The sequence below is a fragment of the Astyanax mexicanus genome, unplaced genomic scaffold (assembly GCF_023375975.1).
Source record: "Astyanax mexicanus isolate ESR-SI-001 unplaced genomic scaffold, AstMex3_surface scaffold_31, whole genome shotgun sequence".
In the NCBI taxonomy this organism is placed as follows: Eukaryota; Metazoa; Chordata; class Actinopteri; order Characiformes; family Acestrorhamphidae; genus Astyanax; species Astyanax mexicanus.
In genome coordinates, this window is record NW_026040041.1 from 246,351 (window position 1) to 307,298 (window position 60,948).

General features: G+C 41.9%; 2 protein-coding genes and 2 long non-coding RNA genes across 6 annotated transcripts; 1 reads left to right on the forward strand and 3 right to left on the reverse strand.

The window, feature by feature from the left end:
• Positions 1-2,440: 2,440 nt before the first annotated feature.
• LOC125788926 (uncharacterized) lies at positions 2,441-7,977 on the reverse strand. 2 transcript variants are annotated; one of them, XR_007429889.1, is made up of 3 exons: positions 7,875-7,977; positions 7,550-7,636; positions 2,441-2,492 (listed from the first exon to the last, which is right to left on the reverse strand). It is a non-coding gene; the product is annotated as an uncharacterized LOC125788926 (long non-coding RNA). The 2 variants fall into 2 exon arrangements; XR_007429888.1 differs by lacking the exon at positions 2,441-2,492 and adding an exon at positions 7,282-7,345 and having other exon boundaries at positions 7,508-7,636.
• A 10,310-nt stretch (positions 7,978-18,287) lies between these two features.
• Positions 18,288-36,206, reverse strand: LOC111190394 (uncharacterized). Its single transcript, XM_049472703.1, has 8 exons — positions 36,180-36,206; positions 26,315-26,440; positions 26,059-26,190; positions 25,413-25,551; positions 24,902-25,040; positions 20,633-20,769; positions 19,469-19,580; positions 18,288-18,375 (listed from the first exon to the last, which is right to left on the reverse strand). Exons 1-8 carry the CDS (start codon positions 36,204-36,206, stop codon positions 18,288-18,290), a joined length of 900 nt encoding a protein of 299 aa, XP_049328660.1.
• A 1,940-nt stretch (positions 36,207-38,146) lies between these two features.
• Positions 38,147-48,454, reverse strand: LOC107197390 (uncharacterized). Of its 2 annotated transcripts, none has more exons than XM_049472960.1 (7): positions 48,410-48,454; positions 47,471-47,710; positions 45,554-45,700; positions 45,310-45,447; positions 39,060-39,211; positions 38,780-38,883; positions 38,147-38,383 (listed from the first exon to the last, which is right to left on the reverse strand). In XM_049472960.1, exons 2-7 carry the CDS (start codon positions 47,604-47,606, stop codon positions 38,158-38,160), a joined length of 903 nt encoding a protein of 300 aa, XP_049328917.1. In that variant the 5' UTR covers positions 47,607-47,710; positions 48,410-48,454; the 3' UTR covers positions 38,147-38,157. The 2 variants fall into 2 exon arrangements, with proteins under 2 accessions (XP_049328917.1, XP_049328916.1); XM_049472959.1 differs by lacking the exon at positions 48,410-48,454 and adding an exon at positions 47,944-48,014.
• A 10,733-nt stretch (positions 48,455-59,187) lies between these two features.
• On the forward strand, positions 59,188-59,830 carry LOC111194903 (uncharacterized). Its single transcript, XR_002651351.2, has 2 exons — positions 59,188-59,331; positions 59,702-59,830. It is a non-coding gene; the product is annotated as an uncharacterized LOC111194903 (long non-coding RNA).
• The last annotated feature ends 1,118 nt before the right edge of the window (positions 59,831-60,948 follow it).

The following is a 60,948-nucleotide window of genomic DNA, read 5'->3' on the forward strand; positions in this document are numbered from 1 at the left end:
AATGGGGGGCCCAGAGTTCCATCTCACAGACGAGCAGCTCTGCGCACGGAACCCCTTCTCTCCCCTGCTCCTCCAGTACTGTGAGTGTATGGAGGAGCTGCTGTATGGAGCAGCTATCAGTCAAAAGTTTGGACACCCCGGGCACCCCAGCCAGCGCTTTGCAACCACCTATTAACTGTTTAGCAACCACTCTCTCTTTCTCACTCTCTCTCTACTTCTCTCACTCTCTCTTTCTCACTCTCTCTCTACTTCTCTCACTCTCTCTTTCTCACTCTCTCTCTACTTTTCACTCTCTCTTTTGCTCTCTACTTATCTACTTCTCACTCTCTCTTTTGCTCTCTACTTCTCACTCTCTCTTTTGCTCTCTGCTTCTCTATTTCTCACTCTCTCTTTTGCTCTCTACTTCTCACACTCTCTTTTGCTCTCTACTTCTCTATTTCTCACTCTCTTTTGCTTTCTACTTCTCTATTTCTCACTCTCTCTTTTGCTCTCTGCTTCTCGCTCTCTCTTTTGCTCTCTACTTCTCACTCTCTGTTTTGCTCTCTACTTCTCTATTTCTCACTCTCTCTTTCTCACTCTCTCTCTACGTCTCTATTTCTCACTCTCTCTTTTGCTCTCTACTTCTCTATTTCTCACTCTCTTTTGCTCTCTATATATCTCTTTCTCACGCTCTATGTCTCTATATCTTTTTCTCTCTACTTCTCTATTTCTCACTCTCTCTTTTGCTCTTTACATTTCTTTATTTCTCACTCTCTCTTTCTCTCTTTCTCACTCTCTCTCTACTTCTCTATTTCTCACTCTCTTTTGCTCTCTACTTCTCTATTTCTCACTTTCTTTCTCACTCTACTTCTGAATTTCTCACTCTCTTTCTCACTCTCTCTCTACGTCTCTATTTCTCACTCTCTCTTTTACTCTCTACTTCTCTATTTCTCACTCTTTCTTTCTCTCTTTCTCACTCTCTCTCTCTACGTCTCAATTTCTCTTTCTCGCTACTTTTCTATTTCTCTATTCTCTCTTACTCTTTCTTTATTTCTCGCTCTTCTCTCTACTTCTCTTTCACTCTACTTTTCTATGTCTTGCTTTCTCTTTCTATCTATCTCTCTACTACTTCCTCTTTCTTTCTCTACTTCTTTATTTCTCGATGTCCCTTTTTCTCTAATTCTCTTTTTCTGGCTCAATATTTCTCTCAACTTGTCACTCTTTTTCTCACATTCTCGCGTGTTCTTTCTCTTTTTCTCGCGATTTTCTCCCTACTTCTTTATTTCTTGCTCTCCCTTTTTCTGTACTTCTACATTTAACACTCTCTCTTTTTCTCTACTTCAACCATTTTAGAAATGATAGCAACAACCTAGCAACCAGTTATCAACACCTTAGCAACCACCTGGTAAACATTAGCAACTGCCTAGCAACCACTTTAGAAATGATCACAACCGCTCAGCAACCATCTGGAATATGTTAGCAACTGCCTAGCAACCAGTTAGCAACACCTTAGCAACCACCTGGAAAATGTTAGCAACTGCCTAGAAACCACTTAGCAACCACTTTAGAAATGATCACAACTGCCTAGCAACCACTTAGCAACCATGTGGAATACGTTAGCAACTGCCTAGCAACCAGTTAGCAACACCTTAGCAACCACCTGGAAAACGTTAGCAACTGCCTAGCAACTGCTTAGCAACCACTTTAGAAATATTAGCAACTGCCTAGCAACCAGTTAGATACACCTTAGCAACCACCTGGAAAACATTAGCAAGTGCCTAGCAACCACTTAGCAACCATGTGGAATACGTTAGCAACTGCCTAGTAACCATTTAGCAACCACCTCGGATACCATAGCAACACCTTAGCAACCGCCTAGCAACCACCTAGCAACACCTTAGCAACCACCACGGATACCATAGCAACCACCTAGCAACCACCTAGCAACACCTTAGCAGCCACCCCGGATACCATAGCAACACCTTAGCAACCATCTAGCAACACCTTAGCAACCACCTAGCAACCACCTAGCAACTCCTTAGCAACCAACCCGGATACCATAGCAACCGCCTAGCAACACCTTAGCAAGCATCCCGGATACCATAGCAACACTTTAGCAACCACCTAGCAACACCTTAGCAACCACCTAGCAACACCTTAGCAACCACCCCGGATACCATAGCAACCGCTTAGCAACCGCCTAGCAACACCCTAGCAACCACCTAGCAACACCTTGGCAACCACCCTGGATACCATAACAACACCTTAGCAACCGCCTAGCAACCACCTAGCAACACCTTAGCAACCACCCAGGATACCATAACAACACCTTAGCAACCACCTAGCAACACCTTAGCAACCACCCCGGATACCATAGCAACACCTTAGCAACCATCTAGCAACACCTTAGCAACCACCCCAGATACCATAGCAACACCCTAACAACCACCTAGCAACACCTTAGCAACCACCCCAGATACCATAGCAACACCTTAGCAACCGCATAGCAACACCTTAGCAACCACCTAGCAACACCTTGGCAACACCCCGGATACCATAGCAACACCTTAGCAACCACCTAGCAACCACCTAGCAACACCTTACCAACCACCCTGGATACCATAGCAACACCTTAGCAACCACCTAGCAACACCTTAGCAACCAACCCGGATACCATATCAACACCTTAGCAACCACTTGGAAACCATGTGGAATATGTTAGCAACTGCATAGCAACCAGTTAGCAACCACTTAGCAACCACCTGGAAAATATTAGAAACTGCCTAGCAACCACTTAACAACCATGTGGAATACATTAGCAATTGCCTAGCAACCAGTTAGCAACAGCTTAGCAAACACCTGGAATATGTAAGAATCTGCTTAGCAACCAATTAGCAAACACTAAGCAACGATGTGGAATACATTAGCAACTGCCTAGTAACTACCTAGCAACCACTTAGCAACACTTTACTTTATATAGGTATATATAAAGTAAAGTGTTTATATTACTTTATAAGACAATTATTAGCTTTTCACCATGTTAGCCAAAACTTTTTGGACTTTAACATTTAGCTGAAAGTCAACAGCAAAGCAACCACTCTTCACACGCTTTAGACAGAAATATCTTAGCAACCATTTTAACTTTTTCAACGTTATTAACGTACTTTTCCAAGCCAACTTAAAGTTCGTTATCGAACTTTCCTTTTCTAGTTAAGTTGGCTTGGAAAAGCCAACTTACTGTTCTTCGTAATCTTCTTCTTATTATTATTATTCTTCCTCACTTTTGTTAAACGCTACTCCTCCTAGGGCTTTTAACGTAGAATCACAAAACTTTCAGGGATCGTGGGACCTATAGTGAATTACGTTGCTTGTGCTTTTTGGAGCGATATATCGTACGGTTTTCGTAAAAACTTCGTAAACGTACGCCCTTTTTTCCATAGACAATGAACAAGAAGAATTTTGAATGGCTGTGAACGTCACAATTTTTGAGATACGAAGACGAAATTCGGATGGTCTATAGAACTTAGTGAGTTCTTTCCGAAAATATGCTTTACGAAACGATATGTCGTACGGTTTTCGTACAATTATCGTACGAAGTTTCCCCATAGGAATGAATGGGGGGCCCAGAGTTCCATCTCGCACACGAGCAGCTCTGCGCACGGAACCCCTTCTCTCCCCTGCTCCTCCAGTACTGTGAGTGTATGGAGGAGCTGCTGTATGGAGCAGCTATCAGTCAAAAGTTTGGATACCCCGGCACCCCAGCCAGGGTTTAGCAACCACCTATTAACTGCTTAGCAACCACCTTAGCAACCACCTGGAAAACGTTAGCAACTGCCTAGCAACCACTTAGCAACACCTTAGCAACCACCTGGAAAATGTTAGCAACTGCCTAGCAACCACTTAGCAACACCTTAGCAACCACCTGGAAAACGTTAACAACTGCCTAGCAACCACTTAGCAACACCTTAGCAACCACCTGGAAAACGTTAGCAACTGCCTAGCAACCACTTAGTAACCACTTTAGAAATTATAGCAACTGCCTAGCAACCACTTAGCAACCACCTGGAAAACATTAGCAACTGCCTAGCAACCACTTAGCAACTGCCTAGCAACCACTTGTAAAACGTTAGCAACTGCCTAGCAACCACTTAGCAACTGCCTAGCAACCACCTGGAATACGTTAGCAACTGCCTAGCAACCACTTAGCAACCACCTGGAAAACGTTAGCAACTGCCTAGCAACCACTTAGCAACTGCCTAGCAACCACCTGGAATACGTTAGCAACTGCCTAGCAACCACTTAGCAACCACCTGGAAAACGTTAGCAACTACTTAGCAACAACTTAGCAACTGCCTAGCAACCACCTGGAAAATGTTAGCAACTGCCTAGCAACCACTTAGCAACCACCTGGAAAACGTTAGCAACTGCCTAGCAACCACTTAGCAACTGCCTAGCAACCACCTGGAAAACGTTAGCAACTGCCTAGCAACCACTTAGCAATCACCTGGAAAATGTTAGCAACTGCCTAGCAACCACTTAGCAACTGCCTAGCAACCACTTGGAAAACGTTAGCAACTGCCTAGCAACCACTTAGCAACTGCCTAGCAACCACCTGGAATACGTTAGCAACTGCCTAGCAACCACTTAGCAACCACCTGGAAAACGTTAGCAACTGCCTAGCAATCACTGAGCAACCACCTGGAAAAAGTTAGCAACTGCCTAGCAACCACTTAGCAACTGCCTAGCAACCACCTGGAATACGTTAGCAACTGCCTAGCAACCACTTAGCAACCACCTGGAAAACGTTAGCAACTGCCTAGCAACAACTTAGCAACTGCCTAGCAACCACCTGGAAAACGTTAGCAACTGCCTAGCAACCACTTAGCAACCACCTGGAAAACGTTAGCAACTGCCTAGCAACCACTTAGCAACTGCCTAGCAACCTCTTGGAAAACGTTAGCAACTGCCTAGCAACCACTTAGCAACTGCCTAGCAACCACCTGGAAAACGTTAGCAACTGCCTAGCAACCACTTAGCAACCACCTGGAAAACGTTAGCAACTGCCTAGCAACCACTTAGCAGCTGCCTAGCAACCACCTGGAATATGTTAGCAACTACCTAGCAACCACTTTGCAACCACCTGGAAAATGTTAGCAACTGCCTAGCAACCACTTAGCAACTGCCTAGCAACCACTTGGAAAACGTTAGCAACTGCCTATCAACCACTTAGCAACTGCCTAGCAACCACCTGGAAAACGTTAGCAACTGCCTAGCAACCACTTAGCAACCACTTTAGAAATGAAAGCAACTGCCTAATAACCACTTAGCAACACCTTAACAACCATTGGGTAAACGTTAGCAACTGCCTAGCAACCACTTTAGAAATGATAGCAACTGCCTAGCAACCACTTAGCAACACCTTAACAACCACTAGGAAAACGATAGCAACTGCCTAGCAACCACTTAGCAACCACTTTAGAAATGATAGCAACTGCCTAGCAACCACTTAGCAACACCTTAACAACCACTAGGAAAACGATAGCAACTGCCTAGCAACCACTTAGCAACCACTTTAGAAATGACAGCAACAACCTAGCAACACCCTAGCAACCACCTAGCAACACCTTAGCAACCATCTGTTATATGTTAGCAATTGCCTAGCAACCAATTAGCAACAGCTTAGCAACCACCTGGAAAACATTAGCAATTGCCTAGCAACAGCTTAGCAACCTTTTCAGAAATGATAGCAACCGCCTAGCAACACATTAGCAATCAAAAGTTTAACCAAAAGTTTTACAATTTCAGCATTTAAACAAGCGTTTTTAGATTTCAGCGTTTAATCAAGCGTTTTTAGACTTCAGCGTTTAATCAAACGTTTTTAGATTTCAGCGTTTAATCAAACATTTTTAGATTTCAGCGTTTAACCAAATGTTTTTAGATTTCAGCGTTTAACCAAATGTTTTTAGATTTCAGCGTTTAACCAAACGTTTTTAGATTTCAGCGTTTTCGGCATTTAGCGTTTAGCCAAAAGTTAACAGCATATCAATGACTCTTCACACTCTTCAGACGGAAAAAGCTTAGCAACCATTTTAACTTTTTAACGTTATTAGTGTTCTTTTCCAAGCCAACTTAAAGTTCGTTCACGAACTTTACCTTTTCTAGTTATTATTATTATTCTTCCTCACTTTTGTTAAACGCTACTCCTCCTAGGGCTTTTAACGTAGAATCACGAAACTTTCAGGGATCGTGGGACCTATAGTGAATTACGTTGCTTGTGCTTTTTGGAGCGATATATCGTACGGTTTTCGTAAAAACTTCGTAAACGTACGCCCTTTTTTCCATAGACAATGAACTAGAAGATTTTTGAACGGCTATGAACGTCACAATTTTTGAGATATGAAGACGAAATTCGGATGGTCTATAGAACTTAGTGAGTTCTTTCCGAAAATATGCTTTACGAAACGATACGTCGTACGGATTTCGTACAAATGTCGTACGAAGTTTTCCCATAGAAATGAATGGGGGGCCCAGAGTTCCATCTCACACACGAGCAGCTCTGCGCACGGAACCCCTTCTCTCCCCTGCTCCTCCAGTACTGTGAGTGTATGGAGGAGCTGCTGTATGGAGCAGCTATCAGTCAAAAGTTTGGACACCCCGGCACCCCAGCCAGGTTTTAGCAACCACCTATTAACTGCTTAGCAACCACCTTAGCAACCACCTGGAAAACGTTAGCAACTGCCTAGCAACCACTTAGCAACACCTTAGCAACCACCTGGAAAACGTTAGCAACTGCCTAGCAACCACTTAGCAACAACTTAGCAACCACTTTAGAAATTATAGCAACTGCCTAGCAACCAGTTAGCAACCACTTAGCAACCACCTGGAAAACGTTAGCAACTGCCTAGCAACCACTTAGCAACAGCTTAACAACCACTAGGAAAACGTTAGCAACCACTTAGCAACCACCTTAGAAACGATAGCAACTGCCTAGCAACCACTTTAGAAATGATAGCAACAGCCTAGCAACCACTTACCAACACCTTAGCAACCATTAGGAAAACGTTAGCAACTGCCTAGCAACCACTTAGCAACCACTTTAGAAATGATAGCAACTGCCTAACAACCACCTTGCAACACCTTAGCAACCACCCCAGATACCATAGCAACACCTTAGCAACCACCTAGCAACCACCTAGCAACACCTTAGCAACCACCCCGGTTACCATAGCAACACCTTAGCAACCACCTAGCAATACCTTAGCAACCCCCTTGCAACCACTTAGCAACCACCTAGCAACCACCTAGCAACACCTTAGCAACCACCCCAGATACCATAGCAACACCTTAGCAACCACCTAGCAACCACCTAGCAACACCTTAGCAACCACCCCGGATACTATAGCAACACCGTAGCAACCACCCCAGATACCATAGCAACACCTTAGCAACCGCATAGCAACACCTTAGCAACCACCTAGCAACATCTTAGCAACCACCCCGGATACCATAGCAACACCTTAGCAACCACCTAGAAACACCTTAGCAACCACCCCAGATACCATAGCAACACCTTAGCAACCACCTAGCAACATCTTAGCAACCACCCCGGATACCATAGCAACACCTTAGCAACCACCTAGCAACCACCTAGAAACACCTTAGCAACCACCCCAGATACCATAGAAACACCTTAGCAACCACCTAGCAACATCTTAGCAACCACCCCGGATACCATAGCAACACCTTAGCAACCACCTAGCAACCACCTAGAAACACCTTAGCAACCACCCCAGATACCATAGAAACACCTTAGCAACCACCTAGCAACATCTTAGCAACCACCCTGGATACCATAGCAACACCTTAGCAACCACCTAGCAACCACTTAGAAACACCTTAGCAACCACCCCAGATACCATAGCAACACCTTAGCAACCACCTAGCAACCACTTAGAAACACCTTAGCAACCACCCCAGATACCATAGCAACACCTTAGCAACCACCTAGCAACACCCTAGCAACCACCTAGCGACACCTTAGCAACCACCCCGGATACCATAGCAACACCCTAGCAACCACGTAGCAACATCTTAACAACCACCCCAGATACCATAGCAACACCTTAGCAACAACCTAGCAACACCCTAGCAACCACCTAGCAACACCTTAGCAACTACCTGGTATATGTAAGCAATTGCCTAGCAACCAGTTAGCAATAGCTTAGCAACCACCTGGAAAACATTAGCAACTGCCTAGCAACAGCTTAGCAAACTTTTCAGAAATGATAGCAACTGCCTGGCAACACATTAGCAATCAAAAGTTTAACCAAAAGTTTTACGATTTCAGCATTTAAACAAGCGTTTTTAGATTTCAGCGTTTAACCAAACGTTTTTAGATTTCAGCGTTTAACCAAATGTTTTTAGATTTCAGCGTTTAACCAAACGTTTTTAGATTTCAGCGTTTAACCAAACGTTTTTAGATTTCAGCGTTTAACCAAACGTTTTTAGATTTCAGCGTTTAACCAAATGTTTTTAGATTTCAGCGTTTTTAGCATTTAGCGTTTAGCCAAAAGTTAACAGCATGTCAATGACTCTTCACACTCTTCAGACGGAAAAAGCTTAGCAACCATTTTAACTTTTTAACGTTATTAGCGTTCTTTTCCAAGCCAACTTAAAGTTCGTTCACGAACTTTACCTTTTCTAGTTAAGTTGGCTTGGAAAAGCCAACTTACTGTTCTTCGTAATCTTCTTATTATTATTATTAAGTTGGCTTGGAAAAGCCAACTTATTGTTCTTCATAATCTTCTTATTATTATTATTATTCCGCGCTTTTTTTGTTGTACGCTACTCCTCCTACAGCTTTTGACGTAGAATCACGAAATTTTACAGTATCGTAGGACCTATAGCGGTTCAGGTTGCTTGTGCTTTTTGAAGCGATATATCGTACGGTTTTCGTAAAAACTTCGTAAACGTGAGCGTTTTTTTCCCATAGGAATGAACTGGGTGAAATTTTAAACGTCCGTAACTGCCACAATTTTTGAGATACAAACACCAAATTCGGCGGGCTTATAGATCTTATCGAGATCTTTAAATTAATAGGATGTTGCGAAGTTATACGACGTACGGTTTTCGTACAATTGTCGTACGAAGTTTTCCCATAGAAATGAATGGGGGGCCCAGAGTTCCATCTCGCACACGAGCAGCTCTGCGCACGGAACCCCTTCTCTCCCCTGCTCCTCCAGTACTGTGAGTGTATGGAGGAGCTGCTGTATGGAGCAGCTATCAGTCAAAAGTTTGGACACCCCGGCACCCCAGCCAGGGCTTAGCAACCACCTAATAACTGCTTAGCAACCACCTTAGCAACCACCTGGAAAACGTTAGCAACTGCCTAGCAACCACTTAGCAACCACTTTAGAAATTATAGCAACTGCCTAGCAACCAGTTAGCAACACCTTAGCAACCACCTGGTAAACGTTAGCAACTGCCTAGCAACCACTTAGCAACACCTTAGCAACCACCTGGAAAACGTTAGCAACTGCCTAGCAACCACTTAGCAACCACTTTAGAAATTATAGCAACTGCCTAGCAACCAGTTAGCAACACCTTAGCAACCACCTGGAAAACATTAGAAACAGCCTAGCAACAGCTTAGCAACCACTTTAGAAACGATAGCAACTGCCTAGCAACCACTTAGCAACACCTTAGCAACCACTATGAAAACGTTAGCAACTGCCTAGCAACCACTTAGCAACCACTTTAGAAATTATAGCAACTGCCTAGCAACCACTTAGCAACACCTTAGCAACCACCTGGAAAACGTTAGCAACTTCCTAGCAACCACTTAGCAACACCTTAGCAACCACCTGGAAAACGTTAGCAACTGCTTAGCAACCACTTAGCAACCACTTTAGAAATGATAGCAACTGCCTAGCAACCAGTTAGCAACACCTTAGCAACCACCAGGGAAACATTAGAAACAGCCTAGCAACAGCTTAGCAACCACTTTAGAAACGATAGCAACTGCCTAGCAACCACTTAGCAACACCTTAGCAACCACTAGGAAAACGTTAGCAACTGCCTAGCAACCACTTAGCAACCACTTTAGAAATTATAGCAACTGCCTAGCAACCAGTTAGCAACACCTTAGCAACCACCTGGAAAACGTTAGCAACTGCCTAGCAACCACTTAGCAACACCTTAGCAACCACCTGGAAAACGTTAGCAACTGCCTAGCAACCACTTTAGAAATTATAGCAACTGCCTAGCAACCAGTTAGCAACACCTTAGCAACCACCAGGAAAACGTTAGAAACAGCATAGCAACAGCTTAGCAACCACTTTAGAAACGATAGCAACTGCCTAGCAACCACTTAGCAACACCTTAGCAACCACTAGGAAAACGTTAGCAACTGCCTAGCAACCACTTAGCAACCACTTTAGAAATTATAGCAACTGCCTAGCAACCAGTTAGCAACACCTTAGCAACCACCTGGAAAACGTTAGCAACTGCCTAGCAACCACTTAGCAACGCCTAAACAACCACTAGGAAAACGTTAGCAACTGCCTAGCAACCACTTAACAACCACTTTAGAAACGATAGCAACTGCCTAGCAACCACTTAGCAACACCTTAGCAACCACTAGGAAAATGTTAGCAACTGCCTAGCAACAGCTTAGCAACCACTTTAGAAACGATAGCAACTGCCTAGCAACCACTTAGCAACACCTTAGCAACCACTAGGAAAACGTTAGCAACTGCCTAGCAACAGCTTAGCAACCACTTTAGAAACGATAGCAACTGCCTAGCAACCACTTAGCAACCACTTTAGAAACGATAGCAACTGCATAGCAACCACTTAGCAACACCTTAGCAACCACCTGGAAAACGTTAGCAACTGCCTAGCAACCACTTAGCAACACCTTAGCAACCACCTGGAAAACGTTAGCAACGGCCTAGCAACCACTTAGCAACCACTTTAGAAATTATAGCAACTGCCTAGCAACCAGTTAGCAACACCTTAGCAACCACCAGGAAAACGTTAGAAACAGCCTAGCAACAGCTTAGCAACCACATTAGAAACGATAGCAACTGCCTAGCAACCACTTAGCAACACCTTAGCAACCACTAGGAAAACGTAAGCAAGTGTTTAGCAACCGCCTTGCAACCACTTAGCAACCATGTGTAATACATTAGCAAATAACTAGCAACCGCTTAGCAACAGCTTAGCAACCACCTGTAAGAAGTTAGCAACTGCCTAGCAACCACTTTCAAGATTTTAGCATTTATCCAAATGTTTTTAGATTTCAGGGTTTAACCAAACATTTTTAGTTTTCAGCGTTTAACCAAACATTTTTAGATTTCAACGTTTAACCAAACGTTTTTAGATTTCCGTGTTTTTGGCATTTAGCGTTTAGCAACCATTTTAACTTTTTAACGTTATTAGCGTTCTTTTCCAAGCCAACTTAAAGTTCGTTCACGAACTTTACCTTTTCTAGTTATTATTATTATTATTCCGCGCTCAAATTTCTATACGCATCTCCTCCTAGGGCTTTTGACGTAGAATCACGAAATTTTGCAGTATCGTAGGACCTATACCCGATTAGGTTGCTTGTGCTTTTTTAAGCGATACATCGTACGGTTTTCGTAAAAACTTCGTAAACGTACGCTTTTTTTTCCCATAGGAAATGAATGGGGGACAACTTTGAACGTTTGTGTAGGTAACAATTTTTGACATACAAAGACAAAAATCGGACGGTCTATAGAACTTACCGCGTTCTTTCCGAAAATTTTAACGTTTCGACGATACGTCGTACGGTTTTCGTACAAATGTCGTACGAAGTTTTCCCATAGAAATGAATGGGGGGCCCAGAGTTCCATCTCACACACGAGCAGCTCTGCGCACGGAACCCCTTCTCTCCCCTGCTCCTCCAGTACTGTGAGTGTATGGAGGAGCAGCTGTATGGAGCAGCTATCAGTCAAAAGTTTGGACACCCCGGCACCCCAGCCAGGGCTTAGCAACCACCTAATAACTGCTTAGCAACCACCTTAGCAACCACCTGGAAAACGTTAGCAACTGCCTAGCAACCACTTAGCAACACCTTAGCAACCACCTGGAAAACGTTAGCAACTGCCTAGCAACCACTTAGCAACTGCCTAGCAACCACTTGGAAAACGTTAGCAACTGCCTAGCAACCACCTGGAATACGTTAGCAACTGCCTAGCAACCACTTAGCAACCACCTGGAAAACGTTAGCAACTGCCTAGCAACCACTGAGCAACCACCTGGAAAACGTTAGCAACTGCCTAGCAACCACTTAGCAACTGCCTAGCAACCACCTGGAATACGTTAGCAACTGCCTAGCAACCACTTAGCAACCACCTGGAAAACGTTAGCAACTGCCTAGCAACAACTTAGCAACTGCCTAGCAACCACCTGGAAAATGTTAGCAACTGCCTAGCAACCACTTAGCAACCACCTGGAAAACGTTAGCAACTGCCTAGCAACCACTTAGCAACTGCCTAGCAACCACTTGGAAAACGTTAGCAACTGCCTAGCAACCACTTAGCAACTGCCTAGCAACCACCTGGAAAACGTTAGCAACTGCCTAGCAACCACTTAGCAACCACCTGGAAAACGTTAGCAACTGCCTAGCAACCACTTAGCAACTGCCTAGCAACCACTTGGAAAACGTTAGCAACTGCCTAGCAACCACTTAGCAACTGCCTAGCAACCACCTGGAATAGGTTAGCAACTGCCTAGCAACCACTTAGCAACCACCTGGAAAACGTTAGCAACTGCCTAGCAACCACTGAGCAACCACCTGGAAAACGTTAGCAACTGCCTAGCAACCACTTAGCAACTGCCTAACAACCACCTGGAAAACGTTAGCAACTGCCTAGCAACCACTTAGCAACCACCTGGAAAACGTTAGCAACTGCCTAGCAACCACTTAGCAACTGCCTAGCAACCACTTGGAAAACGTTAGCAACTGCCTAGCAACCACTTAGCAACTGCCTAGCAACCACCTGGAAAACGTTAGCAACTGCCAAGCAACCACTTAGCAACCACCTGGAAAACGTTAGCAACTGCCTAGCAACCACTTAGCAGCTGCCTAGCAACCACCTGGAATATGTTAGCAACTACCTAGCAACCACTTAGCAACCACTAGGAAAACGTTAGCAACTGCCTAGCAACCACTTAGGAACCACTTTAGAAATGATAGCAACTGCCTAGCAACCAGTTAGCAACCACTTAGCAACCACCTGGAAAACGTTAGCAACTGCCTAGCAACCACTTAGCAACTGCCTAGCAACCACTTGGAAAACGTTAGCAACTGCCTAGCAACCACTTAGCAACTGCCTAGCAACCACTTAGCAACTGCCTAGCAACCACCTGGAAAACGTTAGCAACTGCCTAGCAACCACTTAGCAACCACCTGGAAAACGTTAGCAACTGCCTAGCAACCACTTAGCAGCTGCCTAGCAACCACCTGGAATATGTTAGCAACTACCTAGCAACCACCTGGAAAATGTTAGCAACTGCCTAGCAACCACTTAGCAACTGCCTAGCAACCACTTGGAAAACGTTAGCAACTGCCTAGCAACCACTTAGCAACTGCCTAGCAACACCTTAGCAACCACCCTGGATACCATAGCAACACCTTAGCAACCACCCTGGATACCATAGCAACACCTTAGCAACCACCTAGCAACTCCTTAGCAACCACCCTGGATACCATAGCAACACCTTAGCAACCACCTAGCAACACCTCAGCAACCACCCCAGATACTATAGCAACACCTTAGCAACCACCTGGAAAGTTTTTAGATTTCAGCATGTAACCAAAAGTTTTAGATTTCAGCACTTAACCAAATTTTTTTAGATTTCAACATTTAACCAAAAGTTTTTAGATTTCAGCATTTAACCAAAAGTTTCGAGATTTCAACATGAAAACAAACGTTTTAAGATTTCAGCGTTTAACCAAAAGTTTTTAGATTTCAGCTGTTAAACAAACGTTTTAAGATTTCAGTGTTTAACCAAAAGTTTTTGGATTTCAGCATCTTACAAAACATTTCTAGATGTAAGCAATTAACCAAAGGTTTTTAGATTTCAGCGTTTAACCAAATGTTTTTAGATTTAAGCGTTTAACCAAACGTTTTTAGATTACAGCGTTTTTGGTATTTAGCTTTTAGCCAAAAGTTAACAGCATAGCAACGACTCTTCACACTCTTCAGACAGAAACAGCTTTTTAAGTTTCTGTCAACCATTTTAACTTTTCAACGTTATTAGCGCTCTTTTCCAAGCCAACTTAAAGTTTGTTCACGAACTTTGCCTTTTCTAGTTATTATTATTATTCTCGCCACGTTTTATAAACAACTACTCCTCCTAGAGCTTTCGAGCTAGAACCACGAAACTTCACACGATGGTAGAACTTATAGCCGCGGGGTGTGCTTGTGCTTTTTGGAGCGATACATCGTACGATTTTCGTAAAAACTTCGTAAACGTACGCCCTTTTTCCCATAGACAATGAACTAGGAGAATTTTGAACGGCCGTGAATGTCACAATATTTAAGCTATGAAGCTGAAATTCGGATGACCTATAGAACTTATTGAGTTCTTTCCGAAAATATGCTTTACGAAACGATACGTCGTACGGATTTCGTACAAATGTCGTACGAAGTTTTCCCATAGAAATGAATGGGGAGCCCAGAGTTCCATCTCACACACAAGCAGCTCTGCGCACGGAACCCCTTCTCTCCCCTGCTCCTCCAGTACTGTGAGTGTATGGAGGAGCTGCTGTATGGAGCAGCTATCAGTCAAAAGTTTGGACACCCCGGCACCCCAGCCAGGGCTTAGCAACCACCTATTAACTGCTTAGCAACCACCTTAGCAACCACCTGGAAAACGTTAGCAACTGCCTAGCAACCACTTAGCAACACCTTAGCAACCACCTGGAAAACGTTAGCAACTGCCTAGCAACCACTTAGTAACCACCTGGAATACATTAGCAACTTCCCAGCAACCACTTAGCAACCACTTTAGAATTTATAGCAACTGCCTAGCAACCAGTTAGCAACAACTTAGCAACCACCTGGAAAACGTTAGCAAATGCCTAGCAACCACTTAGCAACCACTTTAGAAACAATAGCAACTGCCTAGCAACCACTTAGCAACACCTTAACAACCACTAGGAAAACGTTAGCAACTGCCTAGCAACCACTTAGCAACCACCTTAGAAACGATAGCAACTGCCTAGCAACCACTTAGCAACACCTTAACAACCACTAGGAAAATGTTAGCAACCGCTTAGCAACCACTTAGCAACCACTTTAGAAATGATAGCAACAGCCTAGCAACCACTTAGCAACACCTTAGCAACCACTAGGAAAACGTTAGCAACTGCCTAGCAACCACTTAGCAACCACTTTAGAAATGATAGCAACTGCCTAGCAACCACTTAGCAACCACTTAGCAACCACTAGGAAAACGTTAGCAACTGCCTAGCAACCACTTAGCAACCACTTTAGATATTAAAGCAACTGCCTAGCAACCAGTTAGCAACACTTAGCAACCACCTGGAAAACGTTAGCAACTGCCTAGCAACCACTTAGCAACCACTTTAGAAACAATAGCAACTGCCTAGCAACCACTTAGCAACACCTTAACAACCACTAGGAAAACGTTAGCTACTGCCTAGCAACCACTTAGCAACACTTTAGCAACCACTAGGAAAATGTTAGCAACTGCCTAGCAACCACTTTAGAAATTATAGCAACTGCCTAGCAACCAGTTAGCAACACCTTAGCAACCTCCAGGAAAACGTTAGAAACTGCCTAGCAACAGCTTAGCAACCACTTTGGAAACGATAGCAACTGCCCAGCAACCACTTAGCAACCACTTTAGAAATGAAAGCAACTGCCTAGCAACCAGTTAGCAACCACTTAGCAACCACCTGGAAAACGTTAGCAACTGCCTAGCAACCACTTTAGAAATGATAGCAACTGCCTAGCAACCACTTAGCAACACCTTAGCAACCACCAGGAAAACTTTAGAAACTGCCTAGCAACAGCTTAGCAACCACTTTAGAAACGATAGCATCTGCCTAGCAACCACTTAGCAACACCTTAACAACCACTAGGAAAACATCAGCAACTGCCTAGCAACCACTTAGCAAGCACTTTATAAATGATAGCAACTGCCTAGCAACCACTTAGCAACACCTTAGCAACCACTAGGAAAACGTTAGCAACTGCCTAGCAACCACTTAGCAACCACTTTAGAAATTATAGCAACTGCCTAGCAACCAGTTAGCTACACTTTAGCCACGACCTGGAAAATGTTAGCAACTGCCTAGCAACCACTTTAGAAATTATAGCAACTGCCTAGCAACCACTTAGCAACCATGTGGAATATGTTAGCAACTGCCTAGCAACTGCTTAGCAACCACTTTAGAAACGATAGCAACGGCCTAGCAACCACTTAGCAACCACTTTAGAAACGATAGCAACTGCCTAGCAGCCACTTAGCAACACCTTAGCAACCACTAGGAAAACGTTAGCAACTGCCTAGCAACTGCCTAGCAACCACTTAGCGACACCTTAGCAACCACTAGGAAAACGTTAGCAACTGCCTAGCAACCACTTTAGAAATTATGGCAACTGCCTAGCAACCACTTAACAACATCTTAGCAACCACCTGGAAAATGTTAGCAACTGCCTAGCAACCACTTAGCAACCACGTGGAATATGTTAGCAACTGCCTAGCAACTGCTTAGCAACCACTTTAGAAATGATAGCAACTGCCTAGCAACCAGTTAGCTACACTTTAGCCACCACTTGGAAAACGTTAGCAACTGCTTAGCAACCACCTAGCAACCACTTAGCAACCATGTGGAATACGTTAGCAACTGCCTAGCAAACGCTTAGCAACCACTTTAGAAATGATCACAACTGCCTAGCAACCACTAAGCAACCATTTTAACTTTTCAAAGTTATTAGCGTACTTTTCCAAGCCAACTTAAAGTTCGTTCACGAACTTTGCCTTTTCTAGTTTTATTTACTATTCTGTTCATTGTTGATGTAAAAGTTGGGTTTGTGCTGCTCTGTGTTCATGTGTGTGTAATAAGTGGGGGTTCCTGCATGGATAACATAGGATTAGACGTCTGACTGTTGTCGGAGTTTTAATCAGCCAGTGGAGCTCCTGTGTTCCCCGCTGCTACGATAGAAACAAGCCAGAAATGTACCTGAACACACCTCATTTCCAGACCACCACGCCCATCAGTGTAGATATATTCCTAAACATTATTACAAAGTGTGTTGATGGGGTGTAAGATAGCAACAAGCATCGTGGCGTGCCTTTCTCAGGGTGTGTACAATATAGTCCTTAGTGTAACACCTGGTTATCACAGTGCACCTGCACTCATGCTGATTAAACTGGTTTATCCCTTTAATGTCTGTAAGCATCTGACCAGTGTTTCCCACCTCACAGTTATTACTATACTTTGCTAAACATTAAGGGTATTTTTAAGAGATTATGATCTATTATACCACAGGTAAAGAGCTGGTATTATTAAAATAAAAGCTTAAGTGCATATATTGTCCAGTTTACACAGGGTATTTTAAGCTAAATGTAAAATAGGGGACTCTTGTAATTCCGCAGGTCTCGCCACTGGGGGCGCTGAAGTAAACAAAACTTTAATTCTTAAAAAATAATACTTTGGTACCACTTTAAAATAAGACTACCTTTATAAAGGGTTTATAAATGGTTTACAATTCGTTTATCAATGGTTACTAATTAGGTTGTAAATGCCTTAAAAATAATCAATAATCAGTTATAACACATACGTAGAAAAGGCATAAACACAGCCATCTATATTGTTGCCCTTTCTACGTATGTGTTATAACTGATTATTAATGATGTGATTTTAAGACATTTACAACCTAATTAGTAACCATTAATAAACTAATTGTAAACCATTTATAAACTCTTTATAAAGGTAGTCTTATTTTAAAGTGGTACCAATACTTTTCTTTCAAAGACAAACTAGTGCTGGATGTTGATCTACACAGATTTCTCTCCTGAAAACTGTTTATTTGGGTGAGTAAAGCACTTTTGTTCATTTACAGTGAGCTTAGATTTACACAGTTTTGACTGAAACGGTAGATAATGCAGAGCTAAAACACAGCGCAGCTACAAACAGAGCAGCAATGGAACTATTTTAACTGGTGGAGTTTTTATACCCAAACAGTAGTGATTCTGCCGTAGCCATGCGCTACTTCGCTAAAACTGTGATCACACTGGAATGCATTTTAATTGCTTTTTTTTTTACTTACCACGATGGCTTCCTTTGGTGTCTTCGTCACTCTGAAGGTGAGATCAGCAGTTACATCTCTCAATCTATAAAAAACAAATATAGTAATTAGGTATTTAAGGTAGAACATTCATTAATAAATAACTATTAGAACAAAGAACAAAGCTATTATTGGTTCTGGATGGTTAAATATAATACAGGATCCCCTTTCTTAGCAGCAGCTCCAAACCATACCTGCATTTTCCAAAGTGCTAAAAATTGCTCTACCTTTGTTCACTTTTAGTACTTTCTTTCTTGTATTTAAATTTTTAACCATTTCAATTCAAGTCTTCCCTGATGAAAAAAAAATGTTATAATTAAAAAAATTTGTTTTAATTGTACTTAAAACAGCATATGTTACTTTTTTTTAGCAAAGTGTGTTAAAAACAGCTGTTACAGTTGTTCACTTAAAGTACAATGTATCATTTAAGTTTTTAGAAAGTAAATAAAATTACAACATTTTGTTCACTTTAAAAGAAAATTTGTAACACTCTTGTAGTTCGGTATATTAAAATATATATTTATACACAATAAAGTATACTAGAAGTGTGCTACTTACAAAAGACAGGAACAAGAAGTATATTTGTACTCTAATGTAAATATAGATCACATATATTTAACATTAATTCTTAGTACATATACTCTAATATACCTGGTGTATAATAAATAGTGATACAGTTGTAATACTCATTATTAAATGTATTATAATTTTACTCTAAACATATTTAATATATTTATTATATACATTAAGTAGTTTAAATGTTCCTTAAGTATATTTAAAATAGTTCCATTTAAGTACAGTTTAGTACACTTAGCACAATTTAAGTAAGATTTTTGTACTATTTTTCTACAATTAAAGTGTAATAAGTATAAAAAAGTTGTTTTATTTTATCACTCTTTAAATATACTGATTAATAATAATGTGGCTACAAGAACACTTTTTGCACTATAGCATAATAATGATTAGTATACTTTAATTTTTTTTTCACTAGGGACAATAGCTGATCAATTAAAATGTATAAAAATGTAATGCAGAAAAGAAGGGTTTCAGTGTCACTGAAATATCACATTGTTTGTAAATACACTGTATGTGGAATTTTTAGTTTAGCTAAATCAGTTTATTGGATAATAGATACTTACTTGTTGGCCAGCTCATTCACATCCACAGTTTCCACTTGTCCAGAAAGGCAATTAAACACCTGGATTTTTTGAGGAGTCAGTTTGTTTTTTTCCAGGTACACGCCAACATTTTCTGTAAAAGTGAGATTTAATCAGATTATCAGCTGTGTAAAATAGATACATAGAATTATTATTATAATACAGACTGTGTAGTTCAAGACCCAGACTCCTTTGTTCCTGTCAGTGGACAATATTTGCCTCAAGACTCCAACTCCCAGCATGCATCTGTCTCTATCACATGTCCTGACTCAACCAATCAGCTCGCTTTCTTGTGCTTTTTTGTTTATTTTTGACTAGGTTTTTGTCTTGCCCTTTACTCCTTAACTCTTTTGTCTAGTAATTTATGCTTTATGGTTTACTGTCTCTCTATTTTTGTCCCTTATATTAAAGCCTCACTTCGTTTTTACTGCATATGTCCGACTCCAGTCTGTAACTTTACACTGTGGAGCATAAAACTAAACTTTTTTTATGAACTAAAAAGTTCATAAATAATTTTTACAATGATAGTATATTTCTCAATTTCAGAACACAAGGCAGTAAACATTTATTTCATTTTTTTTTTTTCAAAATTTTAAATAACATTACTGTCAGGGCCAAATTAAAATAATTTAAGAGTTTATTGATTTTTTTCTAGGCGAATTGGGTTTTGGTTGAAATTGTCCACTAGGTGTGAGTGAATGTGTCTGTCTGCCCTGCAATTGGATCCTTTCTTACACTCTGTGCAAGGAGCAATGTGATGCTCATCGCTATCTTACACCCCACCAACAGTGTATTTTCACTCCTTCCTCCTGTCTGGTTTAAACAGCAGCAGATCTTCTGAATATATCTACACTGATGGGCGTGGTGTTCTGGAAATGAGGTGTGTTCAGGTACATTTCTGGAGTTTTATCTTGTTTATCTTGGTAACAGAAAACACAGGAGCTCCACTGACTGAATACAACCTAGACAGACGCCAACAGTCAGACGTTCATCGCTATCTTGGTAACACAGGCACTGTGCCGAGCCGAGCATATATATATATATATATATATATATATATATATATATATATATATATATATATATATGCACATTGCACTGTACTTGTTTAACAAAACAGAAAGAAAAGTCTAATTAAAGTCTTACCCTCACTGAGATGCACCAGCAGTGGTCCTTCAACCCCCAGTTCCTTCAGTTGTAGTGGTGGAGTTATGTTTATGTAGGGGTAGCTTTTAAGTTCCTCATTCATTTGGGTGTAGGTTTTCTCTGGACTCATTCTAAAACTGAATCACATTTAGAGCATAATAAAAGCTATTTTATCTCACTCAGTGAAAAGTAACTGTGACAACTTATGCTCTTAAACCACTGTGCAATAATGATTCTGATCTGTTCTGAAGCTTAAAAACCTAATTATGCTAATAGTGTGTGTCCAGAATTTCTGCTACAGATAATAAAACACATTTACCATGACCCTGATTTAAAGAACAGAGTAATAAACCCTTACTAATGCAAATGCTCAGTTCAGCATTCAACACCATCATCCCTCAGCATCTGATAGGAAAACTGAGCTTGCTGGGCCTGAACTCCTCCCTCTGCAACTGGGTTTTAGACTTCCTGACTGAGAGACCACAATCAGTCAGGATTGGAAACAACACCTCCAGCACCACCATACTGAGCCCTGGCGCCCCCCAGGGCTGTGTGCTCAGCCCACTGCTGTTCACTCTGCTGACTCATGACTGTACTGCAAAGTACAGCTCAAACCACATCATCAAGTTCGCTGATGAAACAACTGTAGTTGGCCTCATCAGCAAGAACGACGAGTCAGCATACAGAGATGTGCAGTGGCTGACGGACTGGTGCAGAACCAACAACCTATCTCTTAACGTGGATAAAACCAAGGAGATGGTTGTTGACTTCAGGAGAGCTCCAGGTGTCCACCACCCGCTGAACATCAACGGCTCTGCTGTGGAAATTGTGGAAAACACCAAGTTCCTCGGTGTTCACATTGCAGAGAACCTCACCTGGTCCCTCAACACCAGCTCCATAACCAAGAAAGCCCAGCAGCGCCTCTACTTCCTGCGGAGACTGAGGAAAGCACATCTCCCACCTCCCATCCTTACCATGTTCTACAGAGGGACTGTAGAAAGCATCCTGAGCACCTGCATTACCGTCTGGAGTCTCTCTACCCTCCATTGCTGAGATCTACACCACACGCTGCATCCGCAAAGCCACCAGCATTGTGGACGACCCCACCCATCCCTCACATTGACTCTTCACTCTGATGCCGTCCGGCAGAAGATACAGGAGCATCCGAGCCTCCACTACTAGACTCTGCAACAGCTTCATCCACCAGGCAGTCAAACTCCTCAACACACAGAGCCTCCACTACCAGACTCTGCAACAGCTTCATCCACCAGGCAGTCAGACTCCTCAACACACAGAGCCTCCACTACCAGACTCTACAACAGCTTCATCCACCAGGCAGTCAGACTCCTCAACACACAGAGCCTCCACTACCAGACTCTACAACAGCTTCATCCACCAGGCAGTCAGACTCCTCAACACACAGAGCCTCCACTACCAGACTCTACAACAGCTTCATCCACCAGGCAGTCAGACTCCTCAACACACAGAGCCTCCACTACCAGACTCTACAACAGCTTCATCCACCAGGCAGTCAGACTCCTCAACACACAGAGCCTCCACTACCAGACTCTACAACAGCTTCCTCCACCAGGTAGTCAGACTCCTCAACACACAGAGCCTCCACTACCACACTCTACAACAGCTTCATCCACCAGGCAGTCAGACACCTCAACACAGAGCCTCCACTACCAGACTCTACAACAGCTTCCTCCACCAGGCAGTCAGACTCCTCAACACACAGAGCAGTCAGACTCCTCAACACACAGAGCCTCCACTACCAGACTCTGCAACAGCTTCATCCACCAGGCAGTCAGACTCCTCAACACACTGAGACTCCACTACCAGACTCTGCAAAAGCTTCTTCCACCAGGCAGTCAGACTCCTCAACACACTGAGACTCCACTACCAGACTCTGCAACAGCTTCGTCCACCAGGCAGTCAGACTCCTCAACGCACAGAACCTCCACTACCAGACTCTGCAAAAGCTTCTTCCACCAGGCAGTCAGACTCCTCAACGCACAGAACCTCCACTACCAGACTCTGCAAAAGCTTCTTCCACCAGGCAGTCAGACTCCTCAATACACAGAGCCTCCACTACCAGACTCTACAACAGCTTCATCCACCAGGCAGTCAGACTCCTTAACACACAGAGCCTCCACTACCAGACTCTACAACAGCTTCATCCACCAGGTAGTCAGACTCCTCAACACACAGAGCCTCCACTACCACACTCTACAACAGCTTCATCCACCAGGCAGTCAGACTCCTCAACACACAGAACCTCCACTACCAGACTCTGCAACAGCTTCATCCACCAGGCAGTCAGACTCCTCAACTCAGTGAGACTCCACTACCAGACTCTGCAACAGCTTCATCCACCAGGCAGTCAGACTCTTCAACGTACAGAACCTTCACTACCAGACTCTGCAAAAGCTTCTTCCACCAGGCAGTCAGACTCCTCAACACAGAGCCTCCACTACCAGACTCTACAACAGCCTCATCCACCAGGCAGTCAGACTCCTCAACACACAGAGCCTCCACTACCAGACTCTACAACAGCTTCATCCACCAGGCAGTCAGACTCCTCAACACACAGAGCCTCCACTACCAGACTCTGCAAAAGCTTCTTCCACCAGGCAGTCAGACTCCTCAACACAGAGCCTCCACTACCAGACTCTACAACAGCTTCATCCACCAGGCAGTCAGACTCCTCAACACACAGAGCCTCCACTACCAGACTCTACAACAGCTTCATCCACCAGGCAGTCAGACTCCTCAACACACAGAGCCTCCACTACCAGACTCTACAACAGCTTCATCCACCAGGCAGTCAGACTCCTCAACACACAGAGCCTCCACTACCAGACTCTACAACAGCTTCATCCACCAGGCAGTCAGACTCCTCAACACACAGAGCCTCCACTACCAGACTCTACAACAGCTTCATCCACCAGGCAGTCAGACTCCTCAACACACAGAGCCTCCACTACCAGACTCTGCAAAAGCTTCTTCCACCAGGCAGTCAGACTCCTCAACACACTGAGACTCCACTACCAGACTCTGCAACAGCTTCATCCACCAGGCAGTCAGACTCCTCAACACACAGAGCCTCCACTACCAGACTCTACAACAGCTTCATCCACCAGGCAGTCAGACTCCTCAACACACAGAGCCTCCACTACCAGACTCTACAACAGCTTCATCCACCAGGCAGTCAGACTCCTCAACACACAGAGCCTCCACTACCAGACTCTGCAAAAGCTTCTTCCACCAGGCAGTCAGACACCTCAACACAGAGCCTCCACTACCAGACTCTACAACAGCTTCCTCCACCAGGCAGTCAGACTCCTCAACACACAGAGCAGTCAGACTCCTCAACACACAGAGCCTCCACTACCAGACTCTACAACAGCTTCATCCACCAGGCAGTCAGACTCCTCAACACACAGAGCCTCCACTACCAGACTCTGCAAAAGCTTCTTCCACCAGGCAGTCAGACTCCTCAACACAGAGCCTCCACTACTAGACTCTGCAACAGCTTCATCCACCAGGCAGTCAGACTCCTCAACACAGAGCCTCCACTACCAGACTCTGCAACAGCTTCATCCACCAGGCAGTCAGACTTCAGAGACAACACACAGAGACAGAGCTGAACCCCACCCCACCCACCACACACCCAACACACTCACACAAACTGAACTGATTCCCCCCCACCCTTTACATACAAAGACTGAACTTCACCCATACACACACCCACTCAGCACACAGAGGCTGACATGTCTTTATTCCTATCAGCAATATTTGCTGCTACTCTCAAAAACTATAAACTCTACCTCAGTAACTGCTGTGATTATATATGTTCTATATGCTACAGTATGTTACACATCTCTGCACCTTATCCCCACTATACACTTATTATACCGTATCGGTACTGCACTGTCCTGTCTTTAAATTGTCTCGTCTTTTGTATTTATTGTATTTATTGTTATTTAGTGTTATAATTTTATAATTTTATGTTGCACTGTCGTCACTCCTGCACTTTATGTTGTCTATTGCTTGTTGTTCTATGTTGCACCATGGTTCCGGAGGAACGTAATTTCATCACACTGTGTACCTGTACTCAGATATAATGACAATAAAAGCCTCTTGACTTGACTTGACTTGAATGCACAGTGTGAGCTGGGTACCAGTTCTTATGGGTACAGTGTGTTAAGGTTATTCATTGTTTAACAAAAAAAAAAATATATATATATATATATCAGGTCATACCTGCTGATTGGTTGATCAGCATCATAAGAAATCCACAGTGGGAAGGTATTGATTGATGGTGGGAGACTGAGCAGAATCTTTTCAATATCTGTCGCTCTTTGAATGGATAACTCAGTACAGTTGGGGATTTTCTCACCATCTAAATGGATAAAAGTGGTGGTGTAAGGAAGTGATGAGTCAGCAGTAAAACACTGAACAGAAACATAGCTGTACAACTCCAATTAAAACTGGGACGCCAGAAAATATTGATGGTGATGTATCAGAACCGAGTCGCTGTGCTTTCCTCCGAGCATTAGCGCTGTGATGCTACTCAGCAATGCTGCATCAGCAGCAGCTCAAAAAGAGGTGGAGCTTGACTTCACATGTATCAGAAAATGGGGAAAAAATAAATAAATAAAAATTCCCTTGGTAAGTAGAACTCTATCAGCATCTCGACGTCAGATGAACAGTGTTTGTGTAAACTGCATCACAGCGTTTTTGGAACTGGGTTTGTAAAAGTAGAAGTTCTTACCCTTTATTTTGTCCTGGACATAAACCCTGTCAAAGACCTCAGTCACTCCAGGAACTCGCACTGGCTCAGACAGACGCTGGTCTGTAGACGGAGCCTTCAGAGATACATCTTTATATTTTTCACTGTCTGAGTTCTCGTTCTGAGGAAAAATACATTGGAAATCAAGAATGTGCAAACATCAAGCTCATATTAGGATGGAAAATAATTTTGGAATATTTTTTAAGGTTTAGTAAAAAATAGGTTTGGGGTAAGCTGGACCACAGAGTAAAGGCAAAAGTGCTAAACACCTCTGGGAACTCCTTCCTTCCTTCAAGACTGTTGGAAAACCATTTCAGGTGGCCACCTCTTGAAGCTCATTGAGAGAACGATGTCAAGAATGTGCAAAGCAGTAATCAGAGTAAAGGGGGGCTATTTTGAATGTTTTTAGTTATTTCACTTTTCTTTTGTTAAGTTTTTGTTAACCTAAACTAGAAAAGAAATCATTTCAACTTTACTTACACTAGTTTTAATCAATCAGGAGAATGGAATTTACACTATAAGTCAGACACAACATATAACATTAGAAAAGTAACATTAGATCTGCTGAATTAAAAATATGTAAACACTGATGACCTGACTACACAGTAAATTATACATGATTGCTGACCTGTGCCTGAGATAAAAGATAAGCCCAGCAAACCGATGAATGTTCAAAAACATCCCCATCTTCAATTATCTTGTCCCCATTTCTTGGCAACAGTTCCCTAAAGAGGAAGTACAACCCTTCCACAATGGCTACCTACAAAAAAAACAGACCAAAACAACTTTTAAAGAATCAGTAATGTATCATCAATCAGACATTTTATTTTTTAGCAATTATTTTGCTAAAATTACATTTTACAACATTTTAATTACTGCTTTACCTTCTGGACTTTGGTAACAGGTGTAGATCTGCAGAGGAGCTGGTAAAGACTTTGGGCCAGAGGATTACATCCACTCAGCTTTCGGATGTAAGCAATAGTTTTAAATTTTACAGCACATTTATTTTTCTAGAAAATATGAAATGATAAAGAGAGTCAAAAATAAACACAGAGACATTAAGCAGCTCAAAAACATCCACAGTTTAAGAAATGACATGCTCCTGATGTGATTGTTTCGATATTAGCAAACCTGCTGCTTCACTTTCCCTCACTGTGTTCAGATCTACTGCAGTTCTACAGCCCCTCTACTGTAGCTGCTAAACTACATTTCTACTGCAGCTCTACTGCACTTCTACTGCAGCTCTACTGCACTTCTACTGCAGCTCTAATGCAGTTCTACAGATGCTAAACTACATTTCTACTGCAGCTCTACTGCACTTCTACTGCTGCTCTAATGCAGTTCTACTGCAGCTCTAATGCAGTTCTACAGATGCTAAACTACATTTCTACTGCAGCTCTACTGCACTTCTACTGCTGCTCTAATGCAGTTCTACAGCTGCTAAACTACATTTCTACTGCAGCTCTACTGCACTTCTACTGCAGCTCTAATGCAGTTCTACAGCTGCTAAACTACATTTCTACTGCAGCTCTACTGCACTTCTACTGCTGCTCTAATGCAGTTCTACAGCTGCTAAACTACATTTCTACTGCAGCTCTACTGCACTTCTACTGCAGCTCTAATGCAGTTCTACAGCTGCTAAACTACATTTCTACTGCAGCTCTAATGCACTTCTACTGCAGCTCTAATGCAGTTCTACAGCTGCTAAACTACATTTCTACTGCAGCTCTACTGCACTTCTACTGCAGCTCTAATGCAGTTCTACAGCTGCTAAACTACATTTCTACTGCAGCTCTACTGCACTTCTACTGCAGCTCTAATGCAGTTCTACAGCTGCTAAACTACATTTCTACTGCAGCTCTACTGCACTTCTACTGCAGCTCTAATGCAGTTCTACAGCTGCTAAACTACATTTCTACTGCAGCTCTACTGCACTTCTACTGCAGCTCTAATGCAGTTCTACAGCTGCTAAACTACATTTCTACTGCAGCTCTACTGCACTTCTACTGCAGCTCTAATGCAGTTCTACAGATGCTAAACTACATTTCTACTGCAGCTCTACTGCACTTCTACTGCAGCTCTAATGCAGTTCTACAGCTGCTAAACTACATTTCTACTGCAGCTCTACTGCACTTCTACTGCAGCTCTAATGCAGTTCTACAGCTGCTAAACTACATTTCTACTGCAGCTCTAATGCACTTCTACTGCAGCTCTAATGCAGTTCTACAGCTGCTAAACTACATTTCTACTGCAGCTCTAATGCACTTCTACTGCAGCTCTAATGCAGTTCTACAGATGCTAAACTACATTTTTACTGCAGCTCTAATGCACTTCTACTGCAGCTCTAATGCAGTTCTACAGCTGCTAAACTACATTTCTACTGCAGCTCTACTGCACTTCTACTGCAGCTCTAATGCAGTTCTACAGCTGCTAAACTACATTTCTACTGCAGCTCTACTGCACTTCTACTGCAGCTCTAATGCAGTTCTACAGCTGCTAAACTACATTTCTACTGCAGCTCTAATGCACTTCTACTGCAGCTCTAATGCAGTTCTACAGCTGCTAAACTACATTTTTACTGCAGCTCTACTGCACTTCTACTGCAGCTCTAATGCAGTTCTACAGCTGTTAAACTACATTTCTACTGCAGCTCTAATGCACTTCTACTGCAGCTCTAATGCAGTTCTACAGCTGCTAAACTACATTTCTACTGCAGCTCTAATGCAGTTCTACAGCTGCTAAACTACATTTCTACTGCAGCTCTACCGCACTTCTACTGCAGCTCTACTGCACTTCTACTGCAGCTCTACTGCACTTCTACTGCAGCTCTAATGCAGTTCTACAGCTGCTAAACTACATTTCTACTGCAGCTCTACTGCACTTCTACTGCAGCTCTAATGCAGTTCTACAGCTGCTAAACTACATTTCTACTGCAGCTCTACTGCACTTCTACTGCAGCTCTAATGCAGTTCTACAGCTGCTAAACTACATTTCTACTGCAGCTCTAATGCACTTCTACTGCAGCTCTAATGCAGTTCTACAGCTGCTAAACTACATTTCTACTGCAGCTCTACTGCACTTCTACTGCAGCTCTAATGCAGTTCTACAGCTGCTAAACTACATTTCTACTGCAGCTCTAATGCACTTCTACTGCAGCTCTAATGCAGTTCTACAGCTGCTAAACTACATTTCTACTGCAGCTCTACTGCACTTCTACTGCAGCTCTAATGCAGTTCTACAGCTGCTAAACTACATTTCTACTGCAGCTCTACTGCACTTCTACTGCAGCTCTAATGCAGTTCTACAGCTGCTAAACTACATTTCTACTGCAGCTCTACTGCACTTCTACTGCAGCTCTAATGCAGTTCTACAGCTGCTAAACTACATTTCTACTGCAGCTCTACTGCACTTCTACTGCAGCTCTAATGCAGTTCTACAGCTGCTAAACTACATTTTTACTGCAGCTCTAATGCACTTCTAATGCAGTTCTACAGCTGCTAAACTACATTTCTACTGCAGCTCTACTGCACTTCTACTGCAGCTCTAATGCAGTTCTACAGCTGCTAAACTACATTTCTACTGCAGCTCTACCGCACTTCTACTGCAGCTCTACTGCACTTCTACTGCAGCTCTACTGCACTTCTACTGCAGCTCTAATGCAGTTCTACAGCTGCTAAACTACATTTCTACTGCAGCTCTACTGCACTTCTACTGCAGCTCTAATGCAGTTCTACAGCTGCTAAACTACATTTCTACTGCAGCTCTACTGCACTTCTACTGCAGCTCTAATGCAGTTCTACAGCTGCGAAACTACATTTCTACTGCAGCTCTAATGCACTTCTACTGCAGCTCTAATGCAGTTCTACAGCTGCTAAACTACATTTCTACTGCAGCTCTACTGCACTTCTACTGCAGCTCTAATGCAGTTCTACAGCTGCTAAACTACATTTCTACTGCAGCTCTAATGCACTTCTACTGCAGCTCTAATGCAGTTCTACAGCTGCTAAACTACATTTCTACTGCAGCTCTACTGCACTTCTACTGCAGCTCTAATGCAGTTCTACAGCTGCTAAACTACATTTCTACTGCAGCTCTACTGCACTTCTACTGCAGCTCTAATGCAGTTCTACAGCTGCTAAACTACATTTCTACTGTAGCTCTACTGCACTTCTACTGCAGCTCTAATGCAGTTCTACAGCTGCTAAACTACATTTCTACTGCAGCTCTACTGCACTTCTACTGCAGCTCTAATGCAGTTCCACAGCTGCTAAACTACATGTCTGCTGCAGCTCTACTGCACTACTACTGCAGCTGTACTGCACTTCTTTTGCAGCTCTACTGCACTTCTACTGCAGCTCTACTGCAATTCTACAGCTGCTAAACTACACTTCTACTGCAGCTCTAATGCAATTAAACAGCTGCTAAACTACACTTCCACTGCAGCTCTACTGCAATTCTACAGCTGCTAAACTACATTTCTACTGCAGCTCTACTGCACTTCTACTGCAGCTCTACTGCTCTTCTACTGCAGCTCTAATGCAGTTCTACAGCTGCTAAACTACATTTCTACTGCAGCTCTACTGCACTTCTACTGCAGCTCTAATGCAGTTCTACAGCTGCTAAACTACATTTCTACTACAGCTCTAATGCACTTCTACTGCAGCTCTAATGCAGTTCTACAGCTGCTAAACTATATTTCTACTGCAGCTCTACTGCACTTCTACTGCAGCTCTACTGCACTTCTACAGCTGCTAAACTACATTTCTACTGCAGCTCTACTGCACTTCTACTGCAGCTCTAATGCAGTTCTACAGCTGCTAAACTACATTTCTACTGCAGCTCTACTGCACTTCTACTGCAGCTCTAATGCAGTTCTACAGCTGCTAAACTACATTTCTACTGCAGCTCTAATGCACTTCTACTGCAGCTCTAATGCAGTTCTACAGCTGCTAAACTACATTTCTACTGCAGCTCTAATGCAGTTCTACAGCTGCTAAACTACATTTCTACTGCAGCTCTACTGCACTTCTACTGCAGCTCTAATGCAGTTCTACAGCTGCTAAACTACATTTCTACTGCAGCTCTAATGCAGTTCTACAGCTGCTAAACTACATTTCTACTGCAGCTCTACTGCACTTCTACTGCAGCTCTAATGCAGTTCTACAGCTGCTAAACTACATTTCTACTGCAGCTCTAATGCACTTCTACTGCAGCTCTAATGCAGTTCTACAGCTGCTAAACTACATTTCTACTGCAGCTCTACTGCACTTCTACTGCAGCTCTAATGCAGTTCTACAGCTGCTAAACTACATTTCTACTGCAGCTCTACTGCACTTCTACTGCAGCTCTAATGCAGTTCTACAGCTGCTAAACTACATTTCTACTGCAGCTCTACTGCACTTCTACTGCAGCTCTAATGCAGTTCTACAGCTGCTAAACTACATTTCTACTGCAGCTCTACTGCACTTCTACTGCAGCTCTAATGCAGTTCTACAGCTGCTAAACTACATTTCTACTGTAGCTCTACTGCACTTCTACTGCAGCTCTAATGCAGTTCTACAGCTGCTAAACTACATTTCTACTGCCGCTCTACTGCACTTCTACTGCAGCTCTAATGCAGTTCCACAGCTGCTAAACTACATGTCTGCTGCAGCTCTACTGCACTACTACTGCAGCTGTACTGCACTTCTTTTGCAGCTCTACTGCACTTCTACTGCAGCTCTACTGCAATTCTACAGCTGCTAAACTACACTTCTACTGCAGCTCTAATGCAATTAAACAGCTGCTAAACTACACTTCTACTGCAGCTCTACTGCAATTCTACAGCTGCTAAACTACATTTCTACTGCAGCTCTACTGCACTTCTACTGCAGCTCTACTGCTCTTCTACTGCAGCTCTAATGCAGTTCTACAGCTGCTAAACTACATTTCTACTGCAGCTCTACTGCACTTCTACTGCAGCTCTAATGCAGTTCTACAGCTGCTAAACTACATTTCTACTACAGCTCTAATGCACTTCTACTGCAGCTCTAATGCAGTTCTACAGCTGCTAAACTATATTTCTACTGCAGCTCTACTGCACTTCTACTGCAGCTCTACTGCACTTCTACTGCAGCTCTAATGCAGTTCTACAGCTGCTAAACTACATTTCTACTGCAGCTCTACTGCACTTCTACTGCAGCTCTAATGCAGTTCTACAGCTGCTAAACTACATTTCTACTGCAGCTCTAATGCACTTCTACTGCAGCTCTAATGCAGTTCTACAGCTGCTAAACTACATTTCTACTGCAGCTCTACTGCACTTCTACTGCAGCTCTAATGCAGTTCTACAGCTGCTAAACTACATTTCTACTGCAGCTCTAATGCACTTCTACTGCAGCTCTAATGCAGTTCTACAGCTGCTAAACTACATTTCTACTGCAGCTCTACTGCACTTCTACTGCAGCTCTAATGCAGTTCTACAGCTGCTAAACTACATTTCTACTGCAGCTCTACTGCACTTCTACTGCAGCTCTAATGCAGTTCTACAGCTGCTAAACTACATTTCTACTGCAGCTCTAATGCACTTCTACTGCAGCTCTAATGCAGTTCTACAGCTGCTAAACTACATTTCTACTGCAGCTCTACTGCACTTCTACTGCAGCTCTAATGCAGTTCTACAGCTGCTAAACTACATTTCTACTGCAGCTCTAATGCACTTCTACTGCAGCTCTAATGCAGTTCTACAGCTGCTAAACTACATTTCTACTGCAGCTCTACTGCACTTCTACTGCAGCTCTAATGCAGTTCTACAGCTGCTAAACTACATTTCTACTGCAGCTCTACTGCACTTCTACTGCAGCTCTAATGCAGTTCTACAGCTGCTAAACTACATTTCTACTGCAGCTCTACTGCACTTCTACTGCAGCTCTAATGCAGTTCTACAGCTGCTAAACTACATTTCTACTGCCGCTCTACTGCACTTCTACTGCAGCTTTAATGCAGTTCCACAGCTGCTAAACTACATGTCTGCTGCAGCTCTACTGCACTACTACTGCAGCTGTACTGCACTTCTTTTGCAGCTCTACTGCACTTCTACTGCAGCTCTACTGCAATTCTACAGCTGCTAAACTACACTTCTACTGTAGCTCTAATGCAATTATACAGCTGCTAAACTACACTTCTACTGCAGCTCTACTGCAATTCTACAGCTGCTAAACTACACTGCTACTGCAGCTCTACTGCAGTTCTATAGTGGCTAAACTGCACTTCTGCTGCAGCTCTACTGTAGTTCTATAGTGGCTAAACTGCACTTCTACTGCAGCTCTACTGCACTTCTACTGCAGCTCTACTGCACTTCTGCAGCTCTACCGCACTTCTACTGCAGCTCTAATGCAGTTCTACAGCTGATAAACTACACGTCTACTGCAGCTCTACTGCACTTCTACTGCAGCTCTACTGCAATTCTACAGCTGCTAAACTACACGTCTACTGCAGCTCTACTGCAATTATACAGCTGCTAAACTACATTTCTACTGCAGATGTACTGCAGTTCTATAGTGGCTAAACTGCACTTCTGCTGCAGCTCTGCTGCAATTCTACAGCTGTTAAACTACACTGCTACTGCAGCTCTAATGTAGTTCTACAGCTGCTAAACTACACTTCTACTGCAGCTCTATTGCAATTCTACAGCTGCTAAACTACACTTCTACTGCAGCTCTATTGCAATTCTACAGCTGCTAAACTACACTTCTACTGCAGCTCTACTGCAATTCTACAGCTGCTAAACTACACTGCTACTGCAGCTCTACTGCACTTCTACAGCTGCTAAACTACACTGCTACTGCAGCTCTACTGCACTTCTACAGCTGCTAAACTACACGGCTACTGCAGCTCTAATGTAGTTCTACAGCTGCTAAACTACACTTCTACTGCAGCTCTATTGCAATTCTACAGCTGCTAAACTACACTTCTACTGCAGCTCTACTGCAATTCTACAGCTGCTAAACTACACTGCTACTGCAGCTCTACTGCACTTCTACAGCTGCTAAACTACACTTCTACTGCAGCTCTACTGCAATTCTACAGCTGCTAAACTACACTGCTACTGCAGCTCTACTGCACTTCTACAGCTGCTAAACTACACTGCTACTGCAGCTCTACTGCACTTCTACAGCTGCTAAACTACACGGCTACTGCAGCTCTAATGTAGTTCTACAGCTGCTAAACTACACTTCTACTGCAGCTCTATTGCAATTCTACAGCTGCTAAACTACACGGCTACTGCAGCTCTACTGCAATTCTACAGCTGCTAAACTACACTGCTACTGCAGCTCTATTGCAATTCTACAGCTGCTAAACTACACTTCTACTGCAGCTCTACTGCAATTCTACAGCTGCTAAACTACACTGCTACTGCAGCTGTACTACAGTTCTATAGTGGCTAAACTGCACTTCTGCTGCAGCTCTAATGCAGTTCTACAGCTGCTAAACTACATTTCTACTGCAGCTCTACTGCACTTCTACTGCAGCTCTAATGCAGTTCTACAGCTGCTAAACTACATTTCTACTGCAGCTCTAATGCACTTCTACTGCAGCTCTAATGCAGTTCTACAGCTGCTAAACTACATTTCTACTGCAGCTCTACTGCACTTCTACTGCAGCTCTAATGCAGTTCTACAGCTGCTAAACTACATTTCTACTGCAGCTCTACTGCACTTCTACTGCAGCTCTAATGCAGTTCTACAGCTGCTAAACTACATTTCTACTGCAGCTCTACTGCACTTCTACTGCAGCTCTAATGCAGTTCTACAGCTGCTAAACTACATTTCTACTGCCGCTCTACTGCACTTCTACTGCAGCTTTAATGCAGTTCCACAGCTGCTAAACTACATGTCTGCTGCAGCTCTACTGCACTACTACTGCAGCTGTACTGCACTTCTTTTGCAGCTCTACTGCACTTCTACTGCAGCTCTACTGCAATTCTACAGCTGCTAAACTACACTTCTACTGTAGCTCTAATGCAATTATACAGCTGCTAAACTACACTTCTACTGCAGCTCTACTGCAATTCTACAGCTGCTAAACTACACTGCTACTGCAGCTCTACTGCAGTTCTATAGTGGCTAAACTGCACTTCTGCTGCAGCTCTACTGTAGTTCTATAGTGGCTAAACTGCACTTCTACTGCAGCTCTACTGCACTTCTACTGCAGCTCTACTGCACTTCTGCAGCTCTACCGCACTTCTACTGCAGCTCTAATGCAGTTCTACAGCTGATAAACTACACGTCTACTGCAGCTCTACTGCACTTCTACTGCAGCTCTACTGCAATTCTACAGCTGCTAAACTACACGTCTACTGCAGCTCTACTGCAATTATACAGCTGCTAAACTACATTTCTACTGCAGATGTACTGCAGTTCTATAGTGGCTAAACTGCACTTCTGCTGCAGCTCTGCTGCAATTCTACAGCTGTTAAACTACACTGCTACTGCAGCTCTAATGTAGTTCTACAGCTGCTAAACTACACTTCTACTGCAGCTCTATTGCAATTCTACAGCTGCTAAACTACACTTCTACTGCAGCTCTATTGCAATTCTACAGCTGCTAAACTACACTTCTACTGCAGCTCTACTGCAATTCTACAGCTGCTAAACTACACTGCTACTGCAGCTCTACTGCACTTCTACAGCTGCTAAACTACACTTCTACTGCAGCTCTACTGCAATTCTACAGCTGCTAAACTACACTGCTACTGCAGCTCTACTGCACTTCTACAGCTGCTAAACTACACTGCTACTGCAGCTCTACTGCACTTCTACAGCTGCTAAACTACACGGCTACTGCAGCTCTAATGTAGTTCTACAGCTGCTAAACTACACTTCTACTGCAGCTCTATTGCAATTCTACAGCTGCTAAACTACACTTCTACTGCAGCTCTACTGCAATTCTACAGCTGCTAAACTACACTGCTACTGCAGCTCTACTGCACTTCTACAGCTGCTAAACTACACTTCTACTGCAGCTCTACTGCAATTCTACAGCTGCTAAACTACACTGCTACTGCAGCTCTACTGCACTTCTACAGCTGCTAAACTACACTGCTACTGCAGCTCTACTGCACTTCTACAGCTGCTAAACTACACGGCTACTGCAGCTCTAATGTAGTTCTACAGCTGCTAAACTACACTTCTACTGCAGCTCTATTGCAATTCTACAGCTGCTAAACTACACGGCTACTGCAGCTCTACTGCAATTCTACAGCTGCTAAACTACACTGCTACTGCAGCTCTATTGCAATTCTACAGCTGCTAAACTACACTTCTACTGCAGCTCTACTGCAATTCTACAGCTGCTAAACTACACTGCTACTGCAGCTGTACTACAGTTCTATAGTGGCTAAACTGCACTTCTACTGCAGCTCTGCTGCACTTCTGCGCAGTCCTTCGCCGAAGCTTATTGCAACCAAAGAAAAAAATTACAGTAAATTTCAATATTTATAAAACTGTAAAAATGTATAAAAACTGTAACATTAGGGCATTAATAATCAGCAGATTATAAAATGTAGATAACTGATGGTAATCACAGCAGCCCTGTAACAGATCATAAACAGAAAATGCTCTTTTCCCTCTGAGCTTCTTGTCTTAGTGCGCACAAAGATCGTTCGAACATGTAAACAGGCTAAACAGGTGAACTCGAAAGTTCAAAATCAATGAGCCAAAAAAGTATCCTTAGCCTTAATACATTTACTACTTGCAAAAGTATTCGTACCAGTTTAAATTTGACACATTTTGTCATCTTGCAACCAAAATGTAATTGTATTTTATGGAGATTTCAAAGTAGCACTGCAAAGAGGAATGACAACGATTTATACATTTTAATGACATAAAAATCATGCAAAAGTATTACCGCCCCCCCATATTAATACTTAGTAGATCCACCTTTTCTGAAATTACAGCTGCAGATCTTTCAGGGTTTGACTCTATCAGCTTTGATCGTCTTCTAGTTGTTCTGTGGACAGATTCTCCTGATCCACTTAACTGAGCTGTGGATCTCTGCAGCTCCTCCAGAGTGATCATGGGTCTCGGCTGCTTCTCTGATCAGTGCTCTCCTTCCTGGATCTGTCAGTTTGGGTGGATGGTTGGTTCATGTCTTGGTAGGTTTGTAGAAACAGTTTTAGAATATTTTTTTCCCTCATTTTTGGATGATGGATTGATGGAACAGAGCTGCTTGGAATGATCATAGCTGATGAATTTATAATCTAACCCTGCTTTAAACTTCTTCTCCACGACTTTATCTCTGATCTGTCTGGTAAGTTCCTTTTTAATCTATTATTTTTTTTACTTTTTATTATTAACTCATTAAGTTAAGATTTCTGAAGGCAGTTAACTGCACTGGACTTTATTTAAGGGTGTCAGAGTAAAGGGGGTTGAATACTTTTTCACGTCACACTTTTCTGATTTTTATTTGCTAAAAATGTTGTATCATATATCAATTTTGTTCCACTTCACAATTATGTGCTATTTTATGTTTGTCACTTCAAATCTCAAATAAAATACATTTTAGTTTGTGGTTGTAAGGAGACAAAATGTACAAAAGTACAAGTACAGTAAATAATACGAAGCAAGCTCCTTTTTATATTGATGTAGAGCTTAAAAAGTATTGTTTGAAGTTGAAAGTATATACAGTCATATGAAAAAGTTTGTGCACCCCTATTAATCTGAATCATTTTTAGTTGTAAATATTTGGGTGTTTGAACAGCCATTTCAGTTTGATATTTCTAATAACTGATGGACACAGTAATATTTCAGGATTGAAATGAGGTTTATTGTACTAACAGAAAATGTGCAATATGCATTAAACCAAAATTTGACCGGTGCAAATGTATGGGAACCCTTATCATTTTATTGATTTGATTTTTACTGACTTACTGAAGCACAAAATTGGTTTGGTAACCTCATTGAGCTTTGAACTTCATAGCCAGGTGTATCCAATCATGAGAAAAGGTATTTAAGGTGGCCAATTGCAAGTTGTTCTCCTATTTGAATCTCCTCTGAAGAGTGGCATCATGGGCTCATCAAAACAACTCCCAAATTATCTAAAAACAAAGATTGTTCAACATAGTTGTTCAGGGGAAGGATACAAAAAGTTGTCTCAGAGATTTAACCTGTCAGTTTCCACTGTGAGGAACATAGTAAGGAAATGGAAGAGCACAGGGACAGTTCTTGTTAAGCCCAGAAGTGGCAGGCCAAGAAAAATATCAGAAAGGCAGAGAAGAAGAATGGTGAGAACAGTCAAGGACAATCCACAGACCACCTCCAAAGAGCTGCAGCATCATCTTGCTGCAGATGGTGTCACTGTGCATCGCTCAACAATACAGCGCACTTTACACAAGGAGAAGCTGTATGGGAGAGTGATGCGAAAGAAGCCATTTCTGCAAGCACGCCACAAACAGAGTCACCTGAGGCGTGCTTTTGCTTGAAGTGTGCTTTTGCTTTTGCATACCTCAGGTGACTCTGTTTGTGGCGTGTTTGCAGAAATGGCTTCTTTCGCATCACTCTCCCATACAGCTTCTCCTTGTGCAAAGTGCGCTGTATTGTTGTTCTGTTAGTACAATAAACCTCATTTCAATCCTGAAATATTACTGTGTCCATCAGTTATTAGATATATAAAACTGAAATGACTGTTGCAAACACCCAAATATTTACAACTAAAAATGATTAAGATTAATAGGGGTGCCCAAACTTTTTCATATGACTGTATGTATATAGAAACTTACAATGGATCGCAGTGTTGAGAAGAAGATGCTGAGTCCCTTTTGTGTCTGTGGAACTGAAGGTTTAAGGTCATTGTGGAAGATCTCAGGAAACGCCGTTACAGAATTATGAAAAGAGGACAAGGTGAAATGCACCGGATCATCTTCACTGATCCCGAGATTGCTCAGAGTCTTACTGTAATTACTGTTATTCACATCCCTGTAGGAACAATAATAACAGTTTAAAACTTAGAGTAGCGTGGCTTTCTCTTACCCTTTGTTTACACCAGCAGCTGACTCAGTCACAAAAAATCAAAAAGGCTTAGAAAATATTTAATTTCCGACCCCTGCTGTAAAATAAACAGCCCTGGAATAAAAAAAATAAGAAGCACTTGAAATTGATAAGTTTCTTTGATTTTACCAATTTCTAGAGGACCCTTTAGGGTATGGAGGCACAGGGGGAGTTGTCCCCCCTGCCCCTCCACCGCCCCCCCACCCCAACCCCCCCCTCCCCTCCGAGTCAGCCAGTGGTTTATACATGAAAAATCTACTTTAATGTAGAATAATAACATCTATAATGTACTGTTTCATAATTACTTATATAAAATCTAATTACTTCAGGTATAACACATGCGCCGGTATTCCACTTTCCGCTGAAAGTCTTGTTCTCAGGACAGTCAGGGTATTTTGCTCCAGGTCCACATTGATGTCATAGTTTCCCTAATTAAAGCAAGAAAGTGTTGTAAGAAAGTGTGACTCGAAAAAAGAAATAGGGCATATTCAAACAGCACACTTTAAAATTATTGAAGGAGCACCAGTATTAATGATGAAATGCATTTTTAGGATTTAAACCAATACTTATGATTTATACACAAACTGTAAATACTCTGCAACACCTTGAGCATAATGTGGCAGCGGATGGTGTTGGGTCCTTCGTTGCTGACGTCCTTTTGGGTCTGGCAGTGAGGAGACTCTCTCAGATTTTCCTTTGGTGTGAATATAGCGTACAGTTTGCTTCCACTCTCAATGTGCCTATTCTTCAGTGACCCTGAAAGGAATTTTAAATACACGATATATACATGATGAGGGTGAGGAACACCTGGGACCGGTAATGAGGGGGCAGGGTTACAAACAAGACAGTGGGAAAACAGACAACAGGGCAGGGCTAAGGCAGAGACAAGACAATAACACAGGGTCATGTGCTCGAAGAAGGGAAGGGAAAAGAAAACAGACTGAAAGGCAGTACAGGAAAATGCTGAACAATAAAGGAAACATACAAGACATACAAAGAGTAAAGTTGTTTTACCTGAGCAAAAAAACAAATTAAAACCAACAAGCACAGCTTTTACAGCTGGGTTTCTAGCCACAGGTAGAAAAGGACAGGGTGGTTGCAGAGAAGATTCAGCAGCGGAACAACACAACCAGGGCTAAACTGGAACTTGTCTCATTTTATTTTATTAAACGACAAAAAACTATTCACACATGCACACCACAACGCGCCACGAGGTGAGACGCAATAGACACAAACAAACAGATGAGCAAAAGGGCGGACACAAGGGATGAACACAGGGCACGAACAAAGGAACGTAAATAAATACAGTGACAGACAAGAGGGAACCAAAACAGGACGAGATCATGACTGCGGGAACCACTAAGCCGCCAGGATTCATAGACGCGGGAACCGCTGAGCCACCGGAATTCATAGACGTGGGAACCACTGAGCCTCCGGGATTCATAGACGTGGGAACTGCCGAGCCGCCAGGATTCATAGACACGGGAACTCCTGAGCCAGCGGGATTCAGAGACGCAAGAATCCCTGAGCCACTGGGATTCATAGACGTGGGAGCCCATGAACCACCGGGATTCAACCGCTGAGTGACTGGGGTTCATAGACGCGGGAGCCCCTGAGCCACCGGGATTCATAGACGCGGGAACCGCCTAGCCGCCAGAATTCATAGATGCAGGAGAACCTGAGCCACTGGGATTCAGAGACGTGGGAAGCCCTGAGCCACTGGGATTCATAGAAATGAGAGCCCCTGAGCCACTGGGATTCCTAGACGCAGGAGCCCCTGAGCGGGAACCGCTGAACCGCCGGGATTCATAGATGCGGAAACCGCTGAGCTGACAGGATTCAGAGACGTGGGAACCGCTGAGCCACCAGGATTCAGAGACGCGGGAACTGCTGAGCCATTGGGATTCATAGATGCGGGAACCACTAAGCCGGCAGGATTCATAGACGCGGGAACCGCTGAGCCACCGGAATTCATAGACGTGGGAACCACTGAGCCTCCGGGATTCATAGACGTGGGAACTGCCGAGCCGCCAGGATTCATAGACGCGGGAACCGCTGAGCCACCAGGATTCAGAGACGCGGGAGCCCCTGAACCACCAGGATTCATAGACGCGGGCACCATTGAGCCGGCAGGATTCATAGACGCGGGAACTGCTGAGCCGCCGGGGTTCATAGATGTGGGAGCCCCTAAACCACCGGGATTCAGAGATGCGGGAACCGCCGAGCCACCGGGAATCATAGACGCGGGAACCGCTGAGCCACCGGGATTCATAGATGTGGGAGGATCCGCTGACGCAGTAATCTTGATCACTGGGAATCGAGTACTTGGAGCCACGGCCGCCAGCACAGGGCTGGAGGGTGTAGCTGGAGATGGAATGGGCGGTTGGTGGAGGTCTCTGGAGAGACGCACCCACCAGCACGTCGGAGGAAAAAGGAATCCACTGGATCACCAACCTGGAACTGACCCAGGGATTACTCACTGCATCAATGGTTTAGTCTGTGGTTCTGTCAGGGATTGTGCAGCAAAAGAATTACATTACATTACATTTGTCAGACGCTTTTGTCCAAAGCGACTTACAATAGTCAAGTACAAAAGTAATAGAAGTTAAGTCAGGAGTTTATTAAAGATAGTGAGAGATTCTCCTGATCTGGTAGTAGAAGGTAGTTAGTTAGAGGTGTTAGGAGAGTAAGTGCTCTTTTGAAGAGCTCAGTTCCACTTCCTGTCGGCGGCGCGAGCAGTCGCAGCGGCCACTCCGGAAGCAAAACACGGTGCTTTTGTTTGTTTTTCTGTGTAAATAATCCGATCTGAACTCGCAATCATGCAAAAGTTCGCTATGGGAACAACTTACGACCGACAGACCCTGCTAGACCTGCAAAATCAACAAAAATCTGTACTTACAGACGGTCTACGAGCGGAGCTACGCGCGCTAGGCCTGCTAAGATCCGCGGCGTTAAGAGAGTGCGGAAAGTGCGGTAAGAGAGCCGGAGTCCGCGCTAAGCTAATGGCTAACTCCAGCCGGCCAGCGGTTCCATCTCTCCAACATTTGCTCCCTGCCGAACAAGATTGACTATCTCCGGCTCCAGCGGACATCCCAGCGCGAGTTCAGAGACTGCTGTGTGTTCATTTTCACGGAGACGTGGTTAACGAACTCCATCCCGGACTCCGCGATTGAGGTGAGCGGCATGCTATGCTACCGCGCGGACCGCGACGCCGGCCTCTTGGGCAAAGTACGTGGAGGTGGGGTGTGTGTTTACATCAACACAGCATGGTGTAACAACGCTGCGCTGATCTCCAGCTACTGCTCGCCGCTGGTGGAGTTTGCTGTAGTCAGAGCCAGGCCATTCTACCTGCCCAGAGAGCTTAGCAGCGTCTACATAATAGCAGTGTATGTAGCACCCAGTGCTAATGCTAATGCTAACGGTGCTAATGCTAACGCTCTGCAAGAACTGTACACTGTTATCTCCAAACTCCAGAACTCACACCCCGAAGGACTGTTTATTGTTGCTGGTGATTTCAATCACAGTAATCTGAAGGCTCTGCTGCCCAGCTTTCACCAACATGTGGATTTTCCAACCCGTGGAGCTAACCTGCTCGATTGTGTGTATACTAACATTCCCGGTTCGTACAGAGCAGAGCCCCGCCCCCACTACGGCTACTCTGATCATATCACTGTCATGCTCATCCCAGCATACAGACAGCTCATCAGACGTGCCAAATCAGAGAAGAAGCAAGTTACAACCTGGCCTCCAGGAGCCATCTCTGCTCTTCAGGACTGTTTTGAGCACACTGACTGGGACATGTTCAGAGAAGCTGCTACTTCTGATGACTCCATCAACCTGGAGGAGTACACAGACTCAGTGACTGGCTACATCAGCAAGTGCATTGAGGATGTTACTGTCTCCAAAACCATCACAACCCGCCCCAACCAGAAGCCGTGGATGACTGCAGAGGTGCGTGTGCTGCTGAGATCCCGAGACAAGGCCTTTAAGTCAGGGGACAGGGCTGGCCTCCGAACAGCTAGAGCCAAGCTCTCCCGGGGGATCAGAGAGGCAAAGCGCACCTACGCAAAGAAAATCCACGCCGAGATCTACACCACACGCTGCATCCGCAAAGCCACCAGCATTGTGGACGACCCCACCCATCCCTCACACGGACTCTTCGCTCTGATGCCGTCCGGCAGAAGATACAGGAGCATCCGAGCCTCCACTACTAGACTCTGCAACAGCTTCATCCACCAGGCAGTCAGACTTCTCAACGCACAGAGACAGAACTGAACCCCACCCCACCCACCACTCACCCAACACACTCACACAAAACTAAACTGTACACCCCCCCCCCTTTACACTCACAAGAACTGAACTTCACCCAACACACACCCAGTCAGCACACAGAGGCTGACATGACTTTATTTCCTGCACTCTTAAAAACTATAAACTCTACCTCAGTAACTGCTGTGATTATATATGTTCTATATGTTACAGTATGTCACACATCTCTGCACCTTATCCCCACTATACACTTATTATACCGTATCGGTACTGCACTGTCCTGTCTTTAAATTGTCTCGTCCTTTGTATTTATTGTATTTATTGTTATTTAGTGTTATAATTTTTTATTTTATGTTGCACTGTCGTCACTCCTGCACTTTATGTTGTCTATTGCTTGTTGTTCTATGTTGCACCATGGTTCCGGAGGAACGTAATTTCATCACACTTTGTACCTGTACTCAGATGTAATGACAATAAAAGCCTCTTGACTTGACTCTTGACTCTTCAGGAGTTTATTAAAGATAGTGAGAGATTCTCCTGATCTGGTAGTAGAAGGTAGTTAGTTAGAGGTGTTAGGAGAGTAAGTGCTCTTTGAAGAGCTCTGTCTTCAGGAGTTTATTAAAGATAGTGAGAGATTCTCCTGATCTGGTAGTAGAAGGTAGTTAGTTAGAGGTGTTAGGAGAGTAGGTGCTCTTTGAAGAGCTCTGTCTTCAGGAGTTTATTAAAGATAGTGAGAGATTCTCCTGATCTGGTAGTGGAAGGTAGTTAGTTAGAGGTGTTAGGAGAGTAAGTGCTCTTTGAAGAGCTCTGTCTTCAGGAGTTTATTAAAGATAGTGAGAGATTCTCCTGATCTGGTAGAAGGTAGTTAGTTAGAGGTGTTAGGAGAGTAAGAGCTCTTTGAAGAGCTCTGTCTTCAGGAGTTTATTAAAGATAGTGAGAGATTCTCCTGATCTGGTAGTGGAAGGTAGTTAGTTAGAGGTGTTAGGAGAGTAAGTGCTCTTTGAAGAGCTCTGTCTTCAGGAGTTTATTAAAGATAGTGAGAGATTCTCCTGATCTGGTAGTGGAAGGTAGTTAGTTAGAGGTGTTAGGAGAGTAAGTGCTCTTTGAAGAGCTCTGTCTTCAGGAGTTTATTAAAGATAGTGAGAGATTCTCCTGATCTGGTAGTGGAAGGTAGTTTGTTCCTCCATTGGGGAACTCTGTATGAGAACAGTCTGGATTGTTCTTTGTGTGAATGTTTGTTTGGTAAAGCGAGGCGACGTTCATTGGAGGAGCGCAGCGGCCGGGAGGTAGCGTAAGGCTTCAGGAGTGAGTGCAGGTAGGAAGGAGCCTGTTGTGTCATCACCTTGTAGGCAATTGTAAGAGTTTTGAATTTGATGCAAGTTTTTGAATTTGATGACGACTGCTTGTACCAGGAGTTGGGTGGCCTGTTGCATCAGAAACGGTCTAATTTTTCTGATGTTATAAAGCACAAAGCGGCAGGATCGAGCAACTGAGGCCACATGGTGCGTGAAGGAGAGCTGGTCATCAACCAGAACACCCAGGTTCCTAGCAACCTTTGTCTGCGAGAGAGAGAGAGAGAGTCGATGCTTATAGAGAAGTTGTGTTGAAAAGATGGTTTTGCTGGTATGACCAGAAGTTCAGTCTTTGAGAGATTTAATTGAAGGTGATGCTCCTTCATCCAAGAGGATATGTCTGAGAGACACTGCGAAATCCGTGCAGAGATTGAGTGATCTTCAGGTGAGAATGACAGGTATAGCTGGGTGTCATCAGCAAAGCAATGGTAGGAAAAGCCATGTGAGCGGATAACCTGACCAAGAGAGGTGGTGTATATGGAGAAGAGAAGGGGTCCCAGTACCGAACCCTGAGGAACCCCAGTGGATAGGGAGTGGGTTGAGGACAGCTGTCCTTGCCACGACACCTTGAACGAGCGCCCAGTGAGGTATGATCTGAACCATGACAGCACATTGTCTGAGATCCCCATGTTTGAGAGTATAGTTAGAAGGAAGTCGTGGTTGACTGTGTCGAAGGCGGCTGAGAGGTCCAGCAGAATGAGCACTGAGAAGGAGAAGACGCGGAGACGGATGCAAATGCAAAATTATTTAGTAAAAACAATACAGAAAAACAAACAAGGAATAAACAACAATAAACATAAACTGAAGCAATATGAGACAAAGGAAACACAGAGAACAAGGAAGAGTATAAATAAAGAAAACACAAAACCTGACTGACACCAACGCATACAACCACAGACAAATAACAGAGGAACAAGGAGGACTATTTACACACACAAACAAGGTGAAGAATTGGGAAAAACCCTGAGACCAAACAAGGGGTGGAGACAAGGGATAAACAAAGGGCATGAGCAGAGGAAGGCAAATAAACACAGGGACAGACTAGAGGGAACCAAAAACAGGACGAGAACATGACATTGTGTTGCTGCTCATATGAGACCTGTTTTTCTCAAGCTGCATTGTGACAAATTTATAAATAAAATTGAATTGAACACCATTGTGAGTGTTACATGATTGTTAAATACTCTTAGTTTGTATTTATCTCAGGATAATGATTACTTAATGATAACTCACAGGTGTTGAAGAAAGGGTCGTCTGTCAGCGGCATTCCTTCACCAGTGAATAAACACACGCCCATGCCACGCCCATCTCTCTCCTCGTGACAAATCCTCAGCATCAGATCCTCCACAGTGTTCTGCTCCGAGTCCATTCCTGTTCATCAACAACACACTTTTAATTCAGTTATACTGATATATTTTAACGTAATGCAGCAGAAGTATTTTGATAGTCATGAGTTTAGAGGAATGTTTATATTTACCAGTCAGTTCTTTGTATGCCTGAGAGCGTGGGGTTGTGTAGAAAACTTTAAACGCCTGCTGATTTCTTTTCTCTTTACTCGCGATGCCCAGTCTTCTGATGAATTCTTTGAGTTTAGAAAACTGTTTTTTATCCACCTGACTGAGGCCTTAAAGAGGAAAACAAAAAAGATATTTATTCCCCTAAATTTGTACTAGTTCCTTTTCTTGACAATGAAAAAGCTAAGAGGGAACAACAAACTTCAAAACAGAGTTTACAATACCAAAGGTTTGGACACACCTCTTTTCTTAATTTTTTTTTCTTTACTTTTATAATGTATATATTGTAGATGTATACTGAGAGGATTAGAACAGCTTTCTCCTATAAAGCACTTCAACTCTGGAATAATCTCCCCGAATATGTTCAGGACTCAGACACAATCTCAATCTTTAAGTCTAGACTGAAAACTTACTTGTTTAGGTTAGCACATGTAATAGTGCATGTGATAGTACTAGTACATGTAATAGAACAGGTAATAGTGCATGCGGTGTTACATGTAATAGCACATGTCATAGAACATGTGACAGTGCATGCAATAGAACACATGATTGTACACGTGATTGTTCATGCGACAGTGCATGATACAGTACATATGACTGTATCTGTGATAGTGGATGTAGTAGTGCCTGTAATAGATAATGTAATAGAAATAGAACATGTGAAATTATATGTGATAGTACACATGACAATGCATGTGATAGTATGGGTGATAGTGCATGTGATAGTACGGGTGATCGTGCATGTGATAGCACGGGTGATAGTGTGGGTGATAGTGCATGTGATAATACGGGTGATAATGCATGTAATAGCACGGGTGATAATGCACGTGACAGTGCGGGTGATAGTGCATGTGATAGAGCGTTTGATGATGCATGTGACAGTACGGGTGATAATGCATGTGATAGTACGGGTGATAATGCATGTGATAGTACGGGTGATAATGCATGTGATAGTACGGGTGATAGTGCATGTGACAGTGCAGGTGATAATGCATGTGATAGTACGGGTGATGATGCATGTGACAGTGCGGGTGATAATGCATGTGACAGTACAGGTGATAATGCATGTGATAGTACGGGTGATAGTGCATGTGATAGTACGGGTGATAATGCATGTGATAGTACGGGTGATAGTGCATGTGACAGTGCAGGTGATAATGCATGTGATAGTACGGGTGATAGTGCGGGTGATAATGCATGTGACAGTGCGGGTAGTGCATGTGACAGCGCCGGTGATAATGCATGTGACAGCGCCGGTGATAATGCATGCAATAGTACGGGTGATAGTGCATGTGACAGTGCAGGTGATAATGCATGTGATAGTACGGGTGATAGTGCATGTGATAATGCATAAGATAGTACGGGTGATAGTGCATGTGACAGTGCGGGTAGTGCATGTGACAGCGCCGGTGATAATGCATGTCATAGTGCGGGTGATAATGCATGCGATAGTACGGGTGATAGTGCATGTGATAATGCATGTGATTGTGCATGTTATAAACAGTGTTAGTGCTCTACATTCTAATCCCAATATAAATCCAGCTGATGTAGTTCAGTATGAAGGGAAAGCAGCAGTGAGAGCTCAGCACCTCTGGAACTGATCCAGGATCTTCTTCATGAAGCTAACTGAGAAAACACTAATGCATCAGGGCTAAAGGACCTAAAATTGAAAACGTTCTTCTTTTTTAACATTTTACTGGTTACAACATAATTGCATGTTTCTGTTTAGAAACACACCTTTAGAGAAAAATGTGTCCAAATCACTATTTTTCTGAAGTGTGTAAATCCTGATTACTTCATATTTAATAAGAGCTTTATATCAGAATTATACACAGAGCACACTAAATGCATCATTTCTCTGGTATATTTAATAATCATACCCATTTCTTCCATGTTCTCCTCAGTGATGTTGTCCAAGAAGCCTTGTTCATTTTTCACTCCCTTTTCCAGGATTTTACTGTAGTATTTTTCCAGTTTGTGGTCTTTCAGTAAGTAATATATTTTCTGATCTGCCATCTCTGATCTCACAGTTACAGTCCAGTCTCTCCTAGATCACAACTGTATACAAAAACACAATTAATATACACAAAAACACACATTTAATATACACAAAAATACACCTAATATACACAAAAACACACTTAGTATACACAAAGACACACTTAATATATACAAAAATACACTTAATATACATGAAAACACACTTAATATACACAAAAACACACATTTAATATACACAAAAATACACCTAATATACACAAAAACACACTTAATATATACAAAAATACAATTAATATACACAAAAACACACTTAATATACACAAAAACACACTTAATATATACAAAAATACACCTAATATACACAAAAACACACTTAATATACACAAAGACACACTTAATATATACAAAAATACACTCAATATACATGAAAACACACTTAATATACACAAAAACACACATTTAATATACACAAAAATACACCTAATATACACAAAAACACACTTAATATATACAAAAATACATTTAATATACACAAAAACACACTTAATATACACAAAAACACACTTAATATATACAAAAATACACTTAATATACATGAAAACACACTTAATATACACAAAGACACACTTAATATATACAAAAATACACTTAATATACATGAAAACACTTAATATACACAAAAACACACATTTAATATACACAAAAATACACCTAATATACACAAAAACACACGTAATATATACAAAAATACAATTAATATACACAAAAACACACTTAATATACACAAAAACACACATTTAATATACACAAAAATACACCTAATATACACAAAAACACACTTAATATATACAAAGATACACTTACTATATACAAAAATACACTTAATATACATGAAAACACACTTAATATACACAAAAACACACTTAATATACACAAAAATACACCTAATATACACAAAAACACACTTAATATATACAAAAATACAATTATTATACACAAAAACACACTTAATATACACAAAAATACACATTTAATATACACAAAAATACAATTAATATAATCAAAAACACACATTTAATATACACAAAAATACACCTAATATATGCAAAAACGCACTTAATATATACAAAAACACACTTAGTATACACAAAAACACACCTAATATACACAAAACACACCTAATATACACAAAAATACATCTAATATACACAAAAACACACTTAATATATACAAAAATACAATTATTATACACAAAAACACACTTAATATACACAAAAATACACATTTAATATACACAAAAATACAATTAATATAATCAAAAACACACATTTAATATACACAAAAATACACCTAATATATGCAAAAACACACTTAATATATACAAAAACACACTTAGTATACACAAAAACACACCTAATATACACAAAATACACCTAATATACACAAAAATACATCTAATATACACATAAATACATCTAATATGTGCAAAAAAACATCTAATATATACAAAAATACACTTAATATACATGAAAACACACTTAACATACACAAAAACACAACTAATATACACAAAAATACATCTAATATACACAAAAACACACATTTAATATATTCAAAAATACATCTAATATACACAAAAAAACATCTAATATACACAAAACACACCTAATATACACAAAAACTGTCATGTCTGTTGCTGAAAACACGTCTGTTTCTCCCACATCCAGCTCTATCTGCGATTCTCACAGTAACAACTACAATACCCAGAACGCACCACTCCATGACACAACACACACTCCCGATCACATGACGCCACCAGGAAGCCCCGAGTACTGATTACTCAGAGTATTTAAGGACCATGCTCACGCTCACACCTCGCCGAGTATCTGTTTGGTAAATCCTACAATACAAAGCGTTTCTCTTGCCCTTGCTATTCTCCGTGTATGATCTTGTTTTGTTTTCTACCGACTTTGATTTTTGCCTGTTCCCTTGTGTTGGATTACCGTGTATGACCTGGACTGTTTATTGTACTTTGGATTTTTGCCTACCCTGTGATACTGCCTATCCGTGTATGAACTCTGGACTGTCCTCCGGTTATGGTATGGTTTCTCTACACTGTGCATTTTTGGTACTGACCCTGTTTCTGTTGACTACCCCTGTCTACTCTATAACTTTAATAAAAGTTATTTTATTGTATCTGCACCAGTCTCATTCCTGTCTGGCCCTGACAAGATACTCGGCCGTGATGACAGAGACTGCGGATACAGAGTCTATTAAGTCTGGTTTGGCTAACCAGGGTCGGCTTTTAGGTCAGCACCAGCAAACGCTCGCTGTTGTGACTCAAGCTGTTGATGAGCTAGCACGCCACCAGGTTAACCAACAGCAGCAGCTAGCCGAGATTATGAGTCATCTCCGGGGTTTGTCCACCCAGAACCCTAGCCCAGTGGTTTGTCCTGTAGCCAGCCCTAACAAAACCACTACTCCCTTTTTCGCTGTGTGTAAACCCGAAGTCTATGACGGTAACACTGAGAAGTGTAATGGATTTCTGCTCCAGTGCTCCGTGTTTTTCAGCAACTCACCTCCTGCTTCTGATAAAGCTAAAATCGGGTTTATAGTTTCTCGACTGTCTGGCAAGGCTTTGGACTGGGCTACAGCTATTTGGGAGAACATTTCTGAATCCAGCTACAACGCTTTTTTGTCTATTTTTCGCAGCGTTTTTGATCATACACGCTATGGGCAATCTAGTGGAGAGCTTCTGATTACCTTGAAGCAAGGTAAACTATCTGTGGCAGCCTTTGCTCTGGAGTTCCGTACGTTAGCTCCTAGCAGCGGTTGGAACGACCCTGCTCTCATCTCCATGTTTCGACACGGACTTAACCCCGAGATTCAAAGAGAACTTGCATGCAAAGACGACTCACTCACCCTGGATCAGCTGATCGCTCTGTCTATCCGTCTGGATCAGCTCCTTTCCCGTAAGCCCAAAGCTGTTAGCCACACTCCTGTGGTTCGCCCTGCACTACTCCAGTCCGGGAATCCAGTTCCGGAATCTGTGCCTGCACCCATCCCTGAGCCTATGGACATCACACGATCCAGACTATCCGTCACTGAGAGGCAGCGTCGCATTCGCCTTCACCTGTGCCTCTATTGTGGTGGTCCAGGTCATCTGAGGGCTAACTGTGAACTCCGGCCCAATTCTGCTCAAGCGTCTGCTCTGGGACAGCGCGTGGAGAGTACTCCACGCGCTAACGTGGTATGTACCCCTGTTTCTGAACTTAAAGAAAAATGTTTCGTGTTGCCTGTTATTATTACCACTCCAACGGATGTGTTTTGTGTCTCAGCGCTTGTAGATTCTGGGTCGGAGGGGAACTTTATCAGCCTGGACCTGGTGGAGGAGTCGATCTCAATCCATGCCATCGATGGAAAGACTGTACGCTCCAAACCTGTGACCCTGCAGACTCTTCCTCTCACCCTTCAAGCCAGCGCTCTACATGTGGAACAGCTCTCTCTCTATGTGCTCCCACGCACAGAACATCCACTGGTTTTGGGAGCACCATGGCTAAAGACACACGACCCCGTCATTTCATGGAGCCTGGGAGACATCACTGCCTGGTCTCCTTTCTGTCGTGAGAACTGTTTATCTTTAAATTCACTCTCTCTGCAATCTACCTCTGTTGAAAGCCCTAATTCTGTAGATACCCCTGCTATTCCCTCCGAGTACTATGATTTTTCTGATGTTTTTAGTAAAGCTAAAGCTACCCAGTTACCTCCGCATCGCCCCTATGATTGCTCTATTGATTTAATAGAAGGTTCTGTTCTGCCCAAAGCTCGTGTTTACCCACTCTCTCGTGATGAGGAGAAGGCTATGGAGGAGTATGTTAGTGAAGCTCTTGCGCAGGGTTTCATTCGCCCATCCAAATCCCCTGTTGGCTCCGGTTTCTTCTTCGTGAAGAAGAAGGATGGGGGTTTGAGACCCTGCATAGATTACAGAGGCTTAAACGACATTACCAAGAAGTTTGCTTACCCGCTCCCGTTAATCCCAGCAGCTCTAGAACAGTTACGTAATGCCGTGTACTTCACCAAACTCGATCTCCGTAGTGCTTATAACCTCATTCGCATCAGGGAAGGTGACGAATGGAAAACAGCGTTTTCCACCACCAACGGCCACTATGAATACCTGGTCATGAGCTACGGTCTCGCTAACGCCCCAGCCATATTCCAGTCGTTTATGAATGACATATTTCGCGATCTAATTAATCACTCTGTTTTTCTTTTTATAGACGACATCCTTATCTATTCCCCAGATCTCCCCACACACATACAGCATGTCCGCCAAGTTCTCCAACGCCTGAGAGAACATAGCCTATTTGCCAAAGCCGAGAAATGTGAGTTCCACACTCAAAGGGTCACATTTCTCGGCTACGTTATCAGTTCCTCCGGTGTCCTTATGGATGATGAGAAAGTAACTGCCGTTACTAATTGGCCTGTGCCCCAGACCATTAAAGAACTCCAGCGATTCCTTGGCTTCGCTAATTTTTATAGGCGGTTCATCCGTAACTTTAGCTCCATTGCTGCGCCCCTTACTGCCCTCACTAAGGGGGCTGCTAAAATCCTGAAGTGGTCAACCGAAGCGGATCGCGCTTTCTGTGAGCTGAAAGCTGCGTTTACTTCAGCCCCTGTACTTAGGTACCCTAATCCCGAGTTTCCCTTCGTAGTGGAAGTGGACGCTTCCGAATCGGGTGTTGGCGCGGTTCTCTCTCAGCGTAGTGGGTCGCCACCCAAATTGTTTCCTGTAGCCTTCTTCTCACGCAAGCTTTCCCCTGCGGAGCGTAACTATGGGATAGGGGATAGGGAACTTCTTGCTGTGAAATTAGCTCTAGAAGAATGGCGTCACTGGCTGGAGGGGTCCGTTCATCCGTTTACTGTGTAAACGCTAATCAACCCAATTCTGAGGATTGTCCTCAGGGTAAAACGTTCGTACCTGTCCAGTTTCGAGACAGGCTCATCACCTGGGCTCATTCCGCTTTAACCTCCGGTCATCCTGGTGTCACACGCACGTTACAGTTACTCTCTGCCCGTTACTGGTGGGCTTCTATGCGTGCTGATGTTCACTCGTTCGTTACCTCCTGCTCTGTCTGTGCGCAATGTAAAATGCCTAAAACCCTTCCAGCCGGTAAGCTACTTCCTCTCCCTGTACCTGAGGGACCTTGGTCGCATATTGCTGTTGATTTTGTTACTGATCTGCCTGTATCTGAGGGTTATACTACAGTTCTCACTGTTGTTGATCGTTTCTCTAGAGGGGTTAAATTTATTCCATTCCCAGCTCTGCCTACTGCCTTCCAAACTGCTCAGGCTATTTATATGCATGTATTTAGACACTTTGGTATCCCCGAAGATATTCTGTCTGACCGTGGTCCTCAATTTACCTCTCGTGTGTGGAAGGCATTTTTTGAACATCTAGGTGTACATGTCAGTCTCACGTCTGGGTTCCACCCTACATGTAATGGTCAGTGTGAGAGGGTTAATCAGGAACTCGGGAAATTCCTCCGTACATACTGCTTCAAACATCCCACTGATTGGTCACAATACCTCATTTGGGCTGAAATAGCACAAAACTCACTAGTCAACACTACCTCTGGCCTCACCCCCTTTCAGTGTGTTCTGGGTTTTCAGCCTCCTCTAGCTCCTTGGACAGCGGTGTCCACTGATGTGCCGGCTGTGGATGAATGGATGAAGCGCAGTGAGCAGGTGTGGGAGGACACGCATCGTAAAGTCTCTGAGGTACTGCGTGTGTACAAGGAGCGTGCTGACAGGCACCGTGGTGACAGCCCAGACTACCAACCAGGAGATCGGGTGTGGCTTTCCACCCGGGACTTTAGGTTTGAGGGTAGTTGTAGGAAACTCCTGCCTAAGTTTATTGGTCCTCTTAAGATTTTGTCACGAATTAATGAAGTTACTTACAAGGTGGAGTTACCCCCTCAGTATTGTATTAATAATTCTTTTCATGTATCTCTCCTCAAGCCTATGGTCCCGGGTCCGCTCGCTGACGCTGCACCAGCTGATGTTCCACCCGCGGCTGTGGAGGGGGAGGGGTCGTCCACGTATGCTGTCCGGGAGGTGCTGGATTCACGCAGATGTGGGGGTGTACTCCAATACCTTATCGATTGGGAGGGGTATGGTCCGGAGGAGCGTTGTTGGGTGGCTGCCAAAGACGTGCTGGACCCTGCCTTGCTCGTGGAGTTTCATGCTCGTTTTCCTGGTAAGCCTGCTCCTAGGTCCCATGGACGTCCCAAGCGTCCTCCGACCTCCTCTGCTCCAACTCGTCGGGTTTCTCGCTCTGGTGAGCCCCGTCTGTCTGGCACCTCCGCTCCGACACCTGCACCTCCCGCCGGTACTCCCTGTCCGCCGGGTGGTCGTCGCCGGGGTCGGCCCCGTTCTGCCTCCGCTCCGGGCCCTCAGGGGGAGGGTACTGTCATGTCTGGTGCTGAAAACACGTCTGTTTCTCCCACATCCAGCTCTATCTGCGATTCTCACAGTAACAACTACAATACCCAGAACGCACCACTCCATGACACAACACACACTCCCGATCACATGACACGTCACATGACGCCACCAGGAAGCCCCGAGTACTGATTACTCAGAGTATTTAAGGACCATGCTCACGCTCACACCTCGCCGAGTATCTGTTTGGTAATCCTACAATACAAAGCGTTTCTCTTGCCCTTGCTATTCTCCGTGTATGATCTTGTTTTTGTTTTCCACCGACTTTGATTTTTGCCTGCTCCCTTGTGTTGGATTACCGTGTATGACCTGGACTGTTTATTGTACTTTGGATTTTTGCCTACCCTGTGATACTGCCTTTCCGTGTATGAACTCTGGACTGTCCTCCGGTTATGGTATGGTTTCTCTACACTGTGCATTTTTGGTTCTGACCCTGTTTCCGTTGACTACCCCTGTCTACTCTATAACTTTAATAAAAGTTATTTTATTGTATCTGCACCAGTCTCATTCCTGTCTGGCCCTGACAAAAACACATCTAATATACACAAAAATACATCTAATATACACAAAAAACATCTAATATACACAAAAACACACATTTAATATACACAAAAATACATCTAACATACACAAAAACACACTTAATATTCACAAAAACACATCTAATATACACAAAAATACATCTAATATACACAAAAAAACATCTAATATACACAAAAACACACTTAATATACACAAAAACACACATTTAATATACACAAAAACACAGCTAATATACACAAAAATACATCTAATATACACAAAAAAACATCTAATATACACAAAAACACACTTAATATACACAAAAACACACATTTAATATACACAAAAACACAGCTAATATACACAAAAATACATCTAATATACACAAAAAAATCTAATATACACAAAAACACACATTTAATATACACAAAAATACACTTAATATACATAAAAACACACTTAATATACACAAAAAAACATCTAATATACACAGAAAAACACACTTAATATACACAAAAACACACCTAATATACACAAAAATACATCTAATATACACAAAAACACACCTAATATACACAAAAATGCATCTAATATACACAAAAACACACTTAATATACACAAAAACACACTTAATATACACAAAAATACACTTAGTATACACAAAAACACACTTAATATACACAAAAATACACTTAATATACACAAAAAACATCTAATATACACAAAAACACACTTAATATACACAAAAACACATTTAATATACACAAAAATACACTTAGTATACACAAAAACACACTTAATATACACAAAAATACACTTAATATACACAAAAAACATCTAATATACACAAAAACACACTTAATATACACAAAAACACATTTAATATACACAAAAATACATCTAATATACACAAAACACACTTAATATACACAAAAATACATCTAATATACACAAAAACATATTATACAGAATTAGGCATAAAATAAAGAAAGAAAAATATTATTTAAAATTCCAGGACACTGTCATATTATTCTGATATTTCCCTGTATGTTAACCTTTTCTACATTAATTTATGGATGTGTGATGTAACCTGTTTCAAAAAGCAAATACTTTCATTATTGCTGAGTGGATGCCAAGTTTCTGTTTCCCAGAAATAGAGAGGGGGGGGGGGGGGTCGTGATTTGGTGTTCACAGCTAATATACACAAAAACACACTTAATATACACAAAAACACACTTAATATACACAAACATACACTTCATATACACAAAAACACACTTAATATACAGAAAAACACACTTAATATACAGAAAAACACACTTAATATACACAAAAACACACTTAATATACACAAACATACACTTCATATACACAAAAACACACTTAATATACACAAAAATACACTTAATATACACAAACATACACTTAATATACACAATAACACACTTAATATACACAAAAACACACTAAATATACACAAAAACACACTTAATATACAGAAAAACACACTTAATATACACAAAAACACACTTAATATACACAAAAAACATCTAATATACACAAAAACACACTTAATATACACAAAAACACACTTAATATACACAAAAACACACTTAATATACACAAAAAACATCTAATATACACAAAAACACACTTAATATACACAAAAACACACTTAATATACACAAAAATACACTTAATATACACAAAAACACACTTAATATACACAAACATACACTTAATATACACAAAAACACACTTAATATACACAAAAACACACTAAATATACACAAAAACACACTTAATATACAGAAAAACACACTTAATATACACAAAAACACACTTAATATACACAAAAATACACTTAATATACACAAAAACACACTTAATATACAGAAAAACACACTTAATATACACAAAAACACACTTAATATACACAAAAACACACTTAATATACACAAAAACACACTTCATATACACAAAAACACACTTAATATACACAAAAATACACTTCATATACACAAAAACACACTTAATATACAGAAAAACACACTTAATATACACAAAAACACACTTAATATATACAAAAATACAATTAATATACACAAAAACACACTTAATATACACAAAAACACACTTAATATACACAAACATACACTTAATATACACAATAACACACTTAATATACACAAAAACACACCTAATATACACAAAAACACACTTAATATATACAAAAATACAATTAATATACACAAAAACACACTTAATATACACAAAAACACACTTAATATACACAAACATACACTTAATATACACAATAACACACTTAATATACACAAAAACACACTTAATATATACAAAAATACAATTAATATACACAAAAACACACTTAATATACACAAAAACACACTTAATATACACAAACATACACTTAATATACACAATAACACACTTAATATACACAAAAACACACTTAATATACACAAAAACACACTTAATATACACAAACATACACTTAATATACACAATAACACACTTAATATACACAAAAACACACTTAATATACACAAACATACACTTAATATACACAATAACACACTTAATATACACAAAAACACACTTAATATACACAAAAACACACTTAATATACACAAAAATACATCTTATATACACAAAAACACACTTAATATACACAAAAATACATCTAATATACACAAAAACACACTTAATATACACAAAAATACATCTAATATACACAATAACACACTTAATATACACAAAAACACACTTAATATACACAAAAACACACTTAATATACACAAAAATACATCTAATATACACAAAAACACACATATTATACAGAATTAGGCATAAAAAAAGAAAGAAAAATATTATTTAAAATTCCAGGACACTGTCATATTATTCTGATATTTCCCTGTATGTTAACCTTTTCTACATTAATTTATGGATGTGTGATGTAACCTGTTTCAAAAAGCAAATACTTTCATTATTGCTGAGTGGATGCCAAGTTTCTGTTTCCCAGAAATAGAGAGGGGGGGGGGGGGGGGGTCGTGATTTGGTGTTCACAGCTAATATACACAAAAACACACTTAATATACACAAAAACACACTTAATATACACAAACATACACTTCATATACACAAAAACACACTTAATATACACAAAAATACAATTAATATACACAAAAACACACTTAATATACACAAAAACACACTTAATATACACAAACATACACTTAATATACACAATAACACACTTAATATACACAAAAACACACTTAATATACACAAAAACACACTTAATATACACAAACATACACTTAATATACAGAAAAACACACTTAATATACACAAAAACACACTTAATATATACAAAAATACAATTAATATACACAAAAACACACTTAATATACACAAAAACACACTTAATATACACAAACATACACTTAATATACACAATAACACACTTAATATACACAAAAACACACCTAATATACACAAAAACACACTTAATATACACAAAAACACACTTAATATACACAAAAATACATCTTATATACACAAAACACACTTAATATACACAAAAATACATCTAATATACACAAAAACACACTTAATATACACAAAAATACATCTAATATACACAAAAACACACATATTATACAGAATTAGGCATAAAAAAAGAAAGAAAAATATTATTTAAAATTCCAGGACACTGTCATATTATTCTGATATTTCCCTGTATGTTAACCTTTTCTACATTAATTTATGGATGTGTGATGTAACCTGTTTCAAAAAGCAAATACTTTCATTATTGCTGAGTGGATGCCAAGTTTCTGTTTCCCAGAAATAGAGAGGGGGGGGGGGGGGGTCGTGATTTGGTGTTCACAGCTAATATACACAAAAACACACTTAATATACACAAAAACACACTTAATATACACAAACATACACTTCATATACACAAAAACACACTTAATATACACAAAAACACACTTAATATACACAAACATACACTTAATATACACAATAACACACTTAATATACACAAAAATACACTTCATATACACAAAAACACACCTAATATACACAAACATACATCTAATATACACAAAAACACACTTAATATACACAAAAACACACTTAATATACACAAAAACACACCTAATATACACAAAAATACATCTAATATACACAAAACACACTTAATATACACAAAAACACACTTAATATACACAAAAACACACTTAATATACACAAAAACACACTTAATATACACAAAAATACATCTAATATACACAAAAACACACATATTATACAGAATTAGGCATAAAAAAAAGAAAGAAAAATATTATTTAAAATTCCAGGACACTGTCATATTATTCTGATATTTCCCTGTATGTTAACCTTTTCTACATTAATTTATGGATGTGTGATGTAACCTGTTTCAAAAAGCAAATACTTTCTGTAGGAAAGTCTTATTGATTATATTTCAGAGGTGTAGTTCATAGACGCCCACTAGATGGCGCCAAAGCCCCACAGTTAATTGTTATTTTCTAAGTGTTAGTTTGTGTTTTGTCCCTTGCGAGCTCCTGTAGTTCCCTCGTGCAGTCTACCGAGCTGGAAGCAGCTGCACTGTGTGTTTGGTGGCAAATACTCTTTAAATTCACCATTTGTGTGCGTCAATTTGACCAAAGTAAGTTTCTTGGTAAATATCTCTCTAATGAGTCATATTTGGTAATTAGTTCATATATTTACGCTATATTTTATCCATTTCTCTATATGCTAAATGCCAGTAGTGAACACGAGTAATTAGCCGAGTGAACTGTAGGAGCTGAATTCAGTGATATTGTATGTATGTTAATTCTATGTCGATATTTGTGGTGTTTAAATACTTAAGCACTTAGTTAAGCTATTAATGTGTGTTTATTGGTAGAGTAACTGCTTTGTGTGATTAGTTTGCACTAAATTTAATCAGTATGAGAGATGTGAGTCTCAGCTGCTGTTTATGTGTTAGGCAGACACATTATACACATTGTAATTTATTTTCTCTTCTCTGTTCACAGCCACACATATACCATACACTTACGCTCCACAGACACACACCTCTGATCACAACACTATCTTGTACCGAGCTGATGTCCCAGTGCTGTGTACTCAACACTAAATTGGCTATTAAAGATCTGTTGAATGAACATCTCTCTGAGCCCTGCTCTCTTACCGGAGCCTCCTGCTTCTAAGAACTACCAAGCCAGCACCCCCTGAGTACCATACTCTATTTCATGGTCCTTCGAGCCGGATCGGTAGAAACCTTAGAAGCAAGTATGGATAAAGACCACGAAGTCACAGAGGAACCTTCTGTGCATCCATGTATCCAGCGAGAGAGACGTCCTCCAGCCCACCTCAACGATTATGAGGTTGAGTACCATCCAAAACCAGTATCAGTGCCACCTCCGCTATCCAGCAAATCTCCATCACACAAGTCCTTGTCTGGATCCCAATGCAGCAGACAAAGGTCACAGGTCAGTGTGAATTCCATTTCTGGTCACTCTACAGCAGCAGCATTAACTGATGTACAAGCTGCAGAGCTGGAAGAACGTATTAAACGTTTGGAGTTGACTAAGTTAAAGCGTCAAGTAGAAGAACAGCACATAGCTGAGCAACAGTGTCAACTATTAGACGATCAAGCACATAAAGCCCTCGATCAGAGAGAAGAATTACTCAGAGAGCAGGAAAGAAAGAGCAGTCCAGCTAGAGCTGGAAGTCCAGCTAGAGCCCATCAAGTGGCTCAAATCTATGCTACGATGCAGCCTAATGAAACCTATGATCTCAATATGCAGTCACCATGGGCTCCACCCTTTGCATCTACACTGCTTCCTAGTGTGCCCCAGGGGTTCTCAGTTCCTAGCCAGCCTCCTTCTCATCCTGTACAGCCTCCTAGATGCTACAAGACCCCAGATCAAGTGAGCAATCCTCACAGAGACGTAGCCGGTTTAAACATGATCGGTCAAGCCCAGTCACACCCTGTGATGCAAAACAACCCGGATATAGGACCCAATCTGCATCATCCTGCTCCTCAACCATCTTATACCCAACCAAGGCTGAGCACATCCCATCTAAACCAAGGGTCAACATCAGCACCAAACACTAGCTTGATGGATTTGCTGATTGCAACTTCCTATGGAATACCCAAGCCATCTTTGCCCACCTTCAGTAGTGGAAAAGAATCAGATTTCGCCCTGCTAAAAATGGGGTTAGACAGTCTCATGGGTGCCCACGGCCACTTAACAGAGACATTCAAATATCAAGTTCT

Coding starts and splice junctions, on each gene's coding strand:
- LOC111190394 (XM_049472703.1), bottom strand. CDS start 36,206: ATGACAAAATGTGTCAAATTTAAACTG. Junction 26,441..36,179: donor AATGTGTCAAATTTAAACTG/GTACGAATACTT, acceptor CATATTTTCTAG/AAAAATAAATGTGCTGTAAA. Junction 18,376..19,468: donor GTGAATGAGCTGGCCAACAA/GTAAGTATCTAT, acceptor TGTTTTTTATAG/ATTGAGAGATGTAACTGCTG.
- LOC107197390 (XM_049472960.1), bottom strand. CDS start 47,606: ATGGCAGATCAGAAAATATATTACTTACTGAAAGACCACAAACTGGAA. Junction 45,448..45,553: donor GGCATACAAAGAACTGACTG/GTAAATATAAAC, acceptor GTTGATGAACAG/GAATGGACTCGGAGCAGAAC. Junction 39,212..45,309: donor CGACCCTTTCTTCAACACCT/GTGAGTTATCAT, acceptor AATTCCTTTCAG/GGTCACTGAAGAATAGGCAC.